The sequence below is a fragment of the Protomyctophum bolini genome (assembly GCF_963924005.1).
Source record: "Protomyctophum bolini genome assembly, chromosome: 12".
NCBI classification, from domain to species: Eukaryota; Metazoa; Chordata; class Actinopteri; order Myctophiformes; family Myctophidae; genus Protomyctophum; species Protomyctophum bolini.
The window spans coordinates 369,832-441,920 of record NC_137873.1 but is presented as its reverse complement, the minus strand read 5'-3'; the positions used below and the strand labels follow the sequence as shown (position 1 = coordinate 441,920).

The 72,089-nt window shown below is 42.2% G+C and overlaps 1 protein-coding gene across 1 annotated transcript; it reads left to right on the top strand.

Moving 5' to 3' along the window:
* Nucleotides 1-19,746: 19,746 nt before the first annotated feature.
* On the top strand, nucleotides 19,747-28,293 carry LOC308325381 (uncharacterized protein; the record flags this gene model as incomplete). Its single annotated transcript, XM_080777866.1, has 6 exons — nucleotides 19,747-19,822; nucleotides 22,693-22,779; nucleotides 27,003-27,119; nucleotides 27,265-27,405; nucleotides 27,981-28,112; nucleotides 28,280-28,293. The coding sequence occupies 6 exons, from the start codon at nucleotides 19,747-19,749 to the stop codon at nucleotides 28,291-28,293; spliced, it is 567 nt and encodes a 188-aa protein (XP_080633992.1).
* Nucleotides 28,294-72,089: the final 43,796 nt, after the last annotated feature.

Sequence of the window (72,089 nt, the reverse complement as noted above, 5' to 3'; positions counted from 1 at the left end):
ATCCAGTCAGGTGAAAAGTAAAATGGTATAGCCTACCTTTTTCCTATATATCAATGTATTGCTGTATTGAAATTGAGATTAGTTTTGTTCTAATTTCACAGCTTGTGCTTGTATTGATGATTGCTTACTTTTAAATGGCTGTACAAAAGTATAAATGTACAACAAGTAAAACATGAGGTCAAAGTGGTTATACTGGTTGTGATGCCATGTTAATAACTGTGTGGACCCCCTGGAAGCCCCTTCAAGGACCACTGGCGCGCACGCACGCGCGCACAGTGGGGTTTGACTGCATGGGATCTTTTTTAAAGACTGTAAGCACATCCTGTGGTTTAAACCTTTCAGGTAAACACTTTTTGAAAACAAGTTTTTGATGAGACATGAGCAATAGTGCATGTTAGTGGTGTGTGTGTGTGTGTGTGTGTGTGTGTGTGTGTGTGTGTGTGTGTGTGTGTGTGTGTGTGTGTGTGTGTGTGTGTGTGTGTGTGCCTGCCTTCCCTCTGGTAGCACATTTCACATTACGATGGAAAGAGTGTCTTTAAGTCAGCTTGATTGAAATCCCCTGCCGCTAGATGATGGGTATGGATTGACATATTTTATTTGTCGACTTAAAATCTGATTAATAAAAAAAAACATTCACACATATTCACGCGCAGGCACGCAGCACACACACACACGCACGCACGCACGCACACCAGCCAGGCTGTCTGACACTGAGGGAAGAGGACAGAGGGATAGACACTGATGTGTTTTACAGAAGAGAGAGTGTAGACTGGACTGTATCATTGCCATTGTGTTTGTGATATATGGACCCAGAGTCTGAAAAAAAGATTGAATAACAAATGTCTTGACAAACCCGAGGCTATATTCATTGGAGATTGACAGTAATGTTAGTATTAGTAAATAATGCTTGGAGAAAAGCATTTAAATGGAAACTTGTCAACCGCAGGATGTAGTTAGAGACGTCATTTCTCATAGATCTGCTGTGTAGCATTTGGGTTTTCCTGAAAGTGAAGATGTTATCTTCTGATCTAGAATGAGTCTATTGGCTTAAAAATTAAATTAAGATCTTATCTAAAGGCCAATTGGTGACAGTTGGTGACAAAAATGTTGCTCTTTACTCCGTCCTGATGAAGGTCTAACGACCGAAACCCGGCCTTGAGTCGGTCTTACCCACAGTTGACCAGAACCGCCACAAAGACTCCACATTTGGGCAGAAAAGGGACGCAGACATAATGGGTGGGGCATCCATTTCCAACTTGCATCGTTCCAAGTAGGCCAGTGCCCAACGGGCACCGCTGTAGTGTCTATAAAGACTGACTGAGGTCCATTAATTTGTTTAAGCAGTGCAGGTTTAGTCAGTGTACTGAGGTTTTTTCATGTCTCTTTGGTGTCATGTAGTCTGTGACACAAACTTAGCATCCACATTATAGTAATTTAAACATTAAATCCTTTGAGAAATGAACAAAAGTTGACCAGTTAGACACTGCTCAGAGCACTTTTCCTGCAGGCTGAGCAGAGTTCTTTTAAAAGTTGAGAATAGTTTAACCTTTTTTCAGAAATGTGATCTGTCCAATCAGGATTTAGTGTCTCTCTGTGGCGCGCTGTGAGCCTCCGTCACAGAAGCACACTACCACCACCAGGCCAGCCTTCAACCTGAATGACCTAATATTCACCATCCAGTTGTCTTAAAGGCATTCATTAATATATCTCAATTAATAAGTGAGCTCTGTTCCAGCTGCAGCAGTGTGAGGCCCAGTCAGGTGAAAAGTAAAAATCACCAAATAATTCATAATTGGTATAACATTTTTCTATATCAATGCATTGCTGAATTGGAATTGAATTTGTTTGTTCTTGTTTCACAGCTTGTGCTTTTATAGTATATAATATATTATATTTTATATTTAAGATTATACCACCTTCTCCATCATTATTCATGTGGGGAATCACATCTCACATTGTGCATATTATATCTTCTATATCTCTGTATGCCTGTGTAGAAGATATAATGCTACCCAATACCTTTTTAATTTGCCAGAATCTTATAGCAATAAAGTCATTGTTCAAGAGACTGATTGGTCTGTAGTTCTCTACTTTCAGTTTTCTACCCTTATTCTTATACAAAATTGTGATTACACCAGTCGACATGGATTGTGACAGCAGCTGCATCCTCCATATGCCTGTAAAGCCTAGGTGCCACCGTGCCAGCACCTCTGAAAAGGTTTTATAAAAGTCCCCTGTTAGCCAGTCTGACCCTGGGCTCTCACATACAGTAGCTGTTTCTCAGATTCACTTATTTTCACCTTGTTCAAAGCATTCTCAATTCTCAACACACTCATTGTCAATGTCACTTTTCCCGAATAAGTCCCTATAAAATGATTCTACCGTTTCTAGAATAGAATATAATATATATTTTATAATATTTCCTTTTCACCATTTTTATTGAATGAATATAATTTCTCTTTTGCTTAGTTCAAGCACTATAGGAAGAAGGAAGTACATGTTTCACCCTCTACACTCTACAGCATATTGTGCCCTACTCCTCACAATTGCATGCATAGGCTACACTTGTTTTTCTCATATTCATCTAACGCAGGCTTTATTTTCAAATATGTTTTAACATTGTAATTCATATTATTACCAGCATTTTCAATTTCCCTTGATAGCTTTCCCCTCAGTTCCTTTTCCTCCTGTTTCTTTCTGAAATGACTTTGTTTTGCATATAGGCCTATACTTTTCTTTTTCAGGGTCTCCCACCATTCACTATAGAAAGTTCCCAAACTTGTTCATGCCAAGGAAAGGACCCCCAAATTGACACTTATTAGGGGAAACTATCCCTGTGGCAATTGTGCTCAGTGCAGCAATACCTTTAAGGCTGCTTTTTTCACTCATCCCCATACAGGCAAGAAGTTCAAAATTCAGAGTATAATCACTTGTATTTCCATGTGGTCTATATGATCCGTTGCCCATGTGGATTGGCCTATGTGGGCAAAACCACTAGACCGCTCAAGCAACGAATTCGTGAACATAAGAGCTCCATTCGGAGAAACGACCATGATTACGCTATTGCTGTCCATTTTAATGACTCTAAACATGACATTTCTTCTTTTCGTCTTATGGGTATAGAACAAGTTCGCCTGCCCAACAGAGGCGGAAACCATGACCTGTTACTCAAACAACGTGAAGCATATTGGATCCATACCCTTCACCCAAAGGGGCTCAATGATGAACTGTTACTAAATGTGTCCCTCTATACGCTATTTACTAATACGTAAAATATATAAGCACTTTAATTCAGAACTTATTGCCTCGTTGAGTGAATTTGGTTTATATTATATGTATTTTTCCACTCTCTATATGTCATGAGAGCAGGACCTGGTGACTTTTGTCTCTTATTGTTAACTATGTTGATTTCCTAATGTATTTGTACAACCATTAGTCTTTACATCTTTTCTCGTATAATGATTTTTAGAATGTAACTGAAATGATGTAGAAGTTATTTGGGGTTAGTAACAGCACGTCCCTAGCAGGACTTTTACATTCTTGTTGTGTTCATATAGTTTTAAGCAGACTTATTTCAAGATGCCCCACTGTTTGTGTTCATACAGTCTCCATTATAGTAAAGTGTCACTACCTGCACTAAGCATGCAGCCAAACCCAGATGAGCATGAAGAGACCACCACACGCTGCTCGAGCTGTGAAGATCAGAAGACAAGATAAGTGCTTCACGCCTTCCATTAGACTGGTAGAGAGCACGCACACACACACACACACACACACACACACACACACACACGCACGCACACACACCACAGAGGCAGTAACTGCGTCGATCAGCACTCCCTGTGCGGTTTATTTTAGGGTTTTTTTCTTCAGGTTTAAAGTAAACATTTTTTTCTAAACAGGTTTGTGATGAGACAGCAACAGAGCACATTTCTGACCGTATACTTTTAGTATTAGTATCGGTGTGGTGTGTTGTGTTCCACATGCAGTGAGCTTGCGTGTGTGTGTGCGTGCACGTGTGTATGTTCAGCACAGTTCATTTGGTCTCACTCCATGTCTCGGCTCAGTAAAGAGCGAAAACAGCTAACTCCACCACCTCTCCCCCTCTCATGCACATCATTTGGAATATATAAAGCCACACAACCAACATCGATGAGGCAGTATTGCTTTGTGTTCAAAATATAAGGTTTTCTTAATTTCCTGAAAAATGACCATTTTGGAGTTAGGTGGTTTCTTCCCCGATAGCAGAGATATGCTACACAACCACAATGTTGCACATAGACATACAACAAATCCCCATGAAAAGAAACACTAAAGGCCCTGGCACATTCAAAGTGTCAGAAGCCCTCAAGCCCCAGTCCAAATGCACTCATTCAGGGACGCTGCTGACCATGTGGTTGCCCTGCTGTGAATGATATGTTTGTGCTGACTCCAAATTGGCATTTGATGCGTGGCACAGCTGAGCACCATAACACACTACTTACCCAACAGGTCCCAACAGGGTTCAAGAGAACTTTGCCAGTGGTCAGACTTTTCAGAGTGCATGTGAGAACGGAGAGAAGAGAGCAGTATAGAGCCCTGCACTGCATGCACGCTCACTCTCGCTGTCTCAGTGTGATACACACGACACATACTGTACACTGCTTGGTACTTTTTGTAGTTATAATAGCTACCAGTGCCACCAGCAAAGTGCTTTCTCATATACTAGATTATAGAGACACATTAGAATGGCAGGCAGTAGAGAATAAACTAAACTGGGTAGGATGAGAAATGACGTCACATGTGCTCTCACACACAGCAGGGGGGAAGGGAAACATGACAGAAAAACCAAGCGGAAAACTCTGAAAAGGAAGGCGACCCAGGCATGGCACGCTCTATGCACAAAGCGTGACAGATTCTTCTATAGCCTAATAATAATTTAAAACTTTCAAAAATATGAAATAAAACTGACATAGATCTACAAACACAGATCTACACAGGTAGCCAAGATGAATTAAATATCTTCTTTACATATGCCAATTCCACCACTGATTACCTGTCGTTCACTATGGAACATGATCTCCATCAAAATACATTTCTAGACCTCACCATCTTCAAAGGGGATGATGGGAAACTATAGAAAACCCCTCAGTAGGAACACCCTCCTTATAGCCGACAGTAACCACCCTAAACGGCTCACAAGCAACCTCCCTGTAGGCCAAAGTTTTAGGAGAAACTGTAGCTCTACTCCAGACTTTGTAAACAAAGCCACAGAGCTCACTAATCGTTTTCTAGAGAGAGAGGTTATGCCACAACAGACATTGACTCGGCATATACGCACTGACCGTGAGACCCTTTTACAAAATAAACCTAAGAAGTCATCTAATAGACTCTGTTTCTCCACTCAATATACACCAGCAGCAGGCTCTATTAAAAACATAATTTTAAAACATTGGCATGTCCTTCAAAGTGTCCAATATCTGTATTGACCCCCCTCTTTTCTGTTTCAGATGCAGTCGCAGCCTGAGAGACCGTCTGGTGCACTCTGACCTCACCCCAGCCCCCCCCCCTCTTGGCTTTCAACCCTCCCCCCCAGGGTTTCTACAAGTGCGGGAACTGCGCCCAATGTTCCAACTCCTCTAACACCAAATATATCACACATCCCCGATTCCCCGCACTGGCAAAATTAAATCCTTCATCAATTGTAACTCTACACATGAAATCAGAATTGGGGAACACAAAACAGCAATATGCACTGGTAACCTAGAATATGCCATGGCTATAGGCACTACATACAAGCCAACCAGGGCTCCCCAGCATCATTACGCTTCTGGGGTATAGAAAAGATCTCTGCCTCTTCACGAGGTGGAGACATTATCAATAAAGTGCTATGCAGAGAGGCCCACTGGATTTATACTCTTAACACATTGGAACCCATGGGCCTAAATGATACCTAAATGAGGAACTGAAACTGGCCTGGTTCCTCTAATTTTCCCTCAAGTGTCACCAAAAGACCACCACTGAGGCTGCTTCTGCTTACATACATGTATACATAGGAGCATTACCTTTAATCCTCCCAACACTAAAACATATCATCATTACGTCACCATCGAAAACCAATTACACTCTGGCATTGATTACATACATGTATACATGTATACATGTACATACTGTATGTACGGGTCCAGACAGAATCCAGGGATGGGTGCATGCTCAAGGACTGTGCAGCTGAACTAGCACTGTCTCTGGGCTCATGCTGGGTCCCCGCACGTCTCAAGGCAGCGACAAGTCCCTGTTCCCAAGAAACCCAATGTCACAGGCCTGTGACTATACAGGCAGACTTTTCACACAGGCATTGACCATAATAAATATGGAGGTCTTAACGAAGCCCTTTTTTCAATTTGACACATTAATGATTAATAATGAATTCATTAGTGAATTAAAAATGCAAAAACGCACCCGGGCGCAGTACCCCCCGCGTGGGGGGGGGGGGGCAAATATCTCACAACGGGTAAGGGCTAGTGTATATAATCCAGCACTGAGTCTGTGAAATTATTTCAGAGACTCACGCCTCAGCGCTGCCGGGCCACTACAAATATCCCAGTCTGTGGTGCCACGTCCTGACAGACCTGACTTTGGGCCTACTAGATCTGATTTTTGGTGTGTACCAAAGGGTGCAGGAGGAGTGAAACATGATCAGAGAGACCTAGATGGTGGTACACCTGGGCTATGTTACAATTACAATTTAGGCATTTAACAGACGCTCTTAATCCAGAGCGATTTACATTAAGCAAGAACAAAAAAGCATGGGAATACGTCACATAAAAAGCATTTATCATGAAACATGCGTAAGCTAAGAAAGTAACAGTGGAATATCTATATAATGAAACTATACATATAAACTATACATATACTACTATGCTTATACATATGTACTATGACGTGCTATGACTACATACAATGCAATTATAGTGCTGTCTACTCTACATAACATGTTGGTATAAACCTGATCAAGTATATATATACAGACACACTGTGGGGGCTCTGGTTACACGTCAAGGACACACACAGGAGACAGCGTTACATCAAGCCTATTTAGGCACAGTTTTATTCATCCCAAAATTATATCATAGTCTTTTCATGCTACGGTGTGTAGGGAGAGGACGGGAGGAGGAGCCAGCCCTACAAAGGTGAGTAACGGTTAACTTAGGGGTTATGGGACTTCTCCGTCCCTGGGTTCCAATAAACGGTGCTCCTGAATAGCGGGCCGTGTCCTCAAATCAATAGTGACAGTCTCTGTCACGCTTAGTCATTTGTATAGGGGATAGGGGGAATGATTCGCCACAAGCCTCCGAGCCCAACGGTGTATCATTCGGTGCCTGGAGAGTCCTGTGAGATGAGAGAATCACAGTTACTATCGTGTCTATCATACATGGCATAATAGGGTGAGAGGGAACATGGGTTGGTCTTACCGAGCACCGCAGGTCAGCTTGTCCCCCGGGAGAGTCTCGACTAGACTGAGGAGAGAGGAGGCTTTTATGCTGTCTGGGTGTCGGCACGCAGGTGTAAGCTAGTCTGATAATGATAACTGAAGAGATGCAGCGCGTCCTGCACCAATCCCAGCAAGGAGCGTCTCATGCCGTGACTGCCGTCCCTCTCTCTCTCTCTCTCTCTCTCTCTCTCCGGGGTTACCAACCCGTGGTGTGCGGTCCTCGACCGAGACGCCACAACACGCACACACACCAGCCAGGCTGTCTGACACTGAGGGAAGAGGACAGAGGGATAGACACTGATAGAGGTGTTTTACAGAAGAGAGAGGATAGACTGGACTGTATCATTGCCATTGTGTTTGTGATATATGGACCCCGAGTCTGAAATAAATATTGAATAACAAATGTCTTGACAAACCCGAGGCTATATTCATTGGAGATTGACAGTAATGTTAGTATTAGTAAAAAACTAAAAAACTGGAGAAAAGCATTTAAATGGAAACTTGTCAACCGCAGGATGTGGTTATAGAGACGTCATTTCTCATAGATCTGCTGTGTAGCATTTGGGTTTTCCTGAAAGTGAAGATGTTATCTTCTGATCTACAATGAGTGTATTGGCTTAAAAATAAAATTAAGATCCTATAGATAAAGGCCAATGCACACCTCATACGGTTGGTGACAGTTGGTGACAAAAATGTTGCTCTTTACTCCGTACTAATTGTATTTCACACAACAAGTAGCCTACTCAAGTAGGCTTAATAAATCCCATTTTGGCGAACTGAACTAGCACTAGCACTGTACACTAAACACTCAAACACCAACTTTATACACTTGATGCAGATCAAATATGTAGGCCATCACAGTCAAAATGGCGCCGGTAGGCCAGTAGCACAGTCTCCATATACTGTAGTAAAGTGTCACTACCTGCACTAACCGTGCAGGCAAACCAGCATAACCGCGCATGCACACACACACACACACACACACACACACACACACACACACATCACAGAGGCAGTAACTGTCAGCACTCCCTGTTCGGTTTATCTTAGGTTTTTTTTTTCTTCAGGTTTAAAGTAAAAAAACATTTCTAAACAGGTTTGTGATGAGACAGCAACATAGAACATTTCTGACCGTATACTTTTAGTATTAGAATCGGTGTGGTGTGTTCCACATGCAGTGAGCTTGCGTGTGTGTGTGCGTGTGCATGCGTGCGTGTATGTTCAGCACAGTTCATTTGGTCTCACTCCATGTCTCTGCTCAATAAAGACTGCTTCACATTCAAACAGCTAACTCCACCACCTCTCCCCCTCTCATGCAAGTAATTGAGCATATATAAAGTCACACCACCAACATCGATGAGGCAGTATTGCTTTGTTTTCAAAATATAAGGTTTTCTTAATTTCCTGAAAATTTTATATATTTTTCACTTACTGAAAAATGACCATTTTGGAGTTGGGTGGTTTCTTCCCGACAACAGAGATATGCTACACAACCACAATGTTGCACATATACATACAACACATACATACAAATCCCCATGAAAAGCAACACTAAAGGCCCTGGCACATTCAAAGTGTCAGAAGCCCTCAAGCCCCAGTCCAAATGCACTCATTCAGGGACGCTGCTGACCATGTGGTTGCCCTGCTGTGCATGATATGTTTGTGCTGAGGCCAAATTGGCATTTGATGCGTGGCACAGCTGAGCACCATAACACACTACTTACCCAACAGGTCCCAACAGGGTTCAAGAGAACTTTGCCAGTGGTCAGACTTTTCAGAGTGCATGTGAGAACGGAGAGAAGAGAGCAGTATAGAGCCCTGCACTGCATGCACGCTCACTCTCGCTGTCTCAGTGTGATACACACGCCACATAATGTACACTGCTTGGTACTTTTTGTAGTTAGTGTATTTGCCTATGGAGACTATACTATTGTTCCCCTACTTTGGAATACTTTGATTCGCTACTCCTCCCACAGTTTTTGCCTCAAGCACTAGAGCCATAGGCCCTATATCAAATCGACCGGCTTCATCGGGAATGGTGTGCTTGCATTTTGCTAAGAGATACGTTGTATAGTTTAATTGATATTAATTAATTAGTTCTCCATTGACGTATAATGGGAAGATCGAAGAGTAATTAAGGCTCCAATTTATAGTATTCTTTCCCTTGGAGACGGTAAGCGCCATATTTACAAGACTTAGGAGGGAGGTTCATAATAATCTCTCTCTAGGTCGTCCTCAGACGAGCCCTCCATCATCGTTTCCAGTCATCCCGATTCTCCATACATCTGGCCAGTTCGATCGTTGGTACTTTGCACTCCTGCATCGTTCTTGAGTACATCCACGTATGTTAGCGTGGGGCGTCCTCGTGATCGATGCCCGTGTGTTGGTTCCCAGAGCACCAGTTTGCTGGCTGGCAGTTCGTGATGCCTTTGGCAGTGTCCTGCTAGTCTCATTCTCCTGGCAGCTATTTTCTGGCTCACCCTTGGTAATCCTTCACACAGAGTCTTGTTAGCGACATGTACAGTCTTGCTGATGTTAAGTACTGCACGCAGCATTCTGGTGTAGCACCCGTCAAGGGACTTCTGCAGCGTTGGCTTCAGGGTCCAGCATTCACTGCCGTATAGGAGAACCGACTCCACTGAGTCCACAAGCTGAGTTTGATTTGTCGGGGGGGATTGGAGTTCCATACACTGGTCATGCCATTCAGGGCCCTCCATGCAAGTGCCTTCCTCACTTTCAGATCTTGCTCGGTTGAGTTGACCCATGAGCCCAGGTACTTGAAGTCCTTGACTTCCTTCAGCACAGTGCCTCCTGTTGTTGTGAGAGGTGGATGTTCCGGTGGGATGTTGTAGGTGATAACCTCAGTTTTCTAATTATGAAAATGAATTGAAAAGAAATTACATCACTCAGCCTCATGGTGGCGCTATAACAGCCCACTTCACGTTTTTCCCTATAACTCTAGAACCTTAAGTCATAAAATCTAAATTTCCTTGGATCATGACGGATCTCCCGAGATAGACCACGGCCATTTCTGTCTAGAATGAAATTGCACCAAATTTGCATTTTCTTCAAAACACACTTTTTGCTCCACCTCCAACAGATTTTGTCCAAATCTCACACAAATTGGTACACAACATCTCTGGCGCTATCCGATTACTTGAACACTGGCAGAATTATGATAGTCCATACCGTTCGGCCGCAATCGGCTTCCGAAGTTAGCAGGAGGGGCCTATTTTACAAAGAATGCCACAAATAATGAACGGAACGTTCAATTCACACAGAATTTCAATCACATATCGAGAGTGGTTAAATCAATGTAGCGCCAAAAAGCAATTCCATTTTCACCCATGGGGGCGCCACAAATGCCAAAAATCTCACCGTTTGTTGAAAAAACAATATGTTGGGGGGCTCAATACAATCCCCACCAAAATACTTACACGATCTCAGGGGTGATGTGACCATTTAATTGAATCGTAAAATTAGTGGGAGGGGCCAGGCTGTCTGTCTGACACTGAGTGAAGAGGAGAGGGGGATAGTCACTGAGTAGAGGGCTTATACAGAAGAGAGAGGGTAGACTACTAGACTGTATCGCCATTGTGTTTGTGATATATGGACCCCGAGTCTGTACTAAAGATAGAATAACAAATGTCTTGCCTATAATGACAAACCCGAGGCTATGTTCATTGGAGATTGACAGTAATGTTAGTATTAGTAAATAAAAAGTAGTTTTGGAAAAATGGAAACTTGTCAACTGCAGGATGTGGTTAGAGACATAATTTCTCATAGATCTGCTGTGTTTTCCTGTAAGTGAAGATGTTATCTTCTGTGTTGGCCTAAAAATAAAAATAAGATCCTACAGATAAAGGCCAATGCACACCTCATAAGGTTGTTGACTGCAGGTGTGTACTGCGTAGGACAAAAGTGCATTTAGGGAATCTTTGAAAAGCAGAAAAGCACACTGTCGGAAACTTGGCAAAAATGTTGCTCTTTACTCCGTCCCGATGAAGGTCTGACGACCGAAACGTCGTTTAATAAGGAGCAACAAACAATGTGTCAAAAGTGGACCATCTATCCATAAATGCTTCAAATTAGACACACGTGTTCCTCCACTCCACCACGGGAAGTGCAGTGCCCGGCCTTGAGTCGGTCTGACCACAGTTTTCCAGAACCGCCACTAAAGGCTAGCTCTGCCCAGGCTCTGGACAGGGCCGCCGCCTATGCGTGTATATGCTTTTTTATCATCTGTCCAATCAGGTGTGTCTCTCTGTGCCGTGCTGTCAGCGGAAGCAGCCACACTCACACTGTACCACCACCAGGGGCCTATTTCACGAAACTTGGATTAGAGATTAAGCCGGGCTTTAACACATATCCTGGCTTAATATATCCTGGATCAGTGCTTAACCGGTTTCATGAAAGCTGGTTGATCTTGCCAGATTAACTTAACCAGTTAACCTGGATATGTTGAGGCTTGATTCGGTTTCATGAAAGGGATGCTACATAAGTTACCATGGGAACTTATGCTTTGGACTTAGCCTGCTCCGGACCAGGCTAACAGCCAGGTTTAACCTAATCCTGATGTCTTTACTGTTCATTAAGCAGTCAAACTGATCACAAACCAATGATATTTTCCAGATTTATTAAATTATTATGGGTTTATGTTGCCTTATTTGTATCGGTCTGCATTAAAGGACTAATTTAAGCACTATATAAAATCAAATAACCAAAATATATAGGCTGCACAACATCATGACAGCTTGTGAGCTTGTAGATCAGCTGCTTTTGGTGAATGTTCCCCATGAATAGGTTTGCTGTCGTGCAAGTGCACGGTTAAGAAGAATTATTATTTTTTTATTTTTTTGTAAAAGTGAAAACCACTAAATATTACCATTACTCATTGTTTTACAACATATTACCATTATAACGTTTAGTCCTACATACTTACACCTAGACACCCCATTCAAACCTATTTAGGTTCATCCTACGGTGGACATGTGTAAAAGGAATCTTTGAAATGTTTCATAGTTTTAGAAATATAGTGCTTTCAAATTTGAGACATTTATAGGCTCAAATTATGATGGAATAATACATTCTGAAAAATCGGTATTGCCATGCCATGCAATCGTGACACTACAGTGCATGCAGACAGATAGACAGACAGACAGACTTAATGTAATTTAACATTTCATGGCGCACAATACATGTAGATTAGTAGGATATAATTCCATACCGTACCGAATCCGGAGCGCACTCGCCTATTAGTTTGGCATTTGCATTGCACAAATGAGCTCAGTGCGCTATTTCGAGAAAGTGCCCTTAAAGTTTAAGCTCGTTTGGAACTATAGCTCACCCTCCACAATTCGGGGCTATAGGTTCACTGAATTATATATTTATGGACTTCGACTATAGGCCTATATATATAATATGCTTTACAATTTACGCGTTCAATCTGTCGGCAATATTTTGCCACGCTCTCTCCCTCGCCTTGTTAATGGCGCTTGTATTTCCCTTATTTTTTATTATTTCCTTGGCTTCCTCGTAGTATATCATTATCATAAGATTTTCTTGCTCCTCAACGGTGAAAGCCGCAGCTCTCCCTGCAGATTTGCTCGCCTCGCTCATGATTGGTCTCGCTCAAGAAATCTATGATCGGCATCATGGCTTTTCAAGGAATGCGTGCACGCGCTTGTAAGCGAGGCTTGCTGAGCCCGGCTCGCCAAATCCGCCAATTCTGAGCCTCGCTTGGCTTTAGTGGAACGGAATAAACCAGGCTGTAAAGATCAGGATTTAAAAAGCCTATATCCTGGATTAGTTAATCCAAGATTCGTGAAATAGGTCCCAGGCCAGCCTCCCTCCACCTCCACTGGGCTCACATAAACACTATCAACCTGAATTACCTCAAATTCACAATCCAGTCAGGTGAAAAGTAAAATGGTATAGCCTACCTTTTTCCTATATATCAATGTATTGATGTATTGAAATTGAGATTAGTTTTGTTCTACTTTCACAGCTTGTGCTTGTATTGACGATTGCTTACTTTTAAATGGCTGTACAAAAGTATAAATGTACAACAAGTAAAACATGAGGTCAAAGTGGTTATACTGGTTGTGATGCCATGTTAATAAATGTGTGGACCCCCTGGAAGCCCCTTCAAGGACCACTGGCGCGCGCGCACAGTGGGGTTTGACTGAATGGGATCTTTTTTTAAAGACTGTAAGCACATCCTGTGGTTTAAACCTTTCAGGTAAACACTTTTTGAAAACAAGTTTTTGATGAGACATGAGCAATAGTGCATGTTAGTGGTGTGTGTGTGTGTGTGTGTGTGTGTGTGTGTGTGTGTGTGGTGTGTGTGTGTGTGTGTGTGTGTGTGTGTGTGTGTGTGTGTGTGTGTGTGTGTGTGCGTGCCTGCCTGCCTGCCTGCCTGCCCTCTGGTAGCACATTTCACATTACGATGGAAAGAGTGTCTTTAAGTCAGCTTGATTGAAATCCCCCGCCGCTAGATGATGGGTATGGATTGACATATTTTATTTGTCGACTTAAAATCTGATTAATAAAAAAAAACATTCACACATATTCACGCGCAGGCACGCAGCACACACACGCACGCACGCCAGCCAGGCTGTCTGACACTGAGGGAAGAGGACCGAGGGATAGACACTGATAGAGGTGTTTTACAGAAGAGAGAGGGTAGACTGGACTGTATCATTGCCATTGTGTTTGTGATATATGGACCCAGAGTCTGAAATCAAGATTGAATAACAAATGTCTTGACAAACCCGAGGCTATATTCATTGGAGATTGACAGTAATGTTAGTATTAGTAAATAACAAAAAAGTAGTTTTGGAGAAAAGCATTTAAATGGAAACTTGTCAACCGCAGGATGTGGTTAGAGACGTCATTTCTCATAGATCTGCTGTGTAGCATTTGGGTTTTCCTGTAAGTGAAGATGTTATCTTCTGATCTAGAATGAGTCTATTGGCTTAAAAATAAAATTAAGATCCTATAGATAAAGGCCAATTGGTGAAACTTAGCATCCACATTATGGTCATTTAAACATTAAATCCTTTGAGAAAGTTCTCTGAGCAGTGTCTATAACTGGTCAACAAAAGTTGACCAGTTTGAGTTAGACACTGCTCAGAGCACTTTTCCTGCAGGCTGAGCAGAGTTCTTTTAAAAATTGAGAATAGTTTAACCTTTTTTCAGAAATGTGATCTGTCCAATCAGGATTTAGTGTCTCTCTGTGGTGCGCTGTGAGCCTCCGTCACAGAAGCACACTACCACCACAAGGCCAGCCTTCAACCTGAATGACCTAATATTCACCATCCAGTTGTCTTAAAGGCATTCATTAATATATCTCAATTAATAAGTGAGCTCTGTTCCAGCTGCAGCAGTGTGAGGCCCAGTCAGCACCAAATAATTCATAATTGGTATAACTTTTTTTTCTATATCAATGCATTGCTGAATTTAAATTTAATTTGTTTGTTCTTGTTTCACAGCTTGTGCTTGTATAGAGCTTGATGACTGGTTACTTTTAAATGGCTGTACAAAAGTATAGAAATCACACCTGTGTGAAGTGAGGGGCGCTCTCATCGTCGTGCATCATCATTCATGACGTAAAATAGACTATAATAGTCCTGTGTGGCTACCAGAGGCCTCATTTCAAAAACAATTTTTAAAGAAATGTTTTGGGCTTTCATGCCTTTTTTCGATTGTATGTATAGTGGAGACATGCAGACAGGAAACAGGGAGGGAGAGAGTATAGTACAGACATACACACAAAGCCACACATTAGCAGTGCTCAAAAAAATTTGCTGATGGATCACATTGTAACTATTGAGCTATTTTTGACAATAATATAATAATCTGTAGTTGGATTTGTATCTCAGTGATGACGTAAGAGAAATGGTCAGCTGTGTAATCTGGTCCCACCAGATACCACATTACGTCATCGTTGAGAGCTGGGACCAGAGTACACGGTGTGTATATGTATGACTAGCTCTCAGTGATGACGTAAGAGATATGGTCATCTGTGTAGTCTGGTCCCAGCAGACCAGGCACAGATTTACAAATTACAAATCACATTACAACTACATACAGAGTATGTAGTTGTAATTTGATTAGCAGTATACTGTGGTTACTTGGTTCCAAAAAGTGAAGCCAAGTTTTTTTCAACCGTAAGTCTGTGCCTGGTTTGCTGGGACCAGTTACAACATTACGTCATCGTTGAGAACTGGGACCAGAGTTAGGGGCGTCTGGGAGAAATGCGAGGCCCTGTGCGAGATGTCGGGGGAAAGCACGCGCAAATGTTTTGAATTAATTAATTAATACTTACTTTTGCCTTCACTTTCCTACAGATATTATATGCCAGGTTCTCATCTCCAATGAGTAAGAAATTGACATGCACTGCCTAATTTAGCAGCTTAACAGTGTGAATGCAGAGATTGTGGTCCTCCACATTATGTTATTTTATTTGTTGTAAGGAAGCTATAGTTAACAATTAACATGACATGAGTCATGTCAAGCAAGCTGTCACAGGAGGGGTCTCTGGGGCTGACACTGTCTGATGATCTATATGAGCAATTTAACTTGTCTATGTATTACTCTACTCTACAACGAATACCAATGGAACACAAACCTGTTGCCCTGATCATAAACTGATATAAAACCACCACCCAACCAGTCTGCCCTGCAATGCAGCTCAACTTACTGGTTATACAAGTAAAATGAACAGCTGCTTGCTTGTGTTGCTGTTATTTGTTATAAATATTAAGTATCACATTTGCTTGATTGATGTTTTTACTTCCGCGAGCGGCCGGGCCATTCCGCCCATGCGAATGCATGGAGAAAAAAAAGAGACGAAAAGCCAGCTGTATCGGAGCCGTGCCACACACACACAGTCAGTCACACACACACACACACACACACACACACACACACACACACACACACACACACAGAGAAAGAGAGAGAGAAGAGAGGAGTTGACAGAAGTGAGAGAACGAGACCGCTGTTGCGTTTCACATGGCCAGTGCTGTTGTAGACAGCGGCGACGACGATGATACACGGAAATAAGTGTGGAAAAGAAGACGAGTGCCGTATCCCAAAGGCAACACGTCAAATATGGGCCAGCATCTTAGCAGACATCACAACCCTAACCGCAAGCACGGGAGCAGCGCATGTCGGACCATCGCTTTTTCGCATCGCAGCGACGGTCCCCCCGCTGCGGAGCGGACCGTTGCCCCGTCGGCTAGAATGCTGTCGGAAAATAGTGTGCCTCCCAAAGACAACAACACAGCCAACTATATTCTAGATTCTTATAGAGAAAAGCTCTCGGCTAATTCGCCCCGTGCAAAACAATTAACGCACGGAGTTGCGGTCTGCATAGCTGCAAACATGCGAGCACTTTCAATGGTGGAAAACGCTGGCTTTCAATATTTAATGAGAGTTGCAGAACAGCAGAACCACGTTACAAAATGCCATGCAGGTCGCATATGACCACGCGTGTGTTGCCTGGCATGTATGATAAAGTGAGGGCACAAATCACTGAAGGGCTGAGCCATGCAGATCAAATTGCACTAACAACAGATGGGTCTATAATTATTTGTCTTTTTTTTTCTTTCTTTTACTTACTTAGAGCTTAACAGGAATGTTACAAGTCATCTCATCTTAAAGAAACATTAAAAAAATGTTAGGGCATGAAACCCAAAGTTGTTAAACCTTTTATTATTCTCATTCTGATTTGTTATTTATAGAAAATAAATGTGACTTATTGGGAAACAAGTGTTTTTCTTTACAAACCAAGATATTGGCCTAAATTATAATGAATATAGCCCTCAATGCTGAAAAAGGAGGTTTTTAAAAAATTGATTGAAAAAATTGAATCAAACATCGAAGCAAATCGTGAGCTTCAAATCGAAAATTGAATTGAATCGTGGACTAGGCGAATCGTGATAGCGAATCGAACATCGAATCGAATCGTGAGCTGCAAATCGAAAATTGAATTGAATCGTGGACTAGGCGAATCGTGACAGCCCTAATACAGAGTATGTATAATTTGATTAGCAGTATACTGTGGTTACTTGGTTCCAAAAAGTGAAGCCAAGTTTTTTTCAACCGTAAGTCTGTGCCTGGTTTGCTGGGACCAGTTACAACATTACGTCATCGCTGAGAACTGGGACCAGTTACATACGGTCCCAGTTCTCAGCGATGACGTAATGTTGTAACTGGTCCCAGCAAACCAGGCACAGACATACGGTTGAAAAAAACTTGGCTTCACTTTGAAGAGACCAAGCGAAATGATTACTTGCGCGCTCTGCTTGCGCAAGTAATGACATGCATGCAGTTTTCCAACTGCCGCGTTGATAAGCATTTCCTGTCAGAGTGTCAGTAAGAGCAGCGTGACGTCATAGAGAAACCACATGACTGATGAAGAAAACATGATAAAACACGAAGTGCCGACCCCAAAGAGACCAGACCACACTGCTTCTTGTTGACTGAATGCCCATTTAAAGACTAAAGTCTGATTGAACGTCCATGTATCTGTTTTGACAGCTAGAAACAGACATGAATTTTTACCAAATGTTGGTGCTGTTCACCTTTTTCTGGACCTCAGGTAGGACTCTGTTTTAACTTGTTGATTGTTTTAATGCGTTGATTGATTACTAAACTCACTCAATGGTTTTTGGCTAAAATGCATACCGCTGACTTGCTTTTACATTGTGAATCCTTAAGTGTCCTGTCATCGAGGACTAGTTTGAACACATTCCTGTATATGTACTAGGAAATATATAGGTTTATTCCTGTCAGGGTCGTAGTCTAGATGCGTTCATGTTAAAAATCTCACCAGGTTTGGTGAGTCCCATTTTTTGATTGTGATGCAACAAGCAGAGCGGCCAGTTTACGTGGCCTGCAGGCAGCAGCACAAGTCATGTTTATACTTAGTCGTAAGACAGTGTCACGCGACGAACGTAGCAGATCTACAAGCCCCACATGTCATGGATTTGTTGTATTTTGTTGTGAATTAGTTTGAATTTTGTTGTGAATTTGTTGTGAATCAACAATCAAGTTTTTATTTGCCAGTAACTTGTAGGAGCAGTGGAATGCTACAATATTATATTAAAGCAGAAGTGGCAAAAGTTTTTATTATTATTTTTTTACGCACCATTATAATGTTCTTATTTTGATCATAAGACCCAATTAGTGAAAGTCAGTCGGGGTGCATACTTAGTTTGAACTAGTTATTGGTTAGACATGGGTTAAGGTTAGGTTTAGGTGTGCTGCCCCGTGGAAGGTTAGGGTTAGGGTGAGGGTTTGAGATAGGTTGTATCGACAATATGTCATATTAGGAGTACTAATAACTAAACCATACATGGTAAATGGCGGCCCGGGGGCCACATGCGGCCCCCACCTTCACATAATGCGGCCCGCAGGTTAATAGCAGAAAACTCATATATTATTGATTTCAGCTAATTACTACAATTCAAGTGCTATTGTCTTTTTTAAATTAAAAGGTTACTTTTCAGGATTCCAATTCAAAAATAGCAAAAATAAATGAATAAATCAGGATTTAAATTAAAATATAGCAAACATAGCTGATCTACAAGCTCAAAATGTATTATCAGTTCCTCCAGATCTGCTATGTCCGCCGCGTCACGCCGTTGACCGCTGTATGACAAAGCATAAACTGCTGCCTGTCTGTCTGTCAGAATGCTGAAGCACTGAGAAAGGGGATGGCGCTATGTCGAAATGGCAGTATGTCGAAATGGGGGTATGTCGAAATGGGGGTATGTCGAAATGGGGGTATGTCGAAATGCCGGCATGTAACCCTGAGAAAGCACTTTTACGCCTTCTGTCTTTGTCATTTTTTTTCCAACTTGACTACAGGAGCAGTGGTCTCAAAAACATTGAGGAAAACCTGCCAGAAAAAGACTTGCTCACTATATAAAAAATGAAGGAAAACTCTAACAGACCGAGACTTAAGAAAACATTTTTTTCTTTTATTTTAACATAAAAGTACATTAATAGTAGCAAACATTTCGGTCCTAAGACCTTCATCAGTGCTATATATACCGGTAGTCTTTTTCTGGCAAGTTTTCGAGCCTGTCAGAATTACCTCTACTTTTAATCATTTGAGGGAATCATTTGAGAAGATGATGTGAGAAATGCATCAGAAAAGATAAGAGTCAAGAAGAGAAAAATACCAGTGCGAGATCATGTTAGATGTGTGAAAAGTGACAATACTATTGACAATATCCTAAGGTGGAAGGGCCAAGGATGCCATGGAGGATGCTGTGGCCACTAACCCAGCCTTAGCCACTGAAGAGGCAGGACTCAGCAGCCAGGTGGACACCACAGGTGGGTCTGGCATGGGACGTGCAAACATAAACATCAAAGGGGGCTTCAGCCCCTGCCCTTTTGCCCGTCTGTAAAATAACTGCCCTTTCTGTGGTGAAAGAAATGCAAATGCAACTCCTTTCCTTTCCAACATGCTGGAAGGCAGCGCATTCAGGAGAATTGCTTTTCTTTTACGAAGTCTCCTGAACTTGAACATATTTGTTTTGAAATCCACTAGCTAAAGAGTGCTGGGTTGCGCCCCCCAAAAAAGCTGATCTACAAGCTCTCAACGTGTCGCGGTGCGACGCGTTGTGAGCTTGTAGATCTGCTATTTTCGCTATTTTTGTCCAAAAGTGCCCTCTTACGGGATTGCAGCCCCTGCCCCTCTAACACTCTCTGCATGTCCCTGGGGTATGCAGGACGCATGTTCATGACGTCTAGATATTAGATCTATAGGACATTTATTATGATATCTCTGCTGTCGGGGAGAAACCAACTCCAAAATGTTCATTAAAAAAACAATTTTAAATAATGCACACTGCCTCATCAAAATTGATATTGTGACTTTATATATTCCCGACAGTGACGATAGATACATTATTTGGTGACACTTTACAATAATATGGCCACAAATCATTAGCAGTCATTAGCATGACTCATTGAAGGGGCATTTCAAACATGTGAGATGCTCGATTCATAATTAGATTTTTATCAGACACGCCCCCTCAATTACAAACACTAATTGTAATTTCAAACTCAAATTTGAATACCATGATGGATTCATCTAAAACATCCGTCCTTGGTTCAGGTGACTGAATACTGTAACACGTCAGGGGCCATGCATTTTCTTTCTATAAATAAATAAAAAGGTATAATTGAAAAAACATAGCCCCTCATGAACTAGAATTAGAGCGACAATTAATTGTTGTTTTTGTCTTATTGAAGTAATAAGGATAAAATGCACATCAAATATCAAAATATAGGTTAAATACTGTCTGGGGTAGACCTATGTTTGAAAGTGAAATATCCCTTTAAACATCCTGCAGTGTTCACTTTTCTCATGCCAATGAAGCCAATTGAATTGAATTGAATTGTCATGATGAATTGTGCATAAACCTTCTCTCCGTCGCAGCCCTTTTTACTACGGGAGAACCTACACTACAACGCCATGTCATAACCATGTTTATTGAAATTATAGCTGTCATACATTTACGCCGATTGCTCCATCACCTCTCATATGCTGTAAACAGTCGTTGCTTAAAGTCCCTATATTGACTGGCTGAATGGCTGATGTTGAACTGCACTGTGGCAGAGAAGTAACAGATAGAAGCGTGCAAACTTTATCCCCAGACTATAGACCCCCACCTCCTTGCTGATGCAGTGACTGTCCTGTTTCTGGTTTAGCTTTACGCACAGGACGTATGAATCTCTCCCTCTCCGGTCAGAGTGGGTTGTTGTTTATTTGCATGGCTCAGTCAGAAAAGAAGTAACATGAGAACGTTATCGAGTTGTATAGGAGGAGGAGAAGGAATACATGTTCACGTCGTGAACGTGGAAGGTCAGCAGATTGTATTCTGGTGTTGTGCTGCTGGCTGCTATAAATGTTAATATAGACCTATGTCTTCTATTGTGTTCTGAAGGTCAGGCTGCTGTACTGCCACTAGTGTTAATGTTATATTTTGTATTGTGTTCTCGGCTGCGCTGCGCCGCGCTGCCTGGGTACATATACTGTGTGTGTCATGCAACCCATTCTGGACGGGAACCCCTTTTGGTGAATTAAGCATTATGTTATTCTTTAGCTGTTGAAAAATAGCAGATCTACAAGCTCATATAGCACAGCACAGAGTGCCGCGCTACGAGCTTGTAGATCTGCTATTTTCTTTTAATAGTGAAAATGTGGCGCAAATCTTTGAATATATATATTCTTTCAGAACGAACGTTTTTTTAACTCAAATCTTTGCTACTGGGGGGGGGGGGTCCCCTGGAACAACATATTTTCAGATGGGGGTCAGCGGCCAGTTACATATATTTTTGGGGGTCCTTGACATGAAAATGTTTGAGAACGACTGACAGCTCTCCCCTGGAGTTGTCTCCTTTGTTAGTCTCAAACAAAACTCAGGATTCCCTCCCAAACATTTCCACAAGCCTCCCTTATATACCAGGTGAGACCCCACCCACAATGATTAGTAATTGGACCAATCTACTCAAACAAGGTAAACCATGACCCATGAGTTAGACCCACTATACAATTACACATTTCCTTCATTGAGTCTGAATGTTTTCCAAGGCATCACATCAAACACAAAACAATTATGATAGCATTAGGCAACACAGATAAGTAGTATATGATGCTACACACAGCCACACCTCCAAGGAGCTTGAAGACAGTCAATTAATGGAAGCAGCTGTGCAGTGTGTGTTTGTAATGTTCAGTTTCACATTGTGGAGTCTTCTAGTGTCTATAGGGCACGGGTTGCCCCGTGACACCATACATGGTAAATGGTGGCCCGGGGGCCACATGCGGCCCCCACCTTCACTTAATGTGGCCCGCAGGTTAATAGCAGAATACTCATATATTATTGATTTCAGCTAATTACTAGAATTCAAATGCTATTGTCTTTTTTAAATTAAAAGGTTACTTTTCAGGATTCCAATTCAGAAATAGCAAAAATAATTCATTGCATTATTCTGTACCATTTTTTGCCTATATAAAATTCAAGCATTCTAGTACCAGACGACGTCCTCTTATGTTCATTTTGACCGTAGTTTAATCTACAAAGAACACATGTGAGAAACACATCAGAAAAGATAAGAGTCAAGAAGAGAAAAATGCCAGTGCGAGATCATGTTAGATGTGTGAAAAGTGACAATACTATTGACAATATCCTAAGGTGGAAGGGCCAAGGAGGATGCTGTGACCACTAACCCAGCCTTAGCCACTGAAGAGGCAGGACTCAGCAGCCAGGTGGACACCACAGGTGGGTCTGGTATGGAACGTGCACACATAGACATCAAAGGGGGCTTCAGCCCCTGCCCTTTTGCCCGTCTGTAAAATAACTGCCCTTTCTGTGGTGAAAGAAATGCAAATGCAACTCCTTTCCTTTCCAACATGCTGGAAGGCAGCGCATTCAGGAGAATTGCTTTTCTTTTACGAAGTCTCCTGAACTTGAACATATTTGTTTTGAAATCCACTAGCTAAAGAGTGCTGGGTTGCGCCCCAAAAAAAGCTGATCTACAAGCTCTCAATGTGTCGCGGTGCGACGCGTTGTGAGCTTGTAGATCTGCTATTTTCGCTATTTTTGTCCAAAAGTGCCCACTTACGGGATTTCAGCCCCTGCCCCTCTAACACTCTCTGCATGTCCCTGGGGTATGCAGGACGCATGTTCATGACGTCTAGATATTAGATCTATAGGACATTTATTATGATATCTCTGCTGTGGGGGAGAAACCAACTCCAAAATGTTCTTTAAAAAAACAAATTTAAATAATGCACACTGCCTCATCAAAATTGATATTGTGACTTTATATATTGTATTCCCGACAGTGACGATAGATACATTATTTGGTAACGCTTTACAATAATATGGCCACAAATCATTAGCAGTCATTAGCATGACTCATTAAAGGGGCATTTCAAACATGTGAGATGCTCGATTCATAATTTGATTTTGTCAGACACGCCCCCTCAATTACAAACACTAATTGTAATTTCAAACACAAATTTGAATACCATGATGGATTCATCTAAAACATCCGTCCTTGGTTCAGGTGACTGAATACTGTAACACGTCAGGGGCCATGCATTTTCTTTCTATAAATAAATAAAAAGGTATAATTAAAAAAACACAGCCCCTCATGAACTAGAATTAGAGGGACAATTAATTGTTGTTTTTTATCTTGTTTGAAGTAATAAGGATAAAATGCAAATCAAATATCAAAATATTGAATGAATCATTAACAGGTTAAATACTGTCTGGGGTAGACCTATGTTTGAAAGTGAAATATCCCTTTAAACATCCTGCAGTGTTCACTTTTCTCTCATGCCAATGAATTGAATTGAATTGAATTGAATTGAATTGAATTGAATTGAATTGAATTGAATTGAATTGAATTGAATTGAATTGAATTGAATTGAATTGAATTGAATTGAATTGTGCACGCATGCACGCGATCAGCTCACGCATTTGTAAAATACAAATAAAACGTCTCATTCATAAAAAAATCGATGCATTGTTGCATCGATTTCATTAACACAAGTCGATTCAAATTAGAATTAGAATGAAAAAATATATATATTTTCAATTGTTTTCCCCATATCATATTTTTTGCTCTGTGTGCGTGTGTAGCCTACATAATTCAAACTGTAGGATTGGTTATTGTGACGGACAGAAGTCATTCCTAATTCCCTTTGCATAGCGTACCGGAGCGCACTCAGAACGCGCCCTTATTTAAGAACCTAACTGCATCTGTGTGTGGCTCTCAGCGGTGTCCCACTATTAGCGACTTTAAGCAACGACGGATACGGCAGTCGGCTACGGCAACCGGAAATGGATCAGTGCTCGATACATAAACCTGCTCTCCGTCGCAGTCCTTTTTACTACGGGAGAACCTACACTACAACGCCATGTCATAACCATGTTTATTGAAATTATAGCTGTCATACATTTACACCGACCATCACCTCTCTTATGCTGTGTTCGTCCTGAAAACAGTCGTTGCTTAAAGTCCCTATATTGACTGGCTGAATGGCTGATGTTGAACTGCACTGTGGCAGAGAAGTAACAGATAGAAGTGCGCAAACTTTATCCCCAGACTATAGACCCCCCCCCCCCCCCCCACCTCCTTGCTGATGCAGTGACTGTCCTGTTTCTGGTTTAGCTTTACGCACGGGACGCATGAAAATGTGGTGCAAATTTTTGAATATATATATTCTTTCAGAACGAACGTTTTTTAACTCAAATCTTTGCTACTGCGGGGGTCCCTGGAACAACATATTTTCAGATGGGGCTCAGCGGCCAGTTACATATATTTTTGGTGGTCCTTGACATGAAAATGTTTGAGAACGACTGGCAGAAAAATGTCAGGATTTAGAAGGCATTTGTAGAATCGTCCTCAGGTCTAAATGCGTTAAGCATTATGTTATTATTTAACTGCTAATTCTGGGGGTCCTTGACATGAAAAAGGTTGCACCACTGTCATGATTTAGATTAGAAGATATTTTGACGAATCGAGCTCAGGTCTAAATGGGTTAAAATGGCCAGGGTCCACTTACTGAAATTAATTAATAGTTACCGTCCGTATGCAATAAAGAGGTTTTCTTCTAAACCAGTGTTTCCCAAACCTTTTTAGCCCGTGACCCAAAAATAAAAATATGATGTCTCCCCTCCCCGACACCCAAACTATAGCCTAGTTAAAATAGCCGATCTACAAGCTCACAACATGTGGCTTCGCGCCGCATTGTGAGCTTGTAGATTGGCTATTTTCACTACTACCTAAACACTTGTTTTCAAATTTATGGAATTTCTTTGATATTCTTTCTTTGATTTCTTCATGACATTACTTGTTTTTAATTCATGAAACTTTTTGCTTTTTTGGGATTTTCTTTTTTTTTAATGTCCTGAAATAGTAATAATTAAAAACAAAATGTCGGAAACAAAACATAAAGGGACCCATAACAATGTGTCCATGACCCACAAATGGGTCCCGACCCCCTATTTGGGAAACAGTGTTCTAAAGAACAAGTCTAAAATTCTAAATTTAAGGAAACACAGAAAACAGACTTAAATGAGGACATTTTGATCTGTAAGGGCAAACCTTACAGTATACAGTATATACAAAAATCAATTGCAATGCTTAATATAATATTCAAATAGTGAAATCTTACCTGAAATATAGGTTCAAAAGTAGGTCAACTTCATTACGCTTGCATAATGGCTATTGGCTACCAAATGAACTACTTTTCTCCAGTGCATTTGGTGCAACAGATAAACCACAACTAGACCCAAGCTGAATGTATTAGTAGAGACGATCCATGTTCTCTGTTACAGTGGAACTCATTTATTCTGATATTTGTCTCCTCAGCTCTCCAGACTGAATCACACAACACAACAGGTAAACAAAGAACACATTATTATTATTGTTGTTGTTGTTGTTGTTGTTGTAGTTGTTGTTGTTGTTGTTGTCCAATGGATCCACTGTAGTTATTATTCATTCACAATATATTGTTAATACATTTGCATTGGTTGGTTAGATATTCATAAAACTTTCACTTATATGTTTATTTAGATTTATTTTTAAATAGCTAAAATAGCCGATCTACATGCGATGCGATGTTGCGATGCGTTACAGAGACCAAAACTTACAAGCCCTAATAGATAGGAAAATAGTAGATCCACAAGCTCAGGTTGTGCGCTTGTAGATCTGCTATTTTCACTGTCTTACTTTATTGCGTTGTGTGCTTGTAGATCGGATTCACTAGTAGGAATAAACACGCCATTGGGAAGGTTTAAGGAATTTATTGACAATGAAGAAATGGAAGGATGAAGGTGGGATGGATGAATGCGGGCGAGTAGGTTCCGGGGGGGGGGTCGCCGACCCTGGAGTCTTTGGGGAGGAGGTCGAACGGCACTCGTCGTGTGGCGTTCGTCGTAAGGCGTTCGTCTTACGGTGCGCATGGACGATATCCCCCCGCAGGAACCTGATAAGGAGGGGAGAGAGTTTTGTTTTAATCGTTTGATCCACTTTTGGCAAGGTGGATGTAGTTGCTCCTTTGGGGGGAGCGGGGAGAGGAGCTGCTATGGAGGTGAAGGGGTGGGGGTGGGTTGCGAGAGCCTGTGGAGGCGGCTAGTGTGCGACGCAGCGAGGCGGGCGAAGCAAGGAGGATTCTGGCTGGTACTGGGCAGGTATAAAAGGGGGACGGGTAGATTGACGTGGAGGGAGGAGAGTGGCATGAAGGGCAGGGCCAATGCGCGTTTCTCCTCCTCCTGAACATCAGCTGTTCCAACTCCATTATATAGGAACAAGCAGGGAAAAAAGTTGAAATATGGAAAAAAGAGGTTAACGATATTATATCCCAGGTGTGGTATTGACAATAATAAACACAGACATTCATAAATGAACTTCACGCATAACTGTCGATAGCACTGTTGCTTTTTCCTCTTATTGTGTAATAATATCCCAACAACTACTTCCTGTGCCTCAGTGTTCAAGTGTGACAGCGAAGAGTTCCTGTGTCAAAACAAAATATGTGTCCCCAAGAGCTTTGTGTGCGACCATGACGACGACTGTGGTGACGGCTCAGATGAGCCCAAGGAGTGTGGTGAGTGGACGCTTCTCATACTGAATGAATATGGATATGAATTCATTTGGTCTCAGACGGATAGGAAAATATGTTGTGCCTAATGCGAGATCTTGCAACGTTTCAAACATATTCACAATGTCAAGCTCTATACTTCCTGTTCCAGAGTATCCACCATGTGGCTCCAACCAGTTCCGCTGTGCCAACGGCCGCTGTCTCATCCAGAGAGCGTGGGAGTGTGACGGAGAGCTCGACTGTCACGACCACTCAGATGAAGCTCCCAAGAATACTCGCTGCAAAGACCCAAGTAAGAAACGCACACGCACGCACACATGCACGCATGCACGCACACGCACACACACGCTCTCTTTGCTGCTCAGTGTAGTGGAATAGATGGCTGTCAAACTCCTGTCTCTTACAGTATATACTGTACATACTGTACCTGTGCATGTCAGAACTACTGGTGTGTCTTAAATAAATACTCTCATGTGAGGTGCATGGGGTCATTCCCTATACATATTATACGTTGTGGAGAGATATATCAATATTGATTGATTGATTGACTGATTGATTGATTGATTGATTTATTGATTGAATATAATATTAGACAGAAATGCAAACAGCACGAGTACAGTCAAACACAAAAAGTGGTGTGGACTGGATGGATTGTTTCCATCAAGGTCTTATGTAAAAACAATCCACAATACACTATTCTATATTACAAGGTTGGATATTGAAGATATCAGTCACACATTAAATTAATAAACAGATACATTAATAAGAGAACGTCAAACATCATCCATAGACATAACTATAGAACTGGCTTTTTGCTCTTTTTCTATAATAATGGATTGACCTAAACAACTACTTCCTGTGTCTCAGCAAACCCGTGCCGCAGCGACCAGTTCATGTGTCAAAATAAACGATGCATCCCCAAGAGTTATGAGTGTGACGAACACGATGACTGTCGCGACTACTCAGATGAGGCAGGGTGTAATAGACAGGGTGTGCGAGGTAAGACGCACACATGCACGCACGCACGCACGCACACGTACACACACACACACACACACACACACACACACACACACACACACACACACACACACACACACACACACACACACACACACACAGACACAGCTATGAGTGCACCTCTAACATCTCCAAATACATTCCAGCAATGAAGACTTAGTGTCGTAAACTTTTACACGATCAGAATCACATTCATCTAAACCTCCTCTGCTTCCATTGCTCTTCCCTTTCTCCTCCTTTCTCTAAGTTTCCACTCCAACAGAGAAGAAATGCTATGTTTGTCACAACGGGAACTGTGTCCAGGAGACAGTGCTGTGTGACGGCAAGGACGACTGTGGCGACGGCTCTGATGAGCTCAGCAGCTGCTCTGTTAACGAGTGTCTGAACAGCGAGCTGAGTGGCTGCTCCTCCCAGCTCAGCTGTAAAGACCTCAAGATAGGCTTCAAGGTATGGAATCAACAGCGCCATTTGACACAGATTCCACCAAGACACTGATGAAACACCTGGTCAGCATCACGCTCTGTTCCTGTCTCCTTACAGTGCACTTGTCCCAGCGGCTTCCGTCTGAAGGACGATGGGAAGACGTGTGTGGACGTAGATGAGTGTAGCAGCTATCCCTGCACCCAGCACTGCAACAACACACAGGGCAGCTTCCACTGTCTCTGTGTGGAGGGTTACCAGCTCAGCCCTGAAGACCCCACCATCTGCAGGTCCACATCTGGTAGGAAACAGCACTGAAAGCACATTGGTTGTCTATTCCAAGAATAGCAGATATACGTACATTATACAAGCTCATAGCGCGGCACTATGTGCCGAGCTATGAGATCGTATAGCCAGAGGCGGACTTACCGTTGGGCTAGGGTGGGTTGCAGCCCGGGGCCACCGACTAGGGTGGCCCCCGGAAAATATTAAAAAGAATATATATATATATATATTATTATTTTGTTTTTATTATAAAATTGTGTCTTTTTAGAGACAAAACAAAATAGCACAATTTTTTTCGCGGGTCGCGGGGCTGCGTCGCTCGCCTTAAGGGGGGCCCTCAAATTTGCTCCAGCCCGGGTGCCCTCTGCAAGGTATCCGGCTCGTATAGCTCTGCTATGTTTGAAAAAAAGTATGACAAATCTTTGAATATATATATATCCTTTTTTAAAGCGAAAATGTTTAACTCAAATCTGTGCTTCTGGGGGTCCCAGGGTCCCTGTAACAAAATACTTCGAGATGGGGGCCAGTTACAGATAATTTCGGGGGTCCTTGACATGAATACTTTTGATAACCTGCACCGACATTTTTCAGAAAACTGTTTGGGTTTAGAAGACATTTGTAGAATCGGCCTCAGGAGAGAGAGAGAGAGAGAGAGAGAGAGGCCGCACTACGCCGAGCGGCCAACGCTGTGAAATACTTTCACAGACTTTCTTCATCTTGTTTAAATAATAAATACTGATGAAACTTTTAAATGAAACAAACATGTTTAGCTCAGCATCATCTAACTTGAATTAACTTGGCATGTGATTAACATTTTTATAAGATGATCGGATCATCCGTGATAGTACTTTTTATAAGCATTGGTTTCATGTTGCGCTGCTGTCTCTGTCAGATCAATAACCTGTCGACGTCAGTATCAGTGGGTAACACCCTTCGCTACGAAGGGTAGCGTCCCAGATCGTCCCAGATCCCTCTTACAAACTGCTGCGTACGACAGTAGACTGAAGCTAAGAAGGCTTTCAGGAAATTGTTTTGCATTCATCCAGGAGGTGTTTTCCCGAAGCCAGATAAGAAGACTCGTAATGCTGTGCTCTTGAGAACCAACTTAACCCATTCTGACCTGAGATCAGATTCATACGAGGTTTCCACTGGACACACACTGGTCTGATTAACCCATTCTGACCTGAGATCAGATTCTAAAAATGTCAGTCGTTCTTCGATTTCTTCAAAAATAGCAGACCTACAAGCTCGTAGCGCGCCACTCGGTGGCGCGCTATGAGCTTGTAGATCTGCTATTTTTCAATAGCTAAAGCATAACATGATGCTGACACCAAAATGGGTTCCCGTTCAGAATGGGTTAAGTAGTGCTTCCTGAAAGCAGTTAGGTAGCACGTAATGCTGTGCACTTGAGAACCAGCTGCTATACTACTGAAGATACTGCATGAACTCAAAACCTTTTGGGGAAACGGGTTTGCTGCTAAATGCAGTACCTTAGGAGGCCTGAGTCTGACGTCTCTCTGAGTTGGTTATTTTAATTCATTCATGAATCTTTTTGTTGTCTCTTTTTGTCAATCTCTTTGTAACTGTTATTTTTGTCTATTTAAACTCATTCAGCACAAGAACCCCTTTGGGTGTTTTAAGCATCATTTTGAACTTCTATTGAAAAATAGCAGATCTATAAGCTCATAGCGCGGCACCGAGTGCCACGCTAAGACATTGTAGATCTGCTATTTTTGAAAAATCATGAAAATCTGGCGCACATCTTTGAATATATATTATTTGAGAGCGAACATTTTGAAGTCATATCTTTTTGCTTCTGGGGGGGGGGGGGGGGGATCCCTGGAACAACATATTTTCAGATGCGGTTCGGCGGCCAATAACATATAATTGTTGTGGTCCTTGACCTGAAGTAATTTGAAAACCACTGACAACTGTCATGATTTAAAATAATCTGGTCTCAGTCCTAAATGGGTTAACATACATAGATACAGAGTTTGGTTTTATTTGCATTTTCTATTGTTGTATTGGCTTATTGTTTGTTTGTCTGATGTCACATGGCAGGAACAGGTATCTGTTTCTTTCTGTACTAATTGTGGTGACTGTCACAGAGAACCCAGGAGTCCGGACAACAATTGGCCTATATCAAGGCGTTTTATTTAGAAAAGGAAGAGGGGACAGTTATAGGGTTTCTCAGTAGTATCTCCTGTATGGCCAGTTCCCTCGCTCTACCCCTAGATGGGGCGGTTCGTCCGTCTGTCGCTGGACCTCGTCTCTGCGGCAGATAGGGGAATGTAACAGTGATATATTATAATGCGCAGTCAGTGTCTCTTACAGTCGGATCCACTGTTAGCGATACACACGGCAGTCCTGTATTGCCACTCAGCCTTTCCCTCTGGCTGTGGACTCGGGTCGCGATCCTGTCACTCCCTTTCCAATACTCCGTATGATTCAGATTATCCTCCTCTTCCTTGGTTTCCCTGTTGGCAACGCTTATAGTTTGCACGCGCGCTCCCAGTGCGCGTTTAGCGTGCTGTCGGTATAAGCTTGGGGGGGGGAATAAGACAGAGTCAGTATGACAATTCAACACAGTGACAGAGTGACAGTTGAATTAGTGGTTTCTCGACTCACCGCCCTAGCAGTCTCGAATGACTTGCGACCTTACCCCCCGGAGTGTAATCTGCTCTGAGGCAGAGAGAGCTCAGTTTTGTAGTGTCTGATGGGCGAATGCCTGTGACGCGCATCCCAGCTGGTCCAACAGGTGACGGGGAATGTACCTGTCTTCCAAAACCACTCCCAGTGGTAGGTGGGTTCCTCTCCTGTCTCTCTGCCTCTGCTGACCTCCGGGGGTATTCTTACCTGGGCGGTGATTTACCATCGAGACACCACATAATATTGTGTGTTATTGGTCTAATACAATCTACGTTTGTAAATTATCATTCTTGGTAACTCTAATATTTACATTGCTTTCTCATCTCTACTGTATGTAGTTTTATAAATGATGCATGAATGTTCATGAATATGTTCTGTCTCTCCCAAACAATCAAATTAAGCATTCCATTTTACGCTAAATAAATGTGATTTTCTCTAGATGTGGAGCCCTTCCTCATCTTCACCACTGAAAACGAACTGAATAAGATGAACTTGAACGGCTCCAACCACACTGTGCTCAAACAGGTGAAAACCATTGAACATACTGTAACAACACATCCTATACACGCTTACATCCACCAACCATAACACATTTGAGCCCCTAATGAACTGCATAGACGATATTAAAACCTGGATGGATGAAAACCTCTTATATCTCAATGACAATAAAAGGGAAAACATCATCTTTGGACAACGCTCCAGTGGCTCCACCCCTCCTGTCAACAACCTTGGCCCCCTCACTTCCAATATCAACACAGGCGCAAAAGAATCTTGCTGTTATTTTCGATAATATTTTTTAATTTGACAAGCAGATAAGCTCTGTTGTCAAAACAAGCTTTTATCACCTACGCCTCCTCGCCAAGGTTAAACCCTGCCTCCCCCTCAAACAATTTGAAATGGTCATTCACTCCTTCATCTCCTCAAGGCTGGACTATTGTACTAATACTATGGCATCAACCAATCCTCACTCCGAAGACTCCAATTAGTCCAAAATGCTGCTGTCCGCCTTCTCACCGGAACTAAAAAGTTTGACCACATCACACCAGTCCTGATATCACGCCATTGGCTCCCGATAAAACGAATAATTGATTTTAAGTTCCTACTTTTTTACTTTTAACCCATTCAGGACAGGAACCCCTTTTGGTGTTTCTAAGGATTATGTTATACTTTAGCTATTTAATAGCAGATCTACAAGCTCATAGCGCTGCACCGAGTGCCACGCTACAAGCTTGTAGATCTGCTATTTTTTTTTAATTGAGAAAATGTGGCACAAATCTTGAATATATTGTGGGCGCCACTGAACAACGATAGGCAGGAGACACAGCAAGGTTTGCCTACTCGGGCATTTATTGAGAGGATTATGTTAAAGTTCAAATCAGATCCAGCACACACACTTGGTTAACTTGGGTTCTTCCTATTTCCAGGGCAAAACAGTCTATAATTCTCTCACTCCTATTCCTTCAGGAGTGTTATTTCCATCTGGGTTAATCCTCTTCAGGATTCCTCCATCCCGGGGTTGCCTGTGTAATGAGAAACACTATTAGCACAGAGTCTGAACAAGTGGCAACAGTGAGGGGATGTGTGTTAGCACAGAGTCTTAACAAGTGACAACAGTGAGGGGATGTGTGTTAGCACAGAGTCTGAACAAGTGGCAACAGTGAGGGGATGTGTGTTAGCACAGAGTCTGAACAAGTGACAACAGTGAGGGGATGTGTGTTAGCACAGAGTCTGAACAAGTGACAACAGTGAGGGGATGTGTGTTTGTGGAGACCTACCGCCAGATTGCCACGTCGGTGCTCCCTCCGTGAGTCAGTGGAGAATGAGGCGGAGCGTTCATCTGTCTCCTACCTTTCAAACATTACGCGCGCAGCGCGGCTGTTGCGTAATTGCTCTGATTGAGGAGGAAGACGGGTAGATACGTGTGGTCAATCACGTGACCCAGGGCGGGTCGCTGTCTTCTGAGCTGTGCTCCGCCTCTGACGCTCCACTGACTCTCGTTGGGGTGGCGCTCTGACGGCCCGCTGTCATGTGACATCCCACAATATATTCTTTCACAGTGAATGTTTTTAACTCATACCTTTGCTTCTGGGAGGACCCTGGAACTACATATTTTCAGATGGGGGTCCTTGCCATGAAAAAGGTTGAGCACCACTGAGAGACACTGAGAGGTCTATAAGGTCTAAATGGGTTCAATCTCTTGCCCTATATGGCTGAACGTATAGCGCTACAACCCTCCCAGAGCTCTGAGGTCTGCTGACCAATCACTGCTGACCGTGCCAACCACCTGAACCCTCAGAACAAGAGGTGACCGCGCTTTAGCGGTGGCGGCCCCAGAGCTGTGGAACAACCTCCCCCCCTTTATTAGAGCCGCCCAATCCATCGAGATTATTAAATCCTTACTTAAAACGTTCCTGGATTTTAATGTAATCTGATTTTAATGTGCTCATATATTCGTATTGTTCATGTATCATGTTTGTCTCATTTGCCATGTATCTGGTTCTACTTGATGTAAATTGCTTTAAATGTTATTTGCTCTAAATGTTTTTTCTTTCCTGTGAAGCACTTTGGTCAATTTCGGTTGTGTTAAATGTGCTATAAATAAAGGATGATTTGATTTGATACAATTCACACACTGCTTTAGACATGTCGGAATGTATTCGACCTGTCAGAGACTAACTGCTAACTAACTAACTGCTGTGCTGTGACAGGACTTGAAAGGAGTGAGGGCTCTGGACTTTGACTACGAGCAGCAGATGGTCTATTGGACAGAAGGGTTCTCAGGGTTATATTTCCGAATGATAGAAGATGATCTCCCCACCAAGACGATCTGTCGTATGCACATCAATGGCAGTGACGTCCAGGTCAGTGTGACAAATACACAGATGGGAAGTGAAATAATGTCAGAAAATGGTTATACTTGTATTCAAAATGCTTTGTAATATCACTGTTGTTAGACAGTGTGGTGGTGGTAACTAAGTATTTTTACTCCACTACATTTCTAGGAAGGTAAAGGGTACATTCTGAATTAACGATCTATAAGCTCACACCGCGTCGCATCAAGACACGTTGTGATGCTTGTAGACCATATATTTTCACTACCAGATTGGGCCGGATGGGGGAGTGGGGGGTCTAAATACAGCAATGCATTGATACAAATTATTTATGTACACATTATACAGTATAGGCTACAAGTACGCCAGTACTTTAGCTCAAGTACACATTTATAGATAAATGTATACTTGCTATACGTAGTTGAGTAATATATACTCAACTACGTATCTATAGTATACGTAGTTGAGTATCTATACTTTGACTCAAGTACTGGGCTTGAGTACTTTGTCCACCACTGCTTACTAGTTACTTTGTAGATTTAGATTGTTATGATGTTATAAATAATAACATTCATTATTTAAAATATTCAACATAGTTAAAAAATAGCAGATCTACAAGCTCACAACGCATCATGTCACAATGCATTGTGAGCTATAGCATGTATAGACCTGCTATTTTCAAAAAGCCAAATTATGAAATAAGGCTTAAGTGCTGAGAGTTGTGCAAACAAGCAGAAAGGTTGAGTAGTGGCAGTTAGAACACTTTTTACAATATCCTGTGAACAAATGACTTACAAATAGAACAATAAAACGTGGTGAGCACTGCGTGAAAAGAGGAGTTAACGGGCAATTACGGGAACTGTATTTTGCCCGTAAACCTCAAGTTTAGCGGGCATATACATGTAATATACGGTAATACAGGTGTGATGGTACAATACGGGAGTTTATGGTTTTGTTTGTTGGAAAGATTAACGGGAGTTTCCTGTAATTATACACATCCGTATTCCAAGCTTTTTGCGCAGTGGAGTATATCCAGAGTGAATGTATGTCTCATTGACAGGTCCTCCACACGTCACTCAGTGGACCACTCGGTCTGGCTGTTGATTGGGTGGGAGGAAACCTCTACTGGAGTGACACTGAGCAGGACACCATAGAGGTGTCCAAACTAAACGGGGCGTACCGAACAGTCCTGGTCAACACCGGCCTGGATTACCCAGTCTCCATGGCTGTGGATGTACGCTACGGGTAAGTGTACTGTGGTGTGGTGATCATGAACCTTACACTGACTTTATCAACCGTCCTGTGAAAGACCACAGATACAAGAAGACTGAATTTACATCTAAAAGCTAAACGGATGACATTGCATCATATTTATTTGTTGTACCTCTTGCAGCACTGTTAATTTTGACAGCAAATTCTGATTTAGTCTTAGTCTTTTGAATACCACCATTTAGTTTTAGTCCTATTTTAGTCTTCTGAAATTGTTTAGTCTTAGTCGACTAAATATCAAAATGTTGTGGTCTTTTATTATTTTAGTCTTAGTCTTATTAATGCATGTACATTTTTAAAGATTTAGTCTTAGTCTTTTGAACAACACAGCATTTTGTTTTAGTCCTATTTCAGTCATCTGAGTCCTATTTTAGTTTACTACACAACATAATTAACAGTCTTGCAGATCTAGTTAAATAACAATCACATTAGTTCTTTTTTTGTATAAGACTAGGATGTATCACATGAGTATGAGTATATATATATCCGATCTACAAGCTCACACAACGCGTCTCACAGAGACATGTGTGAGCGTAGATCAGCTATTTTTGGTGTACTGTATGTTCCACCCAGAATAGGGATGCTGAAGTTCAAGTGTTTAAAGTAAACGTCAAGTATGAAGTTATCTGCATGGAAATGACTAGTTTACGTACCGTGAAATGACATAAAGGTTCTATAAAGTAACAATGCAATTCAGGGGTGCGGTTGACGAAAACGTTATTTTGCCGATCGAGGTGCACTGAGACAAAAATGTTTGAGAACCACTGCTGTACAGACAGTACTGTATGTGTGATTTGTTGTGAATAGACTAGTGACCTGACACAGTGTCTCCTCTGACAGCTACTTGTACTGGACAGACTGGGGCAGCAACAACCCCCACATAGGGAGGATAGGGATGGACGGCACCAACAGGAGCATCATAGTGAAGGATGGGATCACCAGGTCCTATGGCCTGACGTTAGACTACATCAATGATCACATATACTGGAGCACCGGAAATGGGAACAGCATTGAGTTTGCCAACCTGGATGGAACCAACAGACACACAGGTTACACACACGCACGCACGCACGCACGCACGCACGCACGCACGCACGCACGCACACACACACACACACACACACACACACACACACACACACACACACACACACACACACAGCACACGCACACGTACACACACACACACACACACACACACACACACACACACACACACACACACACACGTACACACACGTACACACACACACACGTACACACACACACACACACACACACGCACACACATGCATACACACACGCAGCCACACACTCACGCACGCACGCATGCCCGCAGCCACGTATGTAAGCACGCACATACTGTACGCTCACATGCACGCGCACACACGCTCGCGCGCACACACACACACACACACACACACACACACACACACACACACACACACACACACACTCATACATATTTATTGTGGGCAACATTTTGACACTGTAATTACACGATTCCAGGTCCATTTTACACTCTGTGTTAAAGGAATGCTCCAGATGTAAATGTTGTCCATGAGTATAGTGGAAGAAAAAGTAATTAAAGCAGTAAGAACATGATTTACTTCAGAGTACACTTTACTAAAACATTGTATATCTTATTATAAATAGTCTTATTGCTATTTCATAATATTCTGACGCTTTTGGTTTTGTGTGTCTGTAGTTCGTCGTCAGGGCAGCAGTATCTATACTATAGATATATCTATCTATAGTATTACCCTGTTTGAGGAGTACATCTACTGGAGCAACGGCTACGGCTACGGCACCGGCATCTCCAGAGCTCACAAGACTCAGGGAACCAACCCCACCAGACTCATCAGAAAACTGAACAGTCATCCATGGGACATCCAGATCTACCACCCATATCAACAACATGAGGGTCTGTACCACCTACTGTACACAACACTCTCATTATGACTCTGCATAATGTTTTATGACTTCTATTAACTGTCTATCATTGTATTATTATCTGATCTGTTTTGAAAAGCATTACGTATACAGTATAAATACACCCTATAATAATAACAACAACACAACAACAACAGCAACAATAATAATAGTCATATTGTGACAGTAGTATTAATAGTATTAGTATAGTATAATCGGAATTGGCCACATCGGCCATAAAAATGCCATATTGGTATTGGATCGGTCTCAAAATAATCCAGATTATTTAATCGGTTTACACCAGCAAAATAAATTAAAAATTCTACATTGAATTCATTCATTCATTCACACTTGGAAAAAGAGTATAGGCTATGTATTGATTGGCTTTGGGCCAAGCAGTGTTGTTTTCGTCGACTAAAACTAAGACGAAGAATGTTCGTCGTATTTTCACTGACAAAAACAAATGGAAACTAAATGAAAACTAAGCTACGATGACTAAAACTAAGACTAAATATACTGACAATTTCGTTGACGAATAAAAACTAGACTAAAATGTTAGGAAGGGACTAGTGGACAAGAGATCCAGTATATGTCATTTTACACTTGGTTGCATGCTGAAAATAGCAGATACAAGCTCACAACGCGTCGCAACGCGACGCGTTGTGCATTTTCAGCAAGTAAAAACAATCATTAAGACGGTATCAAGACCCGCCAAAATACATTTTAGTCGACTAAATTAACTATAGATTTAGTCGACTAAAATCTTATGACATTTAGTCGACTAAAACTAGACTAACACTAAGACATTCCAGGTGACTAAAATGTGACTAAAACTAAATGAAGTTTCAGTCCAAAGACTATGACTAGACTAAAATAGAAATGTGCTGCCAAAAACAACACTGGGGCCAAGCCCCTAGAGGACCTATAGGCTTATTTCCATTGTGGCCCTCTGTATAATATCGGAATTGGTCAGATTTGGTATCGGCAGATATGACCCTGCAAATAATGGGAGATCGGATATCGGTCATTATAATTTCATAACTGTGCACCCCTAAACAGTATTGTAAAATAATAGTAGTAGTAGTAGCATTGTATCATAGTAGTACAGTAGTAGTATTCAGGGCTCTCATATTCATTACATGTGTACATGTTTTCCTGCAGTGTCTGCTCATCCGTGTCAGACCAACAATGGAGGATGCAGTAACCTGTGTCTGCTCTCACCTGGAGGAGGCTACAAGTGTTCCTGTCCCACCTACTTCTACTTGGCAGCGGACAACAAGCAGTGCATGTCCAGCTGCACTGCCAGCCAGGTGATTCACCTCCAGTTCACTTGTGTTATACGCGTTTATGTCTTTATAGGTCTCGTGTCTGCTGTCGATAGTCATTCTAAAGATGTGTGTCGTCTCTCCCGTCAGTTTGCTTGTAAGAACTACAAGTGCATTCCGTTGTGGTGGAAGTGTGACACGGCAGATGACTGTGGGGACGGCTCAGACGAACCTGCAGACTGCTGTGAGTAGAGACTCAGAGACTGAAACACATCTTACTACATGTGTTTACACTGATTACACTTATTACTTTGTACTCCAATGTCCTTTAACTGTTTCTGACGCCTGCATTAAATATATAACTACAAATGTCTTCTAATTCATGACAGTTTCTTAAAATCCTGTTTCTGTATGTCAGTGGTGCTCAAACCTTTTCATGTCAAGGACTCCCAGAATAATATGCATTTGGCCGTGGACCCCCATCTGAAAATATGTTGTTCCAAATATTTGAATAAAAAATGTTCACTTTGAAAGAATATATGGTCAAAGATTTGCACCACATTTTCACGATTTTTCAAAAATAGAAGATCTACAAGCTCATAGCGCGGCACTCGCTGTCGTGCTATGAGTCCTTTTTGAGTACAATCTATTCGTAAAAATTAAATAGAGGTCCATTTAAAAACAACCAACATCCAACAGACCATACAAACAATGTAAAAAAAACAAAAAACAAATTAATAAAATAGCCTACTAATGTAAACAATTAAAAACAAATGGCTTCTAAATCCTAAAAGTTTTCTGTAAAACCTGTGTTTCTATGTCAGTGGTGCTCACCATTTTTCAGGTCAAGGACCCCCAGAATTATCTGTATTTCGCCATGTACCCCCATCTTTCCAGGGACCCCCAGAAGCAAAGATTTGAGTTAAAAACGTTCACTCTGAACGTATATATATTCAAAGATTTGCGCCACATTTTCACGATTTTTCAAAATTAGCAGATCTACAAGCTCGTATAGCCCAGCATTCGGTGCCGCGCTATGAGCTTGTAGATATGCTATTTTTCAATAGCTAAAGTACAACATAATGCTTGAAATACCAAAAGGGGTTCCCGTCCTGAATGGGTTTAAGGCCACATTTCGGTCAAGTCCATGCACAGTGCACACACACATTTAGAACTGATGGCTTCCCCTGTTGGGCAATTACAAAATAACTTTACACACAGTGTTATGAAACATGTCCTGTGAGTTGTAATGTTTGGACTAAACAATTCATTATAGTCAGTACATTTGTAGAAAAAGCGGAGATACGGGAACACTTAATAGTTAAAAAGGCGGAAAATTTTATTAAACCGACATGCTTCGACCGAGTTTAGTGATGATTGGTCCAACAACCGTGGTGAGCTAGCACAGCAGCTGGCCTCATGCCATCACGGTTTATCTGGTAAGACATCAGTTCATGTAGGATACTTCTGTCTGAAAGCCAGGTGATAATAAATGTCCTTTGACGACACACAGCAGAGATTTTTCTTACTCACTGTAGCCTATACTGTTTGATGGTGGCCGTTTGGTTTGAAGTTTTGAACTATAGGCTATACATGCTATGAAGTAATACTATACCGTAATGTACCGTGAACAATCCTCAAATATGATCCTCATATTTGAGGATTGTTCACGGTAGTGAAACAAAATGTGTCGTCCGTCCACTATTTGAAACTTACTTAAAATAGCTATATTCCAGGAACAGTCACAAAGCAGATATCCACCAATACAAATATACACATAGTTTGGGGAGTGGGACAACGTCGCTGCATTGAAACACATGTATTTTAGTGGTGGGCCAGCAAGGCCTTCTCTGCTGGCCTTGCACTTTCCTGATGCAGATTTCCTTAGCCAATCAGATTTCAAGTTTTCCCTGCTGGGCGTCTTCTTTCAAGTGCCAGGGCCAGCTAGCTGGCGAGTTCCCATCTGATTCTGATACTCATTCTGAGGTGGGCATTGACTGTGTGGATAGTTGTCATGATCCAAGGAATCCAGGGAATGTCAGTGATTGTACAACCTTTGATTCAAGAGTTACGGGTCGAAATGTAACGCCCGACCTGGTGGAGACAATGTAGTAATAGAGACAATCCACGTTATCTGTTGTGAAGCTAATTGATTGTGTTATTTGTTTCCCTTCAGCTCTCCAGGCTGAACAAACACACAACACAGTAACAACAACAGGTAAACAAAGATTACAAATCATCATAGATTATAGATAGACCAAGAGCTTCTTTTAATTAAATCTCTCTCTCTCTCTCTCTCTCTCTCTCTCTCTCTCTCTCTCTCTCTCTCTCTCTCCAGAGTCTGTGAGGTTGGTGAACGGGACCAGTGTGTGTTCAGGCAGAGTGGAGGTGCAGTCTAACCAGTCGTGGGTCTCAGTGTGTGAAGATGACTTTGACCAGAAGGACGCAAAGGTGCTCTGTAGGGAGCTTGACTGCGAGGCTCCTTCAGTCCTCCAGGGGGCGCTCTATGGAGAAGTGAACGCTTCGATGTGGACCAAAGAGTTCCAGTGTGAAGGCAGTGAGTCTGTTCTCCTGGACTGTAGAACCTCAGACTCAACTAGAAACACCACCTGCTCACCTGACAAGACTGTTGGACTCACCTGCTCAGGTAAATTTATATATATTCAGCTTTAATATTCTCCCCTCATCCCTTCTCGTAAATAAACCTTAGTTAAGTTCATAAATTGCTAGGTATGGAGGGCTCTGCAAATAACACACAGCCCACAGGCCCACAGCCTACGCACAGACAGATGAGAGAGAGGGAGAGGTTTCCACGTTCATAAATAAATAGTTTTAAGCGTTCCTCATGCCGTTATATTGGCCTTTTTGTGACTGTTATTATGGTTAAATCAATTTATTTCATGTCATGAAATATTGGGCTTGACAAAACAAGATGCACATTTTACTATAATATAACACAAACGAAATAAATGAGAAAAAAATCACACACCCCCCCCCCCCCTCTCTCTCTCATTGGCAGGCAACTGCAGCACTCTCTCTCTGTTTCTGGCACAACAGCGCCCCTACTGGTACTCATGATCGTGCTCATTAACGTCACAGACACACATAGTTAGGCGGACACGGACATTGCTGGTTGTAGGAGTGGTTGCACCACTCAAAAAGTATCAACTTAAATATATTGAAGATATTCAAAAAGACACTGAACTCTCTGAGATAACGACACCTTTAGTTTTTGATGAAATAAAACGTTGTTGTACTACTTACTCCCTTGTCTCTGTACAGAGCCTGTCAGGCTGGTGGGAGGAAGCAGTAAGTGTACTGGTAGACTTGAGACGCAACACCAGGGAGACTGGAAACCTGTGGATGGTCGGTCTGACTGGAACCTGCAGTCGTCCTCTGTAGTGTGTAGGCAGATGGAGTGTGGCTCTGCTGTTTCAACACAATGGAGTTATGCTTCAACACTTCAACCGGTATGGAAGACACAACCGGTATGGAAGATGACAGTGTCCTGTGATGGATCTGAATCTTCACTGAGGGAGTGTGGAACAAAGACGCCTGATACTTCCAAAATGGTCCTGGAGGTATTCTGTTCAGGTAACACTAACAATCACTTCAGCAATGACTGTAATCTGTACAGTTCATTTAATTGGTCTGTCTGTCTGTCTGTCTGTCTGTCTGTCTGTCTGTCTGTCTGTCTGTCTGTCTGTCTGTGTCTTTGTTGAAACTCATGTCCGTGTCTGTTATGCCAGTGGTGGACAGTAGCAAAGTATGTTTACTTGTATTGAGTACTATTACTTAAGTACTTCTATTTTTGTATACTTTTACTCCACTACATTTCAAAGACATCTCTAGGAAGGGAAAAGTTTAACCACTTAAATGCACTTTCAAATACAGTGAAAATAGCAGATCTACAAGTTCACAACATGTTGCGATGTGACATATTGTGAGCTTGTAGATCTGCTACCTTCACTATCCTATCCCTATCCTACTATAATAAGGAAACCGGTCAGTGAGTCAGTCACTCCTGTCTGTTCTGGATGGTTCTCCTCAGTGGCTTGAGCAATTGCTCTGCACACGGGCATTGACCATTAGCATATACACACAACCACAACGCCTGTTTTTAACATTTAAGTTGTTTATTAGCGTTTCTGTGTTAACACCAGAGATTCGGATCGTAGCTGCTGGCCAGACACTGGCACACAGTGAACACCACAACACACACACACACACACACACACACACACACACACACACATGCTGCAAACTTATAAAGGGCTTTAATTTACGGCCCGAGTCCAACATATGTTTCATGAGCAGGAGGGCGCTTTGGGATATCATCCTCATAGCACAAGCACGTAACTTAACACAGCACGCCGGTCAGTTGACTTAACTCACAAAAATACATTTATCATCCTGTTTAACCTTCAAATAAAAATCATCTGACAATGCAAACAACGACACGTTCGTACTGCATGTATGCACGTTCTGGCGCGTGGCTATATGGAAAGCTCACTCCTCCGTTCTTCACTTGACGTGTAGATTTATGAACGAACTTGACCACTGAATGTACCGCTATTGGTGACGGCTGCTGTCTTGTGTCAAAAGCATTTTTACACAGTTTTAAATTGAGTGACTGGCTGTAGGCTATTTATGTAATCACGGGTAAGAGGGCTTACAACGGGTCCCTAATTTGACGGGTGGGGTGGGTCTGGTTTGTATTCTGATATAATCGCTGGTGACTGCATGGACGGTCTATGGACCGTGCAGGGCACGGGTTGTCAAAATTGGAGCCCATTCACTGCAGGGGTCTGCGACAACCTGCCTCACAAAAGTGATATTTATTTCATCTTAGACTGTGCCCATCAAAAGCTGATTTCCCACTGCATGGTCACTGCTTTGCCTAGCTGATAACAGATCAATAGCCTCCTGTAACAATGGCATACTTCGTTCACGCCTTCATTCTATTCAAATGATTCTCATTAATGTTCTTGATTAAAAAGATCTCTCTCTCTCTCTCTCTCTCTCTCTCTCTCTCTCTCTCTCTCTCTCTCTCTCTCTCTCTCTCTCTCTCCAGAGTCAGTGAGGTTGGTGAATGGGACCAGTGTGTGTTCAGGCCGAGTGGAGGTGAAGTCTAACCAGTCGTGGGTCTCAGTGTGTGAAGATGACTTTGACCAGCAGGATGCAGAGGTGGTCTGTAGGGAGCTTGACTGCGGGCCTCCTTCAGTCCTCCAGGCGGCGCTCTATGGAGAAGTGAACGCTTCAATGTGGACCACAGAGTTCCTGTGTCAAGGCAGTGAGTCTGTTCTCCTGGACTGTAGAAGGTCAGACTCAACTAGAAACACCACCTGCTCACCTGACATGACTGTTGGACTCACCTGCTCAGGTAATAATAAAAATCACACCCGTGTGTAAGTGAGGGGCGCATACATCATCACAGTCCGGCCAATTACAATTTGTGTCCTCACATTTGTCCTCAATGTTTGTGTTTACACACTTTTGTCTCCAGTGTTTGTGTAAACACTGAAAGCTGGACATAGCTGGAAAAAATAGGACAAAGGTTACATGCTTTACAAACCAAAATCTTAATTGAAAAATCACACCCATGTGAAGTGAGGGGCACATCAGCATGACGTAAAATTAGACACATTGTCTATTTGCTCAGACACTATGACACGACTATGGACACAGACTCTGGCCGTGGGAGGGGCTAGAATCAGTTAAAACAGAAAACAAACACAAGGATGTGGTTTCGATAGCCTGACAATCTACACTCTTTGTTAGGATGTTTTTGTAAGGAAAAGTAATAGTACTTTGTTTTACTGTACTTACGGTATTCTCACTTGTCTCTGTACAGGGCCTGATGATGTTAGGTTGGTGGGAGGAAGCAGTAAATGTACTGGTGGACTGGAGATCAAACACCAGAGAGAATGGAGACGAGGGGTTGATCAGTCGACTGTCTGGAACCTGAAGGCAGCATCTGTAGTGTGTCGGCAGATAGACTGTGGATCTGCTCTGTCGACACAAAGTAGATCTGCTGATAATCATACTGATGTATGGTCGATTATATCTTCCTGTGATGGTACTGAGTCTTCACTGAGGGAGTGTGGAGCAATGGGGTCTGACGTGTCCTCTGACAGTCTGGAGGTGATCTGTTCAGGTAACACAAACAATACTTCAACAATAACAGTAATCTGTACAGTCTGCTATTAAATTGATCTGGCTTGTCTGTCTGTCTGTCCCCATACGTCTGTCCATCCGTTGATTCATGTCTATCTGTGTGCGTCCGTGCGTGCGTGCGTGCGTGCGTGCGTGCGTGCGTGTGTGTGTGTGTGTGTGTGTGTGTGTGTTATGTATTTGCTGTATCACCGTGTTGTTCTTGCATACTGTAAATCGCTCTGGATTAATTTAACCCAATTAGACCTGATGACTATTTTACAAATGAAAAACCTACGTTTCTAGTATGTCAGTGGTTCTCAAACTATTTCATGTCAAGGACCCCCAGAATTATATGTATGTGGCTGGCATATCTGAAAATATGTTGTTCCAGGGACCCCCCCAGAAGCGAACATATGAAATGAAAACGTTTGCTCTGAAATAATTTAAATCCAATGATTTGCACACGTTTTCACGATTAAAAAAAAAAGCAGATCTACAAGCTAGTGCTGTGCTTTTCAATAACTAAAGTATAACACAATGCTTAAAACACCAAAAGGGTTCCCGTCCTGAATGGGTTAAGAGCGTCTGCTAAATGCCTACATTATAAATTGTGTGTGTGTGTGTGTGTGTGTGTGTGTGTGTGTGTGTGTGTGTGTGTGTGTGTGTGTGTGTGAGCGTGTGTGTGTGTGTGTGTGTGTGTGTGTGTGTGTGTGTGTGTGTGTGTGTGTGTGTGTCCTCATGTTTTCATCTGTTGTGAATAATGAATAAAAATGTTGAACACACTTTGTCTCTCTCTCTCCAGAGTCAGTGAGGTTGGTGAATGGGACCAGTCTGTATTCAGGCAGAGTGGAGGTTAAATCTAACCAGTCGTGGGTCTCAGTGTGTGAAGATGACTTTGACCAGCAGGATGCAGAGGTGGTCTGTAGGGAGCTTGACTATGGGCCTCCTTCAGTCCTCCAGGGGGCGCTCTATGGGGAAGTGAACGCTTCGATGTGGACCAAAGAGTTCCAGTGTGAAGGCAACGAGTCTGTTCTCCTGGACTGTAGAACCTCAGACTCATCTAGAAACACCACCTGCTCACCCGACAAGACTGTTGGACTCACCTGCTCAGGTAATCAGGGACGTGCAGAGGGACCAGGAGAGCCAGGGCTGTGGCCTGATTCTTTTCTTTTTTACTACCCAGATTTAGAGGAATATATCATTTTAAATGAACACTAGGATCTAGAACAAATTGTAACCAGTGCAATGATGCAGTAAAGCCAATATATACTCTAACAAAAAGAATACTTAAATACATTAATGAAACGAACAACATCAAATAGAATAGAACAGATACCAGGTCACTTTCCTATATCAGCTGAATCTCATCACGATTGCAAATGCTTTCCCCACACTGAAAGTACAAAAACTATCATTTCATTGGCATGACCACGATGGGCCGCAGAGACATGAAGCATCATTCCAATCACTTTAATTAGCATTATTTTCAACATGCGTGTGATTTGCTTTAAATGGTAAATGGTGCTTTTATCCAGAGTGCTTTACATAGATTGTGCATTACATTCACCCATTCACACACACATTCACACACCGATGGCAGAGTTAAGGTCCCCACACACCGAGCGTGTTTTTCGGATTTTTAGCTGCGTTTCTATCGATTTTCCGAAAAACGCGGCCGGTGTGCAACCACCTTTAGTGTCTAACCTACTTAGAACCTACACTAACTCTGGGGGAACCCAAAATCGAACCGGCTACTCTACCGGCCACTCTACCCCTGACCCACTGCCCCTTTACTTACTCTGATTTAGGTTGACAGATATTTTTGGAACGTACCGGTGGTGCTTTCTGTGTCCCCTGCAGGACAGACTGTGTGTAAGACTCGGCCACAGTTTTCACAAACTTATCCTATATGATCCGACTACGAGTATATGTGTAGCATCTTTTGTGTCGATTACTTAAAATGAAAGTAATGCATTTTCTAATTTAGCTTTTGTTTTTACTGCTTACTTTCGTCTCTGTACAGATGTCAGGTTGGTGGAAGGAACCAGTAACTGTGCTGGAAAACTTGAGATGAAACTCCATGATGAGTGGAGACCAGTGGATGATTCTGACTGGACCCTGCAGTCATCATCTGTAGTGTGTAGACAGATAGCCTGTGGTTCTGCTGTTTCATCACTAAGACTGGTTGGTTCTGCAAAACAACCTGTATGGTGGATAACATCTCCCTGTGTTGGCTCTGAGTCTTCACTGAAGGACTGTGGAACAAATGCGTCTTATACTTCAGCCCACAGACTGGAGGTGATCTGTTCAGGTAACACCTGTTCAGGTGTCTGTCTGTCTGTCTGTCTGTCTGTCTGTCTGTCTGTCTGTCTGTCTGTCTGTCTGTCTGTCTGTCTGTCACACAGAACACACACCTCCCTTGCCACTGAGGGCTACACGTTCTTTAGTTGTATTAACCTAAAGTACAAAATAAAGTACCACCAACAAAATGCTCACATATTAATAGGTTACCGAGTCCTGACTGTCCATTACAGAGACATGTTAGGAATTATGAATACACAAAAGTTAGTTATTACATTTCGACAACTCCTTATTTGTGCGCAGTGATGTTGGAAAATGTATTCTTGAATGATCTCAACTAAGATCCCCACTCTTAAAAAAATGGCATTTCAGAGATGAGCGGAGCAGTCCTGGAAAAGTGTAATGTTCTATGATTAAAATGATCTCTCTCTCTCTCTCTCTCTCTCTCTCTCTCTCTCTCTCTCTCTCTCTCTCTCTCTCTCTCTCTCTCTCTCTCTCTCTCTCTCTCCAGAGTCTGTGAGGTTGGTGAATGGGACCAGTGTGTGTTCAGGCAGAGTGGAGGTGAAATCTAACCAGTCGTGGGTCTCAGTGTGTGAAGATGACTTTGACCAGCAGGATGCAGAGGTGGTCTGTAGGGATCTTGGCTGCGGGGCTCCTTCAGTCCGCCAGGGGGCGCTCTATGGAGAGGTGAACGCTTCGATGTGGACCAAAGAGTTCCAGTGTGAAGGCAACGAATCTGCTCTCCTGGACTGTAGAACCTCAGACTCAACTAGAAACACCACCTGCTCACCTGACAAGACTGTTGGACTCACCTGCTCAGGTAATAATAATCATAAAACTAGAAAAGAACATTTCACATAATGTGACTGGTTTGTGGTCACCTGCAGCCTGGCATCATTCACTTTCCTGTGCAGTGAGTGGAATGTACTCTAGCTGCAGACACTGTCATGTCTGTGATTACTTTGATTCTGATGGGATGAGAAATCACATCCAATATAAGCACATGGTTGTGAATCACCAAGGTGGAAAAACTGGAGCTATTTAGGCTATTACCTTGTACTTCCTGCTGCCACCGTAGTCCAATTGAATTGTGGAATTGGTCGAATTGAAGAAGTAATCCAGCACCGCACCACAAAGCACAAGGCACCACAAATATGTTATGCTTAGGGCACCCAAATGGCCAGCAGCGGCCCTGATTACCTCTATAGTAATGTCATCAAGGGAGACTTGTCCAATATTTCACATGTCATCATGATTGGATAAGATTGACCTCTACTATATTGCCCTGTGCTCAGAGGAGCACATATTTCTAGTTTAGAACATGAAAATGACATTGCTAGCCTGAGATAAAACAGTAAAATACCAACTATACTTGTAATTCGCATTCCTATTTAACAATGAAAGTAATAGTAGTTTATTTTCTTTTTTGCCACTGTACAGAGCCTGGTGACGTCATGTTGGAGGGAGGAACCAGTAACTGTTCTGGTATCCTGAAGGTGAAAAACCAGGAAGAGTGGAGACCAGCGGGTTCTATTTATGACTGGAACCTGAAGTCATCATCTGTAGTGTGTAGACAGCTGAACTGCGGCTCTGCTGTTTCAACACAAAGGAGGTCTGATGCAACCGTTGAACCTGTGTGGAAGATTCCATGTGTTGGATCTCAATCTTCACTGAGGGAGTGTGGAGCAAAGGAGTCTCATAATTCCACTGAGAGACTGGAGGTGTTCTGTTCGGGTAAAACACATAAACAGTGACCTCCACTTCACCTCCACAACTCTTCGTGTGTGCGTGCATGCACATGCGTGTTTAATAAGATACATGTACATTGACACCCCCCTTCTCTCCCTCCTCCCCCCCCTCTCTTTCTCTCTCTCTCTCTCTCTCTCTCTCTCTCTCTCTCTCTCTCTCTCTCTCTCTCTCCAGATTCTGTGAGGTTGGTGAACGGGACCGGTGTGTGTTCAGGCAGAGTGGTGGTGAAATCTAACCAGTCGTGGGTCTCAGTGTGTGAAGATGACTTTGACCAGCAGGATGCAGAGGTGGTCTGTAGGGATCTTGGCTGCGGGGCTCCTTCAGTCCTCCAGGGGGCGCTCTATGGAGGCCTGAACGCTTCGATGTGGACCAAAGAGTTCCAGTGTGAAGGCAACGAGTCTGCTCTCCTGGACTGTAGAACCTCAGACTCAACTAGAAACACCACCTGCTCACCTGACAAGACTGTTGGACTCACCTGCTCAGGTATGATCTAATAATTTTAGTAATGTCCTCAAAATATGAGGAGGGAAAATGACCATCTATGCCGCCAAAATTTGAGGACGGAATTGCAGCAAAATTAACCATGTATGGCGCCGACATTGGCGATGTGGTTGGCCGTTGTGATTGGCTGGAAGCTGTGCCGTTATTCCCATTATGTGCTGTGATTGGCTGAGCATGGCATAATGGGTGTGATATTCCGTGCTCAAACTTTGAGTTTTGAGTTTGACGTTTGGTCATTTCCGTTACAAGAAGTCACCCGTTTGCCGTCTTGGGAGTGACAGCTCACCATGTGTTAGTGTTAGACAGTGTTAGGAAAGTATGCTTTTCTGTATTTGGTTTTATGGGTCCCTCTTGAAAATGAGATGCTGCATCTGAAGAGGCTGTCCCTTCAATAAAAATCTGAAATCTGAATAGATCCCCACCATCTGTTAACAGAACGGGTGCATGCTTTTGGTTAGACATACCATTGGTCTGATATCTCAAACCCTCACCCTCACCCTAACCTCCCACGGGGCAGCACACCTATAGTAAGTAGCCTTGCCGAGCCATGAGGCCCATAGGGCAGGAGCTTAACTCCTGTTTCTGTAGCGTGAGGCAGCTTGATGTACACCCCCTGGACATGACGCTAGTATGTCGCAGGGACTTACCCTCTAATCCAACCCTTGATGCTGAGTGTCAAGCAGGGAGGCATTGGGTCCCATTTTTACAGTCTTTGGTATGACCCGGCCGGGGATTGAACCCCGACCTCCCAGTTTCAGGGCGGACACTCTAACCACAAGGCCACTGAGCTGGTGCAGCACACTTAAACCTAACCTTAACCCTCTCCCAACCCTCAACGCCCCCCTCACCAACTTTAATCCGGTCGTCTTAACGCACCCCTCACCAACCTTAACCAATGCTATGTCTAAACAAAGTATGCGTCCCAACAGAACACCACCATCCATTAACATGGAGTGGGAGAACTGAACACTTTCGGCTCACAAGTCATGTCTGCTCTAAATGGTTTGTAACGGTCTTGTCTCTGTACAGAGCCTGATGACGTCAGGCTGGTGGGAGGAAGCAGTAACTGTAGTGGTGTACTGGAGATGCAACACCAGGGAGACTGGAGAGCCGTGGATGGTCAGTCCGACTGGAACCTGAAGTCATCCTCTGTCGTGTGTAGGCAGATGGACTGTGGCTCTGACGTTTCAACACAAAGGAGTCCTGCTTCAACGGTTCAACCTGTGTGGTGGATCACAGCTGACTGTGTTGGAACCGAGGCTTCACTGAGGGAGTGTGGAATGACACTGTCTGAGAATTCCACTGTCACATTGGAGGTGATCTGTTCAGGTAACACAAACAGTGACGTCCGTCTACTTGCCTACTCACTTAACCTATACCTATCTACAGCATAGAAACAGGATGTTTCTTTTTCTGAATGAATTTAAAATAACTTTTTTGCATCGTCTAATTTCAGCAAAAGCCATACAATATGTTGGATCTCTAATCTTGGTTCCATCTCATTGGCTACTCTATACTGTAAATGTAAATATCTGCTGTACTATAATTCAATCACTCGTGTCTTGTTACAGATCTTCTGTTTAAGCCAAACATCAGCGTCTTCCCCACTCTAAACGGGGTTTCTGAGGGCCAGCAGCAGGGGCAGCAGGTGTTGGAAGGTTCCAACTTCAGCATCAGCTGCTCCATCCTGCCACAGTACCCAGACGGCTCCTTCCACCTCACCTTCACTGGAGCCAACAGCACACACAACGACACCCAGCCAGCTGTCAATCACTCTGCCAACTTCCTGTTCTTCGAAGCAGGCCCCGGCCACCAAGGGAATTACAGCTGTGCTTATCACGTCGACGTTGTTATAAATCACACCAACGTGTTTTCTTACAATGTCTCCTCTGAGAGCGACATCCTCTCTCTCACCGTCACAGGTAACCTGAATGAAATTACCTTTAAACCATTCTGGGCGGGAACCCCTTTTGGGTGTTGAAAAATAGCAGACCTACAAGCTTGTAGCGCGTCACCGAGTGCCACGCTACGAGCTTGCAGGTCTGCTATTTTTGATGAATCTTGAAAATGTGGCTCAATTCTTTGAATATATATTCTTTCAGAGTGAATGTTTTTAACTCAAATCTTTGCTTCTGGTGGCAGGGGGAGGGGGGTCCTTGACATGAAAAAGGCTGAGCACCACTGACATAGAAACACAGGTTTTTCAGAAAACTGATTTAGAATCGGCCTCAGGTCTAAATGTGTTAAACTCACAATATGAATCTCCGTCAGGCATGATTCAATCAAACATGAAGGTTTATCAAATGTTCTTACATGATTTGATGATGTTTTATTTTTCACAGTCCCTCCTACAGTCCCTCCTACAGTCCCTCCTACAGTCCCTCTGACACCTGAGGACAGCAGCAGAGTTACAGTCACTGTGGTGGTGCTGCTGTTGGTGCTGCTGTTGGTGCTGCTGGTACCCATCCATGCCCTCTATTGTCTCTGGCAGGTAATACATCTTTACACAACACAAGACTGGAATGTGTATAAATCACAGTTAAACCAGAGTTAGGAGAGAGATAGGAGGGTTTTCAGCCAGATGTGATTCAGTGACTTAACGTTGGGTGTTTCTGTGTTTCTCCAGGCCAGCAGAAGACATAATGCAGGAGTGTGGGACACTGCGACGGTTCATTATAATGTCGGAAATGAGAACATTGATATCGAGTATTATAATGTTGTTGGTTCTGATTCTGAAGCTGGCATCGAGTATGAAGTGATAGATGAACAAGTAGTTGTTGAATCTGGCTCCATTGAAGAGGCAGACGACTCAGACTATGAAGAGATAGATCAACAAGTAGTTGTTGAAGCTGCTGGACCCAGTGAGGAGACAGAATACCACCAGTATGAAGAGATAGATCAACAAGGAGTTGTTGAAGCTGGACCCAGTGCTGAGACAGGAGTCCAGGCCCCATAGACACTTGAGACGCTCGGGTGGCACAGTAAAGTAGCTGTGCCCGCCATTGCGGAGTCTAGGGGGGTTCGAATCCACCTCATCTGGCTTTGTCGAGCATCTACACGAACACATTTGGCCCATGTTCGGGGTAGAGAAGCCGGGCGGGGAGGGTGATATATACTGTATATAGTCACTGCACATAATCCTAAGTAGTAGTAAGATGAAGGCTCTACATCCTCCCGGTATGATCTCCATTCTCCAGGTGAGGTGACAATGTACAGATATGTGTGTGTGGGGGGCAAAAAAAGGGCAAAAAAAGAAAAGAAAACAAGATTGACAGGAACAGACAGACAGAAGTACTGTACTTTACCTGATGTTTGTGGTTGTAAATAGAAATTTGGGATAAAAAGGGGCAAAAAAATAAATAAATAAATGATTGACAGGAACAGACAGACAGAAGAACAAGTACTGTACTTTACCTGGTGTTTGTGGTTGTAAATAGAAATAATTCCTCCCAGTCCACACAGACCATAGCTAAACGAGGACAGACAGAAGATGTGATTTTAAAACGGAAGCCTTGTTGCGTTTTTATTTAGCTTGTTATGGGGGCATGGTTAAATCAATGTATTTAGTGTCACGGTCAGTCATCCATGCTGGCGCTGTATAATACTACAAATATTAGCCGTCCCAAACGTCAGGCCCAACCGCCGCCTATCCAGTCAGGATGCTCTCTGTGGTTCCTCTATGGAACCATGCCCCGAGAATTAATATCCCAAGCAGGCAACAGGAACACGTAAATAGTCGTGTAGGATAATTAAAATAGTCAACTTGATGAAGGGCTATAGTCAGTGGTTGCTATACAATTGTTACTTTTACATATTTTATGCGATTAGGGTATTAATATGAATAATCTTGCTTTGTCATTCAAGCTAATGTGTAATCCCTCCATTTTTTGCTTTGTGTTTTGTTTATATATTTTTTTTACAGAACAGTGTTTGTTATGAGCAGTAAGCCATAGTGTAAATAGGAGGTTATTGTTCCAAAAAAAATTATGTATGTGATATATTACCATGTTTTTGTTCTTTTTTTTAAGATTTAAAGATTTAAAGATTTTTTTTAAATCACAGTTAAGCAACTTTACTTTGTATTGTATCCTTTTCTTTGTGTTACTTATCTCTATTGTTGGATGAACACCTCATTGAAGTTGGTATACTGTACATATAGTCCATTATGAAGGCATGAAACCCATTCAAAGCGCATTGGAACTGAATGCACCTTCATTACTGTAAAGTCGACGGCTGTCACTTAACTATAACTATTCATACAGTTTTAAACAGTTGAATTGATGAGATAATTCTGTTTTTTTCTTTGTGCCTTTTGAAATAAAGACAAAAGTCCTGAAAATGAAGAATGTTCTCTCCACAATGTGTTGTGTGTAGTAGAGGAAGCTCCCATCGGTTACCATGAACACAAACGCATCCAACAGCAGCAGCAGAAGACAAGCTGCTATGGTAACTAAACTGACATTTTAACATAGATTAAATACTTTATTGGCAAAAAAACTAACCCTTTTCAAGAGGGATTTGGCCATGAAAGAGCCTCGTCAAACACATTTTCATTCAAAGCAACACGGAAACAATGAATGCAGAGTGAAGACATCACAATAGCGCACACGTTACACCAGAGCAAATAACAACGAAGAATCATAAATAATCATAATACCTCTCCATCATCTTTAGGGGGGTCCCTGGCACTGAGGCCGGGGCCACTGGAAAATATATGCAAAACATGTGTTCATTCTATCTGATAATAAATACATTTTGTTCTCAGTCCCCCTGGCCAAATGAGATAGACAGGGCTATTTGTGTCTATGTTATAATGTTAGTAGCCTATGCATGCGTTGGCATGTACAGTAGGTTCTGGTTCTATTTTATGTAGAAGTTAAACATCAGCAGGGTCACCACTGTCTCTGCTAACACAATCTGAGAACCCATCGTCAAACAATAAAGGAAAAACAGCGCCCTCTTTGCCAGTCAACAGTCTGTTGAGAGACTACTGCTAGTGCTAACATGACAGCTAAACTGATCATGAGCTAAACCTAGAAGTGTGTTACATGAACTTGGAACTTTATAGCATAGGCACCCAGGCTTTACGGCGAGATCAAAGCGTGTGTCAAACTGGCGATCGTCGTCTTCTGCGGCCCGCCTGCCTCAAGCAAAAAAAAAAAAAAAACATGATTTTTTTTTTGATTTTTTTTCTTTACATTCTCCTTCATCAGAGTGGAGAATATAAGTATAAATCAAGTTGAGCAAAGCCACTCTTCTCTGCCCTCTCTCTAACAGACACAGTTAACGATCGCTTTTTAAGTGCCTGCCAGACAGACAATCAGATGAAATGAAGGCAGGTGTAGAGTAGAGTGTAGACTAGTGAACTGAACATGTTCTCTTTATATCAAGTACTTCATACCAGTGGTGGAAAAAGTACAAAAATATTTTACTTAAGTAGAAGTACTGATTCTCTACTTGAAAATTACTTAAGTAAAAGTACAAAGTACCCATTAAGAAAGTTACTTAAGTAAAAGTATAAAAGTACCTCAAATGAAATGTACTTAAGTACAAAAAGTACCCGGTGTAAAAATGTACTTAAGTATAAAAGTAAAAATTACAAAGTACAAGTAAAAAGTACAAGTAAAAAGTACAACATGCTTTTCAAAATGCCTACAAAGAAATGAAGTCCAAAAGTGGCTTTATTTCAACACTCGTCTCGAAACTGGCCATTCATTATCAATGGCATTTAATGTTTGTGTTGGGATAAACACTAGAAACTAAACTGGCCACTCATTATCATTACAAACATTACAAACAACTCAGGGTGCAAGCAAGCTCACACAAAAATATATTTCAGATTTAGGGGAGAATGGGGAGAGCCATTGCAATTTGCAAAACAGACATTATAATTGCTTAAAATTCACGCATTATAATTAGCCCTTCACTAATTAAGCCCCACCCACTCCACTTTGCAGGGCAAACTGTCTCCCATTGAGATGCATGTAAAATGATTTCTCCATAAAAATAATCGATCATTTCATTAGCAAGAGCTTGAAAATGTCTTCTAAATAGAGTAAAAAAAGCCTACAGTAGGCTATAGGCCTATGCACAAATGTGGATTTCATTATTGGGGGATAAAGTTGAAACCGATATCAACTTTAACGACCATCCCGTTCGACAGACGTTTACATGCAATGCACGGTAAAGACGGCCTACAGTGATTATTATTGCAATCACCTGGATGGGTGAGTCGTGTAACGTTCCTGACGTTAAGATGTGTATGTGAGTCCCATACACATGCGCTGCATCTGCTGCATCTACTACACATACACATAAGCTATAAACGTAGGCTATGTAAATCACAGAGAAAACAGGATCGGTGCACACTGCGGGACGCAAGCATGCACGCACGCACAGTCGCACACACACACACACACACACACACACACACACACACACACACACATGCGCACACACACACACAGCGCGGCTCGCTGTTATTTATTCACCGCACCAGAGAGAGAGAGAGAGAGAGAGAGAGAGAGAGAGAGAGACGGGCGCTTCTTAATGTCCAGCTTTTTCAACGCACCGCACCACCATGCTTCTGTGTGAATGTGAACGAATGAGTGAGGCGATGACTTTATAAACTTTATGTGGAAAATGCGGAGATTGCGCATATTTCGCGTGGAAATGTGTAGCGAGTAACGAAAGGTGTCCAATTTTAATGTAGCGGATAAAAAGTACGATTTTTGACTTGTAAATGTAACGAAGTAAAAATACAGAAAAATAAAAATAGTAAATAAAAGTACAAATTCTCAAAACGTGTACTTAAGTACAGTAACGAAGTAATTGTACTTCGTTATTTTCCACCACTGCTTCATACCAGCCCCTTATGAAACTACTTCTCCCCAAATCCAAATGGATTTCATTTTCCATCCTGAATGGCAGTAACTAGCATACAATGAGAACTGAGAAGATCTCCACAAAGGTTTACTCATCAAAACTGATTATAAAACTGTAACCATCAAAGCATGCACTCAACATATAATGGTTATGTGACCATGGCATGTGCATAATATAAAATCTTATAAGTTGTATCTGATATTGATTAATATGGGGGGGTGGGTTCAATTAATCGATTATTAATCGGCAGAGCTGTCGACTATTCGATTTGGCTGATGGTCACTTTGTGGCATCCCTACAAGTTACAACAAGTGAGTAAGTGACTATCTCTCTCCGCAACTGGTTGTGGCCCCCATCAAGTGACCTTTTGACCAATGCGGCCCTCGCCCTAAGTTGAGTTCGACACCCCTGGACTAGACTGAGGGACAGCTTCTGCTGCACATCTATTTATTCACTCATAATTAAATATATCTACCTGCTGCACTTTAGACCATGCTCTGCTTTCCCCCCCACTTTTCTTCACTATTCACCAGTGGTAGAAGGTCTTTTAACACGTGGTGATGTTGACGCGTGGGCGTGGCTCTGCTGGAAATTACATACATCAAACCTATCAGATATCAGTGATTCACTGGTGTGTTACCTCAAACTTTACTATGCTCTGCTCTCTACCTGTCCTCAAACGAGCATGACAGTGTAATCAAAATAATAATGGTCAGATCATCGCATACAGACAGATGTTTTATTTACTGCGGAGAGAACACATGTTTGACTGATCACTCGTCACTCTCGTAGTGTTTTCCCCCCTCTCCCTCATGGTTCCATAAGGATATGTAGGCTACAGGAGAAGGAGAAGTAGTCCGCACACTGTTTGTAGCTCCCACAGGAATTGTATTAGGTATAAGGATGACTCGTTTAACAGCCACGGCAATGTTATGATGATGAAGATTGTTGTCATTTTTTTGTTGTCATTTGCTCTCTTAATACCCTGACGCGTTCACTTGTTCCAGATTATTGTTCCACCTTGCTTCAGGAATACACAAAATACACATTAAAGAAGCAGCCAAAACTGCAAATAAGTTTGCCATGGATAATGCTTGGTCACTGTCACATGAGACACACACTATAGCTGTTTCAGTAGTCTTATGTCCTTCTTCTATAGGTCCCTACGAATCCATTACACACTTTGTGTATATTATGTGTGAAATATTCCATTCCCCTTAACGCCCAGTCCACCACAATTCACAGTGCATCTACTGTACTAGGGCATTAACCAAACGTAAATTTTGGTATTCGACTCGACTACATTGATAGTCGATTAGTAATCGATTATTCGCCAGTGATATATATATATATTTTTTTTATCCAATAAAACGAGCAATTCTAGAATTGAAACAGCGCATTCGGGACAAACCCGCACCGCACAGTGGCTGTAGGGAGGGGTTCCCCGTGGAATTCCCCTCATAATAAAACAAAGAGCAGCATTTGACTGTCACTACTCAATACATGATCACACCAACGGCAACATTAACATTTAGTATTTTTTACATCGTCACTTACAGGCGGCTGCAATTCGAAACTGGCCCTGTAAAAAAGGGCCTGCACATTTTTACCCCCTTTTTACTTTAACTGTAGGATATGACGATTTCCCTTTTTATATATAGTGTATATTTGTCTTTAAGTGTATTGAAATTGTAACCATTCTTCAAACTGAATAGAATGTTCTTTTTCGTTCATTTCGATTCTTGGTGTCGCCTTTCGTGTGGATTTTAACTGTTAATCAGAGCGCGGTGGCCACAAGAAAGTTTTCCAATCAATCTATTCTCTAAAGCCTCATGAAATAATATAGCATGTATTGTATATCACAAATCTACAAGCAGTTATTAAACGAAATACACAATAATTTCCACAGGTTGCATAACACCAATGTATTGGTTTATTCATGAACATGCATTGAAATGGCGACAGGCATTTGAAAATGGAGGACTCGTAGGCTTATAAATTATAGTGCTTTTTCTTTTGAACTAGGTCATTCTGAAAACTGTTCATCAAGACGTTTGCCAACCTATAGTGAAACGCGTCTGACGGGTTGCATTGCAAATAGGCCCTAATAAATAATAATAAATAAATAATAAAGATAGGCCTTGCCCTCTACTCTGGCATACAAAACAGCAATCAATGAGAGATGGAAAAACTCACCAAAATGAAGCTGACCAGGTAAAACAATACGTCCATACTGGTAATAAATAAAATAAAGACAGGCCTGCACCCGCTGCCTAACAAAATATACAGTCAAACATATTAGGCCTACTCTACGTCGCTGTCGGTGTCTGTGATGTAAAAGTCCTCCTCATTTATGGTGTTACTGTTAGACTTGCGCTGTCGACTGTTGGCATTCACGAAGACGAGCTTGTCTACGTGCCCTGGGTGTAAGCTTGCTCGCTGCCGTGTTCCCTGCGAGTGAAAACACCCTTTCGCTAGGGGTACTGGTGGCTGGAACGGCCAGGTAGGTTTTGGCCAGCTTGGCCAAACGAGGGAACTGCTTCTCATGACGTGCCCACCACTTCAGAGGGCTGCTCGTTGTGGGAATGCGGATAATCTGGAGGTATTCCACTAACTCCTCGTCGCATGTGTAGTTTACTGTGGGTGCCTTTGTGCTGGCATAGTGAGGCCCGAACAGCTCATCATAGTCGCTTTCGAGGCGCGTTTTTTTCGTCATGGCCACTGGTGGTGGTGCCTCCTCTGTCTCGCTGTCCACGTCGGTACCTTCAGCAGCGTCTGTGGAGTGTGGAATAATAAATAAATAAATACATCAGAAAGGAGTTCATGTGATAATGTGGTGTCTGAAAGGCTTAATGTGTGGCTATTGTCTTGGCTATTGGTGATCATGACCGCTGGCCGAGCCGTTAGTTTCGAAGTAGCCTAATTCACAGTTCACACATAATGAATTACTTAACAATAGACAGTGACCAGTGACCACGCCTAATTCACATTCACACATAATTAATTACTTAACAATAGACAGTGACCAGTGACCACGCCTAATTCACATTCACACATAATTAATTACTTAACAATAGACAGTGACCAGTGACCACGCCTAATTCACATTCACACATAATTAATTACTTAACAATAGACAGTGACCAGTGACCACGCCTAATTCACATTCACACATAATTAATTACTTAACATTAGACAGTGACCACGCCTGGAACATACCACGTCTCAGTGAATTAAAGTGTAAGGCTATCCATTTTTGCATATACAATTCATATTAAATTAATGTACCTGCTGCGCCCGCAGGCTGATCTAGCTCCTCTCTCTGCAGTATAATAATAAGGCGGCGTTGGACCTGCAGTCTGGTGTCCTCTGGGAGGAAGAGGAGATCTTTGAATCTAGGATCCAATATACACGCGATGATGGGAAGCGAGCCTGCCAAGTCATAGTCCTCTGTGTCCCACTTGAATCTCGTTCTCAGCTGTGCTCGCACTGTGGCCTTAAAGCTGCGGGTTGCTGTTGTGTCATTCGGGTCATCTCTCAATGGCGCATCGGGCCCTTCATTCATGAGTAGATTGAGGATGACGGGGTAAATGAATGACAGTCCAACATGCAATTCAGCACACATTATTGTAGTTGCCTTTGCAAGGGGGCTAAGTATAGGCAGGAGCTGCGCGATCACCTCCCACTGCGAGGGTTTAATTTGATTTGTTTTTTCACGCTGGGTTTGGTGACTTTTTCGTCTTCCAGTACGGCTTGGACAGGGATGCGCTGCTGGTTAAGCCGCTCCAGCATTGTGAAGGTTGAATTCCAACGCGTGGGGCAGTCATTCTGGAGCCTGTTATTTTTTACATTTAACTGGTCCTGTCGTGTCTTCAGTGCACATGTTGCTATAGATGAGTGTCGGAAATGGCTAACCACTCGCCTCGCCGCATCGATAGTTTTGGCTACTTCGGGTAAATCAAGGCCTTTTTTAATTGCCAATTGCAATGTATGTCCAGTGCAACCAAGGTCTTCCTCGACTTCCTCACACAGACTCATTGCTAAATTCATGCTGCTGGCATTATCGTGCACAACGCAGAACACAACAGTCAGGCCCCACTCACGGATTACATCCGTCAGCTTCAGCGCTATGTTGGCCGCCGTATGGCGCTCTGGCATTAGGCAGGTAACAAGGACTTTTGCCTGCATCTCCCAGGTGTCGGTGAGGTAATGCGCTGTCACAGTGATGTATGGCATCATGGTGGAAGAGGTCCAGAGGTCTGTGGTGAGTGAAACATTCTGGTCTTTCATCCCACTTGCTAATTCCTCTCGCAGTTGATCATACTGGTGGCTGATGTTTTTCCACAGTGTAGCATGTGATAGGGTAACGTACTCTGGTTAAAAAAAACGGAGCATTTCCTTGAAGCCAATTCCCGACACTAGAGCCAGTGGTCTTGTGTCCTTAACAATGACGTTGACTAACAGACTTGTTATGTCCTGTCGCCTTTGTTTTGTGAGTTTGCGTTTAGCGTATTCTCCGAGTGTTGACTGCCTTTGTTGACTGGTAACCTCGCTCGCATTGCCGCTATGGTCACTGGCACTGCTTGTGCTTGGCAGCGGGTGGATCTTCAAGTGGTTTATCATAGCGCTTGTACTGCTGTGATATTTTAGCTTCGACTTACAAATTGTGCATCTCACAAAGCTGCCCTCTCTTTTGAAATATTTCCACACCTGTGAAGTTTTCTTTCTGGGAGCACCTGCAGTTCCACTATCCTCTTTCTCCTCCATCTTGGCTGTTTGGGGTTTTTTTTTCGTTTCAGTTTCGTTTCGTTTAGTTTCATATATATATAGGCTATATCAATTCACCCACCAGAGGGCAACGACGACCAATCTTTCTAGCATGAATTCTGGGCGAATCTCAGTTACACTTTTCAGTAGGACAGAAGTTATTAGAGCAGTATGAGACATAAGAATACACAATCAATGGATTAGGCGAACTACCAACACCACAGCACACAGACAGTTGTGTTGTCAGGCTTTAGGCAAAAAAAAAAAAAAAATATATATATATATTAATATTATTTTTTTTTAATTAAAAATATTAGCGAATAATCGGATGTCAATTAACAGTGTCGACTAGTGTTTTGCTAGTCGACTAGTCGACTATTCGATTATTATGTTAATGCCCTATACTGTACTAGTTGTAACAATTATCCCCAAAGGCAGTAAGGCACCCCGGGTCTGCAACTTGCATAGTTGTGGACTGGGCTTATATTAAAAGGTCCAAGGACAGTGATTGCTTGACTTATTGGTAGCTTCTTTACCTTCTATAAGAGTTCGGGTGTCCATAATAATCTAACAGGAAATTGTCACAACAGTCCTGCTTATAATATATTTTGTATCTCATTCTCTATGTATCTCTCCTTTCCTGAACATGCACCACAGTGGATTAGAACCCCCAGACTATGTGGTGGTGGGCTTGTTGGTGTCCTTTCATTTTTCAATTGCATCTTTTATTTTAATATTTTGTTACAGAACAGAATTGCATGTTGAAAATAAAATGCACAATCGCACATGAGTGAGTCTCCCTGGTTCCCTGATGGCTTACATTCTGTCTTTTTGCAGTGTTGTCAAGATATGCGTCAAATGCAAAGAAAACCCAGCAGCTCTGGTCATCAGGGCAGGAGATGCCTTCTGCAGGTAAGACTTTGAGTAAGAAGCTCTGGGGCCTGTACAATGATTGAAGGAAGTCATCGCTGTAGGGCAGAGATGGTGTTTCTACTATCAGTACTATATCAGTACTATCACTACTACAGTCTTCACACAAAAATAGTGATATTAACTGATCTACAAGCTCACAATGCTAAGCTTGTAGAACTGCTATTTTTGGAAAATGTGTTCTATAATGACATGCCTAAAACAGAAACACCTGGTTGAATGTGGATAAGTCTCCTTTGTTTTTCATAAAAGGAAAACCATGTATACTGTACCAATTATATAATCATTGATAACCTGTTCTTAATAAATGCTTATTTGACAAAAAGAAGAAGAAAGTGGATAAGTCTCTGTTGGTTTTATACATATTTTTCCAATATTAACAAATTTAACAAGATACCACAATGAAGGAGCCATATTCTATGAAATCTTTGTATATTAAACATCAACCTTTTTTTAAAATAATGTTATTTTATGTTATTAAGGGCTGTTTCAAGGGGTACTTAACGCATAGATTCAGGGCCATGCTTGGCAAGAACAGAATCATTTTCCCTGGAGAGAAGGTAGGTTTCCTGTGTGCTCATATGTTTTCATTTTTGCCTGCAATGAATGATCAATGTCTTCAACCATAGTTTAAATATGAACATAGAATGTTTGCCCAGTCCGCTCATCACTTGTGAAATAACTACTAATGTAAATCAACTAAGCACGCACGACTCCAATTTGTCTCAATCTCTCTAAGCATTTTTTTTTTACAGAGAGTGCATGGTCGGGAAAGTAACTTTAAAAAAAGGCATTTTATTAATTAATCATCGGCATGGTTTGCTGCAGAGCAGAGATCACAACGTACGCGTTTCAGTGTGTAGCCTTTGTCAGAGTGGTATGATATCATACAACACTACAGAACTGGTTGGAATAACGTGTTCCTTCCACGGGCTACGTCCAACCAAGGAAACTCCCCCCTGTCAGGTGTAAAGGAGCAACTTGGACACTCAGGCATGAAGGAAGCATGAGTTCAAGTCCGTTGCTCACCCCTTGTCTCCCATATATGGGGACTAGGTTGGTGGAGGGTGTGTAGAGCCCAGGATCACATTAGATGATTGGCACAGGGGTGAAAAATGGGTTACAAAGTTGTGGGATAAGAAATATATATTAAAATAAAATATATATCATACAACACTGACCAAGGCTATACACAGCCGTGGTGTCCATAGACTTGGCAGCCATATGACGTATTTCCGAAAGCCAGACGTTGGAGCGGCTAGTGCTATTGTTGAAAAGAATAGTCTGGGGCAGAGGTTCTGCTCTAGCAAGGAGTGTGTGCACAGTTTCACGTCAAACGGGCCAATATTGCAAAACATTAGTTGTTCACGGACGGACAGACAGGGGGAAAAACATAGTCAAAATAGACAATTAGGTTATATTAGAATCAGTGATTCATCAGGTAGTAGCCTATGATTATGCATATCATATTACATATTCCAATGCAGTTGTTGGTGAGTGGTGACCAATTGTTGTTATATTCCAGGGTCCCACAAACACTGGAGCTGAAGAGCCTGTTGTGTTACAGTTGTCGCCTGACCATCAAAGATATGGTGGGTGAAACACAGCTTGTATGATGATCAGTGGAACCATTTAAAATATGTCACATCTGTCTGTCTAGTAGTCTACCCCCTTATTTATTATGATCTGTTGTTTTCTCCCCACATCTCTAAAAGCCTCTGATAAATTTGAAGTCACTCTGGATGAGTAATGCATGGCAAAACATATTCATTTTAGGTCTTCATTCAAAAAACAAATATTGACAATGTCAACCCTTCAAATGTAATGTCACTTACAGAATGTACTCCTTTGTAGGTCTGTATTCAACTCAGTGAATGAGCAAAAACAGTTCAGTTTGATATCTGTGTGTGTGTGTGTGTGTGTGTGTGTGTGTGTGTGTGTGTGTGCGTTCAAAGCTTCACTAAGTTCACTTAATTTGGTGTGTGTGGCTGATGTACAGTATATGACATATACATATGTCCTGATGAATATCTGATTTATTGAAACGTTGACAATAATACAACAATAATAATACAACAGAGCTTTATCACCTGAGTGCAGACTTCTTTTTTTATGATACCTTTACTGTGCCACGGATGTCCATCCACTGTACTATAGTTTGTCCTCAAACCATGAAAAACAACATACTATAATGTCCTCGAAATCCATGAAAAACGACATACTGGCAACTGGCGGCCAGGGTGCCACATGCGGCCCCCACCTTCACTTAATGTGGCCCTCAAGTTAATATCAGAATACTGATATATTATTTATTTCAGTTGTTACAATTCCAAGGTTCATAAAGTTAACTATAATTAAGGCCATTTGAAAGGCATTTGAAATAAAAACATATATTTCAGGATTCCAATTCAAAAATAGCAAAAAATAATTCAGGATATATAGCATATAGCAAAAATAGAAGATCTACAATCTCAAAACGCGATGCAGTGTGACGCGTTTTGAGCTTGTAGGTCGGCTATTTTTGCTACGACAGTAACATGCAATGTGGCTCTCTGGAGCGAGTGTATAGAAACATAGTGGCCCAAAGTTGCCCACCCCTGCTCTATTAAGACACTTGGCTCCATCTTGCGCCACCCTTATCCCTAAACGTATTTGCCCTTTTTTACTATTTTTTAATTAGTTCAACTATTATTTTAACTATTTTAAAAGGTTTTTTAAGTAAAAAATGGCAAATTTGTTTAGGGATAAGGGTGGCGCAACATATAGCCCTGTGTATATGATCCTCAGGTTGTGGGTTCGAATCCAGACAAGGATGACGATCACATGACGATGTTTGAGAATCAATGTGTTGATAAGAAGAGGCAGCTGTGGGTAGAAAGGCTGCCTGGCAAGCCAAAGGTCCTGGGTTTGAATCCTGGTCCTGGCAAGGCCCTAACTGCTCTTCTCTTCTGACAAACAGAGTTTTCCCTGTGGCATTAAAGCAGCACTACTTATTTGGAGTGTCAATGGCAGATATTGGCACGTCAAAAAAATCACTTCCACCTAGAAACTCCATTCCAACTTTTTATAATTCAGCTTTCTGTGGAGACACATGCTGGAACTTTTTACTTACTGTTTTGTAGTTTCTGAGTTATTTAACTTAATTAAACGCCCAATGCATTCTCAATGGCAATAGCACAAACTTTGGCATGCTACTAGTCCTATACTTACACCTAGAAACCCCATTGAAACCTATTTAGGTTCATCTAACGGTGGACGTGCTTTCAAATTTGAGAAATGTATAATGGGGCTCAATGGCAGATATTGGCAAAAAACAATTTACAATTTAGGCATTTAGCAGACGCTCTTAATCCAGAGCGATTTACATTAAGCAAGAACAAAAGCATGGGAATACATCACATAAAAGCATTTATAATGAAACATGCGTAAGCTAAGAAAGTAACAGTGGAATATCTATATAATGAAACTATACATATAAACTATACATATATACAACTATCTAATTATACATTGGAGAAGTGGTACCCAAAAAGTTGAAGAAACCCAAAGCCACAACAGCTACGTCACTATTGCAACACCCACAACACCATCTTACACACTACACCCACACACACACACACGGCAGTGACGTCACACACTTACCCTTCGCAGTGTTCGGGACCTATCTCCTCCTGTCGCGTCCTTCGCCAACGCTGACCACCAGCCGACAAACAATGGCCGTTGCATTGGCACTAATAATGCCTCACTTCCACACTCACGCCGCCAATGCATTTGTTTAATACAAACATTCTCGGCCCAATCACCCACACCCCCGAGGCTTCCCTACACGGAACACTCAGCACTGCTGCCTATGCTGTTGCCCCAACACGCCCAGAAACAAGGCCTTTAACCACGCTACTTACATACACTACAACTCGCTTACAATTCGCAAACCTGGCAACACTGCCCTGCCTCCCACGTCACCAGCTCTGTTCTCTCCGTCTATCTCACAATCGGCAGCCATCTTGCTTTTTATTTATATGGGCGAGTGGAAAAAGACACAAACAAGGAAGGGGACGAATTGGATTTAGCTTATTCCTTCTAAATGTCTGTATTTAAAATATCAATGACTCAACTAAGCCCTTAGTTACATCAACATTGTTCTTTGCACGAACTTGGTTCCTGGCAAAATCTTACCATTACAACGATCGCATTCGCTATTTTCGCCTGCCAGCCGACAGCCCAGTACACACGCCTGCACACACACGGCTGTCATGTTCCGTTCACAACTGTGCTTTTATTTTCTGTTGGTTAAGTGTGAGAAATTCAGAATCTGACTGTTCTCTCGGCTAAGGCAGAAACAAGGAAGAGGCTCGCTATTTAGAGCTATTTCGCTTATTCCTTCTAAATCTCTGTATTTAAAATATCAATGACTCAACTAATCAAATGTACGGTCAAATGTAATCACAATATAGGCTACAGATGTAAATATATTTATGACACAGTAAAATGTCGAAAATTAGTGCTATTCCCCCCCCACACACACACACACACGACAGGCAAGGCTGTTGTTTGCATCGTTAGCAGGCAGCAGCTACCTTGGCACTGCTCTCTGTGACTGTAGTTGTTTCACCATGTTTGCGTATTTATGAGAAATAAAAAACACTTTCTGTTATTATAATAATTTATAACCCATCCGTTACTACATGTGCAGGGCACACTACTGAGTGTCGTGAATTCTGTGGTGGGACACACTGTCCGTCGGGTGGATGAAGACCGCCAATCAATGTTTTAACATGGTATATTTATTGTAGTTACAAGTTACAAGATGGGGAGGGGAACAGAGGAGAAAACATGAGCACTCAGGTTCGACTACAGCATGACTAAAAAGCACTGCCCCAAAAGTCCTTTGTCTGAAAGTATATACTTCCAGTTACATATGGGCCCTGTCCCTGTTTGGGTTTCGTCCAATCGGGATCGTCCAACTGGACACTGCCCTCATCTTTAGACTGTCTCAGAATTTGGGGAGCCTATCACACCGTTGCACGCAAGAGAGAGAGAGAGCCTTGGTCTCAAGTTAGGGGCCTCTCAGAAACGTGTCTTGGCCTTTCTCAACATGTGTCTAGTGTGCGTGTGCCTACACAGTGTCTCTGTATGGCGTGCGCGATGTGTGTTCGGTCTTAGCTGTCGGGGGGCGCTTCACACTGTTTACTCTGAAATGATTATAACCAGCTGGTATGACTTTCCTGTTATGTCCCTGGCTGAGATCACCTTTCTGCGTTATGGTCAAACAGTACGACTCTCTAGTAATCTCTATTAGCCTATGCTGTGTGTGTGTCTTCATCTTACCCTCATCTTAACGACACACAATAATTGTGGAGTATAGGACATAACAATAGTACAATACATGTATGTTGGTGTGTGTTCTACAAATTACACTACATGAGTTTAAAAACACAGCTGAAACATGAAGTGGAGTCTGTCAACTCCCGCAATTTTCTTCTTCCCATATTGCGCTGCAACGTAACTAGGATGAGCTGCCCGAAGGGCGGCGAAATTCTAGTGCTATACATATGTACTATGGCGTGCTATGACTATATACAATGCAATTCTAGTGCTGTCTACATAACAAGCTATAAGTCTATTTCAAATGCTATCTAAGTCTACAGAAGTGCTATCTTTCTCTCTCTTTCTCTGGTGCAATAACAGTGAGCCGCGGTGTGTGTGTGTGTGTGTGTGTGTGTGTGTGTGTAGGCCGGGCGCAATTGGGTGGGGGACGGGAGGACACGTCACACGTCTGCCAAGTGCCCCCTGGCTCCCCCCTGGCTCCGTCACGTGCAATGTAGGCTATTAGTCCGTAGGATTGAATAAAGAAGTGCGTTTGTGTGACCGAACGCCGCATAGTACGCATAGCCCCGTAAGGTAAGACTATATATAGTCTACTCTACTACACTACAGTAATTGTAACTTGTGAAAACACAAAAACATACCAGGCCAGTCAGAGCAGCGTTATGGACGTACCGTAAACTAAATGCAGCTGTAGGCTAACGTTCGTCATTAGAAGAACATCGTTCATTTGAGAGTGTCACTCAAGCCCCCAGACTGTAGTGCCCATAGGCTACTTTTGCAGTCCAGTTGGGTATGGGTGCTGGTTGGTTCCCAATCCCAAAACAATTTGAAGTTCAGATTAATCACCACTAGAGAGCACTGAGTGTCAAGAATTGAAATGGCAGTGGAGTGTGAGGTAGCTAGGGTAGGGAGTCACCATAGACTAAAAATATATAGGTAGGGACCCATGCAGTTTTATGTTAAAACTAGTCTAAATATCTCCCTATTAGTAATCATTGTTACACTATTGTTCAGTTCAGTAACATGGGACTGTTTGTCTCCTCTTTCGTAAACATAAAATACATTTTACATCATGATTGACAGAGATGTAAATACCGGTAGTAGGCCTACACAAAGAAACACATTTTGAACTGGAACTTTATACATTTAGAATCTGATAAATAGGTAGACCTAGTGACCTACTCTCTGAAATTGGCAACCTTTAGCCAACCTGGAAATGTATTTTTTGTTCATTAGAGACAGCTAGACTATCAATACACCCCACTGAATAAACTCCTATAGGCCTATATTAACTGTCCGTCAGTCTTAATGAGCAATCAAATAAATAGCAGGTAAAGAGAAACAAACACATAGCCTAGTTATAGGCTAGACAGGCTGAATAAACTTTTCTCAAAATAGTCAGCTGAGGAAGCTGCATAGCTCCATCATACAGTAGCCTTTATGAATCACGTGACTAAAATATAAAATCTGAGAGCCTGAGGGATTTGAAATGTCAATGTAACTGTAGCATAATTATATGCTGTGTGTGTGTGTGTGTGTGTGTGTGTGTGTGTGTGTGTGTGTGTGTGTGTGTGTGTGTGTGCGACTGTGCGTGCGTGCATGCTTGCGTCCCGCAGTGTGCACCGATCCTGTTTTCTCTGTGATTTACATAGCCTACGTTTATAGCTTATGTGTATGTGTAGTAGTCATCCGTCTGAGTCTGACATAGCCCTGGTCCAATGCTTACAGCGAGTGTATCACTGACAGTGAGAGACACTCGCTGTAAGCATTGGACCAGGGCTAAGTCTGACACAACACAACTTCAAGCTGGATCATAGACCCAGGCAGGGCAGGCTCCCACAAAACTGACGTATTTTGCGCATTTCCTGCACCAAACAGACAGAGCGCGAGAGAGAGAGAGAGAGAGAGAGAGAGAGAGAGAGAGAGAGTTGGGGGAGGCAGGAGGAGGTAGAGCAGGGGTATTCAATTAGATTAGGCAGGGGGCCACAACTGTAGAATGATGGTGTGTGGGGGGCCGCACAGCATGCGCGCCAATTTGCATTTTGTGCTCAAACAAAGATGTGTGTGTGTATATATATATATATATATATATATATAATAAAATACTTTTGTTCACAGTAATGAGCATGATTGTATATGTCTAGTTTACATGCCACATTATTATTTATTTTATTGTCTCCAGATTTAGGAGAAACATGGAGAATGTTTCTTAAGGTGAAACCTCATCTGAACATTTTAAAATAAATGCTAAAAAAGTAGCATAATGAAGTTTATATTGACCTACTTTAAAACACACAATAAAATACACCACTTTTCCACCAATATTTCGTTATTTGATTATTATATTAAGTATGGGGAACAAGCATTTCAATCCATAGTAGTAGTTGTAAAATAAGCAAACATGAACATATTAACCATGACTTCTTTATTATAACATTTGTGCATTATATCAAAACGTTGGGTAGCAAAACAATGACATTGAAATTAGTGGAGGAATAGAAGTCCATTTGAAATGCAAAGTCCTCTTTCTCTACAATAGACATCATTTTTTGATGAATTGAACAAGGTGGACCCTCTTGTAAACAAGTGCTTAATTGGGTCGTCCACTCACATTTAGCAGTCTTTGTATTGAGTTTGTGCTTGAACTGTACTGTAATTCTGCAAACAGTTAAAATAAATATTTCAATCAAAAAAGACAAAATGAATGCAGGCTACAGTCCCGAACACTGATTCCTGGCTTATAAGCAAATGAGGTCAGAATAGGCCCCAATTGGGCCTATAGAAATCCGTCTAAATTGCAATGTCCTCTCAGTCTTCTCTATCAACAGATGAGTTTGACAATAATTATGTGCAATACAAAACGCAATAATAATAATAATTATTATTAACAATACAAATACAGGCCTGGGAATATGCAAAGGCAATCCTAAAAGCCTAACAAACATTGACAAGCATGCACACTCCAAACATTTCAAAATAAATAAATAAAATAAAAACTACCCTAGTGCAAAATATCTATGAACAGATTAACATGAATTAACAAGGTGCAAATAGCATTGGTTCAATGCATCATTACAAACAAATGAAAAACAGCTACCATTCTGAGGTAATGCAAAACTTTTACAATGCAATTTTCTTTTAAATAAAATTAGAAGCTGAACTGAAGTAGTGCAAACAGTGTCACTCATTGCCAAAATAAAAATAAAAATAAAAATTGATTTACCTGACGTGACAATTCAGTGTGAGAAGTGACATTTTCGAGACATTGCCAGCTTGTTGAATACAGGTTGGTGGGAGGTCAAAGCAAGCTGCATGCACTGATTGAGATGCTCATCCGTGAGTCGATTGCGGTACTGATTTTTTATCATGTTCATGGTTGAAAATCCAGACTCGCATATGTACGTGGATCCAAACATGGTTAACAGGTAAATGGCCAGTCTCCTGCTGTGCTCCTCACGTCAGGTAAAAAGAGACACAGGTTCACTCGAAACGCAGCAATATTTTCGATCAGCTCAGCCACACATGACCCTCTCCCCTGTAACTGCAGGTTGAGTTTGTTTAGGTGGCTCATGATGTCGCATAAAAAAGCAACCTGTGCAATGAAATCGGTTGTTTTCATGCATGCAAGCAGCTCTTTAGCTTTCATGGATTTCTGGCCCGATAGGAATTCCCCCACCTCCTCTTTTAGAGAAAAGAAACGCTCCAGTACACGTCCTCGGCTCAGCCAGCGGACATCATTGTGTTGTATCAGGTCCGCATGTGGGGCATCTTTTTCTTGCAGCAGAGCCTTGAAGAGCCTGTGTTGCAGACTTGATGTCGATCGTATGTGATTGACAATTTTCACAACAGTCTCCATCGCCTCTTTCATATCACCTGACAGTTTGGCACACAAAACCGATTGGTGAATAATGCAATGTAACGTGTGCACTGTCGGAAACTCGTTGGATAAGCGTGATGCAAAGCCCCGTTGTTTTCCAACCATAGATGGGCAGCCATCAGTAACCAGGAGGTTAATCTTACCTAGATCCAAGCCATGCTCTTCAAAAAAAGCCTTGACTGCAGTGTACATTACATCACCAGTAGTGTGGGCTGTCAGCGGTAAGAGGCACAACAACTCCTCTTTGAAAATGTCACCATTAAAATACCTCACAAACAGCGAGAGCTGTGCGGTATCTGTCGCGTCAGTGGATTCATCCATTGCCAGTGATATGAAATCTGTCGATTTAAGTTCAGCAAGTAATGTAGAAAAACAGTCCTCAAACAGTACCTCCACCCTTCGGCCTCCCGTTGTGTCAGAGAGTGGAACTTGCTTCATACGATTAAGTATTTCTTCTTTGATTTTCTCTCCTGCAAAAAGTTCTGTAGCCATCTCAATGGCACCATCCTTCACCGTCTCGGCATCCAGGAATGGTTTTCTTTTTTTAGCCAAAGAAAACATCACTCGTAGCGAAGCAGCAGTTGCCCTTTCTTGGGCTGTAGCAGCGGTTGTAATGGTACGGGTGGATGACTCATAAGACTTTTTTAGTGTTTCTATTTTACTACGTCTAGTTGCGCTCGCAGGTGGGTATTCTGCATTGAATTTAGCAGCTTGCGCGCCAAAATGCCGCCTAATGTTATCAACTTTGCAGACTGCAACGGCTCTTTGACATAATAAACATACAGGTTTGGCATTGGCGTGCGTTGGTAAA